This window comes from Spinacia oleracea, chromosome 6, assembly GCF_020520425.1.
Source record: "Spinacia oleracea cultivar Varoflay chromosome 6, BTI_SOV_V1, whole genome shotgun sequence".
NCBI lineage: Eukaryota > Viridiplantae > Streptophyta > Magnoliopsida > Caryophyllales > Amaranthaceae > Spinacia > Spinacia oleracea.
In genome coordinates this window covers 138620792-138692880 of record NC_079492.1, presented here as the reverse complement: position 1 = coordinate 138692880, position 72089 = coordinate 138620792, and the positions used below count along the sequence as shown (strand labels likewise).

General features: G+C 37.6%; 4 protein-coding genes across 8 annotated transcripts in view; all 4 read right to left on the bottom strand.

Annotated features, from left to right (window-relative positions):
- The window catches only part of LOC110784944 (homeobox protein BEL1 homolog), a 3901-nt gene extending 777 nt beyond the window's left edge, over positions 1–3124 (bottom strand). The window contains exons 1-4 of the mRNA XM_021989380.2: positions 1888–3124; positions 1043–1437; positions 392–452; positions 1–160 (exon numbers count right to left, since the gene is read on the bottom strand). The exon at positions 1–160 is cut by the window's left edge and continues 777 nt beyond it. Coding sequence (XP_021845072.2) covers positions 1–160; positions 392–452; positions 1043–1437; positions 1888–2724 — 1453 coding nt within the window. The 5' untranslated portion in view covers positions 2725–3124. The remainder of the gene's footprint in view (positions 161–391; positions 453–1042; positions 1438–1887) is intronic.
- A 16089-nt stretch (positions 3125–19213) lies between these two features.
- On the bottom strand, positions 19214–21029 carry LOC130463651 (uncharacterized). The gene is made up of 2 exons (XM_056832847.1): positions 19898–21029; positions 19214–19610 (listed from the first exon to the last, which is right to left on the bottom strand). Exons 1-2 carry the CDS (start codon positions 21027–21029, stop codon positions 19576–19578), a joined length of 1167 nt encoding a protein of 388 aa, XP_056688825.1. The 3' UTR covers positions 19214–19575.
- A 6039-nt stretch (positions 21030–27068) lies between these two features.
- Positions 27069–33964, bottom strand: LOC110784945 (uncharacterized). Of its 5 annotated transcripts, none has more exons than XM_021989384.2 (6): positions 33271–33964; positions 31810–31872; positions 31577–31709; positions 30063–31464; positions 29189–29810; positions 27069–29022 (listed from the first exon to the last, which is right to left on the bottom strand). In XM_021989384.2, the coding sequence occupies exons 3-6, from the start codon at positions 31598–31600 to the stop codon at positions 27366–27368; spliced, it is 3705 nt and encodes a 1234-aa protein (XP_021845076.2). In that variant the 5' UTR covers positions 31601–31709; positions 31810–31872; positions 33271–33964; the 3' UTR covers positions 27069–27365. The 5 variants fall into 5 exon arrangements, with proteins under 5 accessions (XP_021845076.2, XP_021845073.2, XP_056686516.1 ...); XM_021989381.2 differs by having other exon boundaries at positions 30042–31464; positions 33271–33772; XM_056830538.1 differs by having other exon boundaries at positions 29189–31464; positions 33271–33774.
- A 9813-nt stretch (positions 33965–43777) lies between these two features.
- Positions 43778–46874, bottom strand: LOC110784948 (BTB/POZ domain-containing protein At1g63850). Its single transcript, XM_021989385.2, has 2 exons — positions 45927–46874; positions 43778–44940 (listed from the first exon to the last, which is right to left on the bottom strand). The coding sequence occupies exons 1-2, from the start codon at positions 46689–46691 to the stop codon at positions 43996–43998; spliced, it is 1710 nt and encodes a 569-aa protein (XP_021845077.1). The 5' UTR covers positions 46692–46874; the 3' UTR covers positions 43778–43995.
- Between the last annotated feature and the right edge of the window lie 25215 nt (positions 46875–72089).

Genomic DNA, 72089 nt, shown 5'->3' with positions numbered 1-72089 from the left:
GAATAAGGCTAGTAAGATGATCAGTAGCTGGTGGTTGTTCGGTACCGTCTGAGGAGGACCCCATGTTGTTGTCTTGCTCCTCTTTGGTCTCCTCTACATACATTTGTTCCACCATTGGCTTCCATAGTCTCACTCTTGCATTAATAAACCAATTAGACACCTACACGAATACTTAATCAAATTATTAGCCTATACCAAACACTTAATCACCAATTAAAATGCATCTTTTGTTGACTAATAAGAACAATTATATATCAATGTAGCATCATGACTAAGCTAAAGTGTCTTATTATGACTTCTAAGAAGATTAATTGTACAAGCTAAGTTATATTTTATGGATAATGTAAGGGGAAAAATATATATATATAGTCCAAGAATCTTGGTTGCTTACCTGTCCTCTTGTAAGACCAGTTTGGCGGGCTAAGATATGCTTATCAACGTCGCTTGGGTACCTGAGAAGGGGAAGATTCATATATGGATAAAACGTGAGTTCAAGTTCCATGCCGCGAATTTGATTCCATGAGAATTTTGTGTCACTTTAGCTACTTAGATTGATACTTTTTTGTAGTGGAATTTTTGTATGGTTCTTTGAGTGGCATAGTAGAAAGGAAAACGGGACCTCAAACTTATATGATTGATGAAAACATGACAAAAACGATCAAATAAGTATAAGACCAAAGCAAACTCGGTTCATTGGAATCTTGCAAAAGAGAAAAAAGAAACACAATTTGAGGCATAAAAACTAACAAAAGCATGTGGTGGTTTCTTGTAAAAACTAGAATGATTGAGCTAATATTGGCATTTCTAGCTAGAGTGTTGGACACATCATGCTATACCATTTTCGAGTAAAGTTTGATACTCCAACCATGGATGAAACTTCTCATGTTTTTGTCAACCTACCCACGACACGAAAGTCGATAGTACATGTACTAGCCAAGATTCTAAAGGGCTAGAAGTACAAATAGACAGGCAGACAGACAGATGAACAGACAGAAAGGACTATGGTCGATAATAGAGTGAGATGGAGAAAGAGAAGACGTACGGATGGAGGAAATGTTCAAAGAGCCAAGCACGAAGGACCGAAACGGAGCGTTCAGGCAAGCCTCTTTGAGGCCTCCATGGATGAGTTTCCATTAAGGTCATTTGTTGATAAGCTCTTTGTTGCCTCAAATTTTGGTCTAAAAGCCTAAGTCTTGGAGTTTCACCCCTTGTTGTACCAAGAATTGTTGCATTATTTGCATTATCTTTTTCACCCATTGCTTTCTTGGTGTCCTTAATTTGAGTCAAAATTGTGTCTCTTAAACACCTGAAATGTCTTGACATTGCCCTTGAGGCTAAGGCAGAGTACACATTCGCCGCGCCCGGACCGGCTACTGCCTCAAATGAACACACAACTCCCTTCATTTGTTCACAGTAGTGCTTGTACCCTCTGTCCAACTATTAACAAAAAACAAATCAACCCCCATGAAAATAGGGGGATAAAAACATTCATAAGATTATTGCAAAGTAGTAATTAAAAATCACTTCCATCAGATCAGAAAATTAAGGAAAGAAAATTTTATGAAGTCCCTGAATTGTCACACCCACACCATATGATTTTGAGCATTTAATGGCAAGGGCTTTCTAGTCGCCTAATTAGTTCAAAGTTTTCCTTTTTTTTGTGTTTCTTTTTGATGACCCACAAAATAAACTCAACCAATTTTAGTTAGTTAGATCAAAAGATCATCTCTTTTCCTCTCTTTCTACAATTAATTAGCAATTTTTTTGCTGTTTGTGAAAGCAAAATTATGATAAATAAACAAAAAGGAAGTAGATTTTAAAGTATTTTTATAGGCATGAAATAATAACAAGTTTAATAAAAAAGAAGTAAAATATAATATAATATACCTTTTCCAACATGCCAAGCAACTTTGTCTTCCTCTTCTGTAATTCCAAGAGACTAACACCATACAACGATGAGTTCACATTCGAACTTGTACTCGCATTATTATTCTGGTTACTATTACGATCACCATCGTCGTCCCGTCCTTCTTCTTCGAATTCCCATTGCTCTTTGTTCTTCTTCTTCTTCTCAGATGACTGTTGCTTTTTCCTTTGTAAATCATCATCATCATCCTGTTGCTTTGTTCCAAGGTTGCAGAACTCATTCAGAAGCTCTTGAGTGGGACCCATGTACTTTGAGTTTCTCATCATCTCAAACTGTATACTCATACTACCACTACCACTACCACTACCACTACCACTAGATGGTTGATGTTGTTGTTGTTGTTGAAGATGATGAAAAGAATGAGACTTCTCCGGGGAAGAAAGATCGAATCTTTGAGGATGATTAAGATGGAGATTATGTCTTAACTCAAAGGATTGAAGGCTAATAGTGGAGGGATTCGAAGAGGAGAGAGAAAGTGATAAGCCTTGACTTGGCCTCTCATTTCCTTCACAAGGGAAAACACATGGCCTTAAACTTGAAGAATCATCCATAAATCCCATTTCTTGTTGATGTTGCTGTTCTTGTTGTACTGCAACCATTAAATTATGAGGTTTTGGTTGAAACCCTATCATTTCTATACCACTTGCTAAGTTGTATATTTCTGGGTTCGAATCAAAGTTTTGAAGATGGCTAACTCCTAAATGATGATGATGATTATGATGAACATCTGAATAACCAAAGCTTGTTGATGATGATGATTTCTCTTCCAATAATTGTTGATGATGATTGGCAGCCATTTTTGTTTAATAAAGAATCTAACTTTTTTTTTGTTGGGAGATCACTCTGTTAGTGACAATCACCCTTCAACAAAACTTAAGAATAGTGAAACAAAATCCCAATTTTTTTTTTTTAAAAAAAAAGGTATTTGCGAAAGTTTTGATCTTTAATGAGTATGCCGTGTTTGGAAGAGAGAAGAAAGAGTTGAAATGCTAACGGTTGCCATAAGTAGAGTAAAGATTTTGGTGGAGCAACTTCAAGTTTCTTTGATTATGGAGAGAGAAATTAAAAAGAGGAAGAAGAAGAGGGTGTGTTTGGTTGTGTGTATATATTATGAAAAAAAGGAGTAATTTTTTTCCTCTCTTTAAAAAAGAAAGGCTTAAGATGGTAAGGTATGAAAGACTCAACCTAGGAAATTAAGGTTATAGAGAGAAAAAAGAGGAAAATATCATAATAAAGTGTTAGAGACAAACAAACCCTTACCATACCATACCCTCCACCCCACCCCACCCCAATCCTCCGGGTTGAATATTGTCTTTGGAGGCCAATGTGGGTCAATCTTCTTTTTTTCTGACAAAAAACATCCTATAATTAAATTGGTCCTATGTATTTGTTGTGTAATAACTAAAATCACCTCAATTAATTTTATTGTTCTTCTAGAATTTAATAACAGGGTAACATATTTATTTTGTTTTATCTATGTAGTAAATTACAAATTAATTTGATTTTACACTTTTGGTAGATTGTACTTTGTTAAGAAATGGGTATTATTAAACGAAAATCTTTAATAAGAAGACAAGTTTGTATATAGGTACTTTTCACCAACTTTATTTATAATATATGTTGTTTTATTTGATCCACCAAGAGTAGCACATTCAATTCATTTTGTACCTATATCTTGTAAACATAGAGGTTGCAACAAACTATAATCTCCTTAATCAACAACTTTTGATCTTATTAAACACACAAGAGAAGTCATCATTATTCATTACTTTGTAATTGGTTACGTCATTTCAGTATAAGATACCAAGTAGTACTGCGATAAGAAATTTACATTATGATATTCATGACATGAGTTCGATTCCTACATATAAGTTGTGGTTACTAAGGGTGGAAGATTCCCCTTCCTTCCATCGCCCCCTTATTCAATTCTAAGACGACTACTTTTCTTAGGTTCAACCACTTATACGAATTATAATCCGATACATGGGTCATAAGTTAATAACCCATGTAAAAATCTAGAAAGTTTTCCTTTACCAATTCATACCTGTATAACCTAACTTGCTTTTGAAACCAATATTCCTAAACAGTCCATAGTGAAATCATGTACACATAAAATACTCCTCATAATAAAATTCATGAAGGGCACTTTTTTTTTTTTTTATAATAATATGAGGTGTGATATTAGGAGGAAGTACAAGCGCATATCAGATATGTATGGGCAAATATATATCAGAATAAAAGACAAAATAGGAAAAAAGACAAAAAATAATAATTAAATGGTACTTTTTTTTTTACAGAATGATACTTTTCTTTTTACAGAATGATACTTTTTTTTTACATGAATGGTATTTCCTTTCTGATATGCGAAAAAAACAATCTCGTGACATTAGCTATCAATCGTCTATTACTCCCTCCGTATTTATTTAAGAGATACACTTGCCTTTTCCGGCCGTATTTATTTAAGAGATACACTTGCCATTTTTAGTAACTTATCAACCCCACCATCTAATTAAATAACACATCTAAATTACCCCATGACCCACCATCCTATTAAACAAATAATTTCATAAACCCACCTCACCTCCTAACCCCCAAAATAACATGGTCCCACTTGTTTACTTATTAAAATATCTACTCAACCCCACTTGCTTTATTATTTTACTTCATTCAATTCTTTTTCTTAATACACGTACCCGCCCAAGTGTATCTCTTAAATAAATACAGAGGGAGTATAAGAATAAAATAATACGGAGTACTCCGTAATAAAGTACACGAAGTAGAAAAGATCAATCAAACATCCAATCAAATTGTATTTCCGTATGATTCAAAAGGGTTAAAGGGGTGATATGATTTGGGTGCACAAATCCCCATAACTCAAGTTATCACTATCCTATCCAAGACAGGCTTTTTCAGGTTATTTCTGGCTCAACCAATCCTAACCCTCTGTTTAACTGTAAAACTGTAAAATAAATAAGGATTCCTGTGAATTTTGTTCAGAAATGCATTATGCCAAACACAGAAGATTTAAACAAAAAATTTAAAAAACAAATAAAAAATAATTAAAATTCAGATTTATTAGGAGGAATATATAGATACCCTAGTTTGTGGAGAAAATGGGGTTCCCATAATTAGAGGTTGTAGAAGAGATGAGATGAAAGTGGTCCAAATTTTCCAACTAATTCTAATTAAAAACCTCCCTATTTATATTTATATTAAAGCATTCCCACCCATCCCCCTCCCTCTCTAGCTTCCCATTTGGGACCGCACCTCCTTTTTTACAAAAATCAATAATAAGATTTATTGTATAATTGAGAGATTATTTCCCTATATTAGTTATCAACTTTTGTAGCATGTGTCAACTAATTTTACTAGTATTTTCTTATAAATATATGTTTGTAATTCTTGACTTGATTAGATTAACATCTAAATAAGTTTATACTAACAAGTACATGAAGTATATGGGGACGTTTTTTCGGGTCAATCTACCTTACAATATCCCCCCGCCCCAACCAGGTTAACATATCTTATATATTTCGTATGTCTCTTGCATGTGAAGTTTTAATTTTTTTTTTCTTTTCTTTTTGGTGTTACCATCCGGTTCACCTTTAGGGTTAATCCGGATTATGGATGAGTTAAGGGTGGATAGGTTCCAGTCCCCTCCCAATTGTTGTTGCGAGGATCGAACACGCAATCCTTCCTACCAAATTCAGCCTCAATCACCACTGAACCAACAGACAATTGGTATGTGAAGTTTTAATTTAATTATAAACCAAACCAATTTGAAGTCCATGTCATGAAATAATGTATATGTACAACAACTAGTTTGACGATGGCTGCATGTAGTCAATTCGATATTTAAGATCAAATCTCATCTACACCACGATTGTGTTTGACTCTATTAATTACATACTTCTATTTAAAAAGATAAGAAAAACAAAGTAATGCGATAGGTATCTTTAATTAATTAAAATTTATTTATAAATGTACCGAAGACAGGTCTTTATAAGTTTCCTAAAATAGTTTGACTTATGTACCTTGTAATTTTTACATGAAGTTAAATACGTTGAAGCAAACAAAATAAGGGTTAGAATCTCCTTAAAAGGGCAAAGGGACTTTTACATTTATTGATCCTTGTATATTAATTATATCCATAAATCTGTTTGTAGATTATAGCTGACGGGGCACCAAAAAATTTGGAAGACTACTTTAGAGCTTACTTGACGAGACTACGTACTCTTTGCTCTAAAATTGCATCAATTCTCAAGGTTAGGAAGTACAACAAAATCAAGATTAAGTAAAACAAATAAAAACTACTTTTGGCTACATTTTAGCTAGCACAAATTCTTATTTACAATGGTTGTACAATAAATATTGTACACCAAAGTAAAAGTTAACTCAAAATGTCTAAAAGTTAAACTTATATATGTAAAAGTTATCCATTTTTTAATGATAAATTTTTTCATTTTAATAAAAATTGTTTCTTCAAAATCACTAATAATGTATAAAATTAATCATTTAACTCTTTAAAATGTTTATCTATCAACATTTTTTTACTAATATAAAAGTTAATCAAAACTAGGTTAAAGTTACAAAAAAATAGGTAAAAGTTATCTTGGTGTACAATAAATTTATTGTACGCCTAGTGCGCGCAAGACCTTTTGTTTAGCTAGAATTTTAACTATCTTACGCGTGGCCCGGATGATGTCTCGGTATGAATATATAATTTGTTATAGTTACTTGAATATCATATTTTCCTATTATTTCAGTTCTAAATTTAATATTACATGGTGAAAATTAGCAAATACTATACGGGGTAGAAAAACTCATTTAAGAAGCACAAAAAAATTAAACATCCAAGTCAATTACTCCGTATGTGTATATTAGTTGATTACCAGATTTGATATACTACGATCGTAGCTATGGTGAAAGGAAGTTTTTATTTGATTCGATTGTTATGTATTTGTTAGATTTAAATCTTTATGTAGATGTCGTATGACTTTTTATCAATGAATTAATTTGTTTATAAAAAAAAAGATTAGGTAAAGCATATGTATGGATTTTCTAAAATTATTATTTAACTACTCCCTCAATTCTTAAATATTAGTGCCTTTTTGATTTTTTCACTTGTTTCAACTCATTATTTAAACGTAAATATCTTCAAATTAAATACGTACATTATCGAGATACTAAAATTTGATATTGTTAATCTACACATTGAGACGAATAAAATAAGATCACACATGAATATATTCTGAAATACATATGGGAAAGAAATTAGAAGATTATCTTCAATTGTAAATAGTGGCAAGATTCTAAAAGGGACTACTATTCGAGAACGGAAGAAATAGTTTTTTTAATAAAATATTTCGCTGACATATTCCCTTCAGAATTAATAGATCTTGAGCATATTTATATAATCAATAATCATCTAATATATAATACTACGTACGTACTTATGCTATTTGACCAAAATATTCGATATGCTTAAAATGCTAACTTTACCAAAATGTTGAGTACATATAAAGAGTTATAAAAGGACAGAAAATGAACAAATACTAGTGGCCGGAAATGTTTTTTTTTTTAGAAAAAAGATTGTTGACAGGGGAAAAAAAATAATTACCCCAAGAAATGGCATGTGTGATGCCTGATGTCTATTTTAATAAGGAGTAGTAAGTTATACGGAGTAGATTTTTTGGTGCGGATGAGCCATATCATGAGGGAAATGTAAATTAATTACAAATGTCGGCGAGGCCGGGGAATTGAACCTGAAACCTATTGTACACACGCACTCAGTCTTAACCACTAGGCCAAGACATCATTAATGTAGTAAGTTATAGATGAAAGCACGGTTAAAAGGTTGGTAAGGCGGTAGACCTTGTTCCTTTTATTCTCGAGTTCAAATTAAACTCTATGGGAAGTATTTTTGGACAATAAAAATGTTTACAATTAAACGGATAGCATGACATATATGTTTCTAATACAGTCAACAGAAAGGTGATCGAGATAACTAAATAAAAAGGATAAGTTATGAGCAAAGGCAATTTAGCCAATACTGAAGAGTACGTCGAGTAAGTGGGAATTTTGGGTGGAAGTCTTTGTATCTGTTGACTGTTGTATGTTCTCTCATTTACAAAAGAAGCTTTAATATTGCATTGTCTGCTAAAAGGAAGTGGTCCTTTACTCCAGTTTTTCTCCGCCGCTTGCCATTCTGGGTTATGGATTACTTTGTTTTTACCCCTATTTTTTTTTTACTGTTTTTACTACAGCTAGCTAACCCATTAATATTTGCTGATCTCATTTTTACCCCCCTATTCTGTATTCACCATTTCAGTTATTTACTTATTTCAATTTGTGATCACGTAACATTTTGTGAATCATTGAAATTTTATTGTAGTTTTTAACTTTTACGTGGGATATTATTCCTATTATTAATTTGATGTTCATGTAAATGTGATGAAAAAATTGAATAGCAAATGATAAAAGATTTAAATAACAAATACATGTAGAGAAGATGATGTTGCTTGAAACTATATATGTGATAAAAAGAAATAAAGGTTAACGTGTGATTCCTCCTAAAAATTTTCCTACTTTTTTTAACACAAAGGAAGAAACTTTATATTACAAGGCTAACAGCCTCAAAAGATAGTATTCACACCAAAAAGTTGTGTAACAACGAACGGCAACAACCCAATCTACCTTCTAAAATACGTCGTACGTACTAGCTAGATACCAGTAACACATACCGACTCATCTATGGTTTTTGTTTTTATTTTATAAAAAGAAATAAAAATAAAGTAAAAGTTATAATTGTCTATAATTTGATGTGAATATATATATATATATATATATATATATATATATATATATATATATATATATATATATATATATGCATGGAGTAACATTTAGGGCTTAGCATGTCAATTACTACGTAGTACTCCGTATATGGGAAGATTGACAAATAATTCAAAGTGAAAGATAAGGGATGGGTCGTCTCTACCAAAATAAGTGATCTAATTCTAGTACATCTATCATCTATCTATCATATCGAATTATCGACCGATCATGTGTATGGGTTTATCGATCACTTTAATTATCTTCACCCCCATCCATGCATTACAAGCTTTGGGCAATGCATCAGGCAACATATTGATCAAGAAGATCCGCCCATCAACCAAAAACTCCTATTATTGATTGTGACTTGTGAGGTGATGGAAAGGGGAAATAAAGTCCAAACCACTTAGAATGTTTGGAACACTTTCCAGGTGTTGAACCAGAAATTATACTTAGGGGGTCAATTTAACATACTCTATATGTCCTTTAATACTCGTGTCGTTTTGACTTTTTGCACTCACTTTGACCCTATTTTATTTCTAGTATATGAAAACAAATGTTAGTATATAATATATTGTTGGATTCATCTTAATATATATTTTTAAGATATTAATATTATATGTTTTGTAATATGTAGTTAAATATATTGGTGGTCAAATTTGTACATTAATTGGCAAGCGTGTCCAGTCAAAATGGTACGAGTATTAAAAGACGAGGGAGTATGGTTTTTATAACAATGCAAAAGAAAAATATAATTGGAAAAAAAATAAAAATAAAAATAAAAAGTTAAAGTAAGGGAACCAAGTTTTGACCTTGTACTTACAACAACTTCTAAATTTCAAGGTAAAATTATCACTTTACCTATATTAAACATGTGCTTTGTAATGCATTTTTATTTTTAAACATATTATGGGGGAGGCTATGAACCCCCATCAGCTCTCATAATTCTACCCTTGACACTATTATCATTCAAATATATTCATACTCCATATGATTCACTAAAAATATGTTAGCTACATTTATATGTATAAAACCGGAGATGATTATTTTACCGATCTTGAGGAAATTTTGATTACAGTACGTAACAAACCGATTCAACTATTGAAGTCATATTTTAAATAAAACAAGTGCTATACATGCATATATGTATATATGTTAATACTCACTAACGCACATAGTCTACATTTGTACGTAAAGTAGAGGCATCTAATCAAATTGATCCTTACTCCGTAATTAATTAAGAGCGATCAAATGTTATCAATCAATAAAGGATGTTATAAATATGAACTTAGACTGAATTTGAGGTCAATTTTGATGATCCTCCCAAAAAATTCGGGATGTTGTAGAAATCTGAATCGGAAAAGTAACAGTAGTAAACAGAAACTGGAAGTTGTGTAAAAATAGATACTGTAAGTGGGTTTTTATAAGGTGGTCCAAATTTAGGGTCTATAGTAATAGTATGGACCATCCTTTAATAGGAGCCGTACAACTGGACATGCCAGTCATTTTTATCATCCTCATTATTTTCATGATCGTCTGATTATCGTTCGTCATCATCATCATCATCATCATCATCATCATCAGTCTTCTCTTGGGGATAGTCCGTACTTCACTACTACTAGTCTACTAGTCTACTACTGCCTCTTAATCTCTTATACGTACTCGATCTGAATTTATTTCATTTTAAGATAATTTACTATTTTTAGAATCTTAACTCACCACACCCAAAACAAATTCAGGCCACTATTTTAGATTAACTACGTAATGGGTTTTTCTTCTTTTTTAAACTCATTCATTATTGATTGTTTCATTAATAAAAAAAATTATTAAGGCCGGAGTCCGAATATAACAATAAATCATTATTGATTCTTTTTCATACTCCATATTCACCCGGACTCATTTTACTTGCCTCATCTGATCTTTTTTTGTAAGATTTTTTTAGGTCAAATGAAGCAAGTAAAACGAGGCTGAGAGACTATTTTCTAAACACGACGTTAAACTAGGGTTGCTTTAGTCATTAACACATTATTATAGGGCCAATAATTAAGACGACCCGTATATTATTAGAATTCCACAATACTAACAAGCTAACTAGATAAATTAAATGGTTTGATAACATAGAAGGAAAATGAAGGGAGAAATTTCATATATGTGGGGATGATTATATTAGATTGATGTGAAAGAGGTACGAAAATTATGGAGTTGGGTCCATATTAAATAAAGATGAGCATGAAATTCTAGTTTTGTAGGGTTACTTTGCCTTAATTATCATGCGATACGTGATTATATTAATTTGTCTCCATCCTTTAATTTCATACAATCCGTACTACTTATATAGTTCAACCGACTCTACATTAACCAAAATCAAACATCCCCCTCATTCCTCTAGCCAATAGCATATCGTTAAAATGTCGAAATTAATAAAACTAGCTAAAACAAAAGTTCCTTAATTTTATACCTTTTTTCTATTTTGTGCTACCTACATAATTATCTTACTTGAAAATAGAAATCCTTGTTAAACAGAATTATCTACGAGTATATATCACAGAAATTTCCTGATCGATCGAGTATATATCTTAGAAATTATAATGTCTTATGCGGCATGTTAATGTTTTTGTAATAACGTATGGAGTAGTACAACAATTCTCATACAGTCATACTATGTACCTCCATTTCGAAATGATATTTATAGTTAGCATTTGCACAAATATTAAGACAAAATAAAAAGAGTGTAAAAAAGTGGATAGAATAAAATAAAAAAAACGTATAATGTAAGAGAAATGTGTAAAAAAAAAAGTGGGTGTAAGAAGAAAAAAAATGAATGAAGTAAGAGAAATTGAGTGAAAGTTGTAAATGTTGTGAGGTAAGAAAAGTACGATAATAATTTTTCATGTCTAAAAATAGTAGTATAAACCACAATGTAAAGATCACCATGGAACGTATTAAAATAAAAAATGTAAAGATCAATTTGAAACGGAGGTAGTAGAATTGAAAACTTGTAGACGGATATTATCAACATAACCCTCGTATTGATTTTTTTTTTTTTTTAGTTATAACATAAGTAAATACGAACATAATATGGCCAAAGTTCCTAGAGATCGAAAATTTAATCCGGTCCGTATATAACTAATTAATACTATACCCTTAAAAGTCAAAGGACTAATTACGCTCTACATTTCTTATTCTTTACACTCGTGTCATTTTCTCTAACAAGGAATGAATTAATTTGGTGAAACAAGATGATAAAAATATATTCTCTATTGGTCTTTTTCATCCTCGTATGTTTTCATGAACAATCAATCAGAGATGATGCCACATCTAATTAAAGCCCTAGTTTATCTTCCTCATTTGTCCTTATCAAACCGTTTAGTGTAATTGAATAGAGTTTTCTCTAAGGGATGTCCCCAAAGAAACTTCAATTACAAAAAATAAAAAAATGAAACCCTATAACTTAATGTTACATTGATACGATACAGAGTAGCAAATTGCATACGCGTGATCTTAATCAAGTAGCTCCAACATCACTAAAAGATAAACTTAGCTACACATATTGGTTTATTAATTATGTTAACCCGGGCCTCTGTTTGTTTCAATCACATACTCATAGTATATACCAATTAACTGTTGGTTCAGTGGTGATTGAGGCTGAATTTGGTAGGGAGGACCCGTGTTCGATCCCTCGCAACAACAATTGGGAGGGGAATGGAACCTATCCACTAAGAACTCGCCCCGGATCCGGATTCGCCCTAAGGGTGAACCGGGTGGTACACCAAAAAAAAAAGTATATAAGAACCATACGATAAAATAGGTGTGGCTCTTGCTACACTAAAAGGAAAACATTAAAGATGAAAAAACAAATAAACAGACTGATGAGTGTGGTTTAGAGATGGATATCCTAAGCTATTAAGACAGGTAAATAGGTAACTTGAAATTGTTGCTCGTACCCATCTTTAATTATATGTACAACTATCTTGGATTGTACAATTATCCCAAAAATAAAGGGAAAAAAAGGGAAAAAAGGACCACGTAAACCTATCTACATGCAAGTAGGGATGGCAATGGCAGGCCCGGTGGAAGCCCTGTGCATTCTGGTCAATAGCACAGGGCCACCGAAAATTAAAGGGCCCATTTTTTTTGAGCCCAATTTAAGTATTAAAAAAAAAAAAAAATTATAGACGTTGTTGCTTCAATCACGTACGGTTCAATTCATCTCCCCTATCAACGCAGTAAACGCAATCAATGTTCAAAGCCTCGTAATCTTCTCCAATTACCAATTACTTTCTTGTTTCCAAAATATGTGGATTTCAATAATCTTCCATCCTTCCATATTCTATTCAAACTTTCCATTAAACAATCTCTTCTTCTCAATCCAAAATATGTGGATTTTACGACGGGATTTTTGACCCGTCGTAATTAGATTGTCGTTAAAGATACAAATTCTTGTAGTGTGAGTGTGGTTTAGAGATGGATATCCTAAGCTATTAAGACAGGTAAATAGGTAACTTGAAATTGTTGCTCGTACCCATCTTTAATTATATGTACAACTATCTTGGATTGTACAATTATCCCAAAAATAAAGGGAAAAAAAGGGAAAAAAGGACCACGTAAACCTATCTACATGCAAGTAGGGATGGCAATGGCAGGCCCGGTGGAAGCCCTGTGCATTCTGGTCAATAGCACAGGGCCACCGAAAATTAAAGGGCCCATTTTTTTTGAGCCCAATTTAAGTATTAAAAAAAAAAAGAAAAAACTATAGACGTTGTTGCTTCAATCACGTACGGTTCAATTCATCTCCCCTATCAACGCAGTAAACGCAATCAATGTTTAAAGCCTCGTAATCTTCTCCAATTACCAATTACTTTCTTGTTTCCAAAATATGTGGATTTCAATAATCTTCCATCCTTCCATATTCTATTCAAACTTTCCATTAAACAATCTCTTCTTCTCAATCAATTAACATTATTTTCTGTTCAATGTATCAATGGTTGAATTTAATCTGTTTCTACCCAATTAATCCCCTAGTCTTATCTATTTATTCCCTTCTCTACTAATTTATCAAGGAATGCGTTTTCAAATTTCATTTCAAGAAGAAAAAAATCAGATTATAGATCTCCTCAATTCAATATTTGCTGGGAATTGGGAAGGGGTGGGATTTGGGGATTTTTTGAAGATCGAAGAATAAATCAACAAACTTGATGAAATTATAGATGAAATTATGAAGGTAATATACTATAGATGAAATTATAAAGTTTGTTCTTATTTTTTCGTTTTTTATTTAGAATTTATTGATGTAATTTTGTGTTCTTTATTCTGATTTGAGATGAAACTATTGCAATTTTATTCTGATTTGAGTTTATTTTGCCTAATTAAACTTTTGGTTGCGATTTTAGTCTGATTTAGTGCTCCCTCTGTTTGTTGCGATTTTAGTATTTTAGTCTGAGTTTATTGATGAAATTATAATTTGTTCTTATTTCTACTTATTTTGTTAACTTCAAAGATTGTAGGATGCCATAACTGCCAAGAAAATTTGAGTTTTAATGGTTTATCCCTAATGTATTACACTTAATTAATGTAATTGCGGCAGTGACTTGAAAAGTTTTTGGTTGGATAAAAGCGTAGTACTCGTAAAATTAATCCTAGTAGTATTCCAGTTATCGCATAATTCTTTTTGTATATAGGGCCCATTTTTTAGATTAAGACTCGATTAGAACAGGGCCTCCAAAATATTCAAGACGGCCCTGGGCAATGGGTAGGGTCTGGGTAGGGTCTAGTAATACCCGGACCCGGACCCTAATTTTTTGACATATACCCATACCCTACCCTTACCCTATAGGGTCTAAAATTATAAGACCCTTACCCGGACCCTATGGGTCCGATAGGGTATGGGTAGGGTCTAGGGTCTTATGCGGGTCCGCGTTAAACTATAACTTTTATTTCCTTTTTTGTATACAATTATATGTAATATGCAAAAATAATACAAGAACAACGAGTAATAGGGCATTTTAAAACAAATAAATAGCTAGTCTTCAAAAATTATCCTTGTCTTTCCTTAAACACAATACATTTTAAAGTACGAAACTCATAAGTTACAAAATCCCACATTCTTAACTACACAACATTAATGTTAATAAATAGGCATCCATTCAGTACTTTAGTAGTAGTTATCGTCCATATAATCATCTACTTCATCACCAAGATCCTACCAAAAAAGTGAAGTACATAAAAATAACAAAATTTAAGCGGGTCTAAATATAGGGTATGGGTAGGGTATGGGTCTTAAGGGTCCGCGGGTAGGGTATGACCCTTACCCTACCCTAAAAAAAGCAGCATATGCCCATACCCTACCCTTACCCTATAGGGTCTAAAAAATAAAGACCCATATCCTAATTTTAGGGTAGGGTCCAACAGGGTCCGAGTAGGATCCTAGACCCGCTGCCATCCCTACATGCAAGAGGACTAAAATTGGACCTTATATAAGGCTTTGTTGATTTATTAAACCGACCTCCAACAAAATGAAATAAGTTTCCAACATTGGTGGGCTCCAAGGATGCACCATAATATGCCTTATAGATCGATGGACTTGTGGTCCTTTCCCCCTCTCCCTCTTCAGTGGTGCCAAGCCCCTATATATTTTCCTTTAGATATTGTAATACGTTGTAATAACTAAATAGTTGTACTAAATAACAATATTCATATTAATATTAATATTAATATCAATACCCTAGAAATTAAACCAAGTAACATTTGAAAAAAAAAAACAAAAATTAACACAAAAGAAGATACTATATATTTAAGGACTTAAAAGTTTGTTACATCACTTTACAAAAACAAAAGAGCAGGGCTTCACGGTTGGGATTTGCTAGTTCCAACTTCCAAGTTATACAAGGTCAAAAACACCGTTACTTTATTTTGTAAATGATCAAATACCTAAAATCAATTAATTTATGTTCATGTAAATTTGTATCGTAATTTTTTAACGTTTAAATAATCATCATAACCCGTCTGATCCCTATCAGTTCCTAAAACTCGTATAAACTCACCTTATCTATCAGAGTCATATCAGATTCCAAAACCTGTCGTAACCTGTCGGGCCTACTCAATCCATACAACCCACCACGACCCATGTAACCCTACCCACCTTGACTTTCACTAAGACGAGTCATGTGTCTATTATCCCCGACAGCCGACATCCCACCCACCAAACCCACCCAACCCGCCTCGTTGGCCATCTCTAGTGGGGTCTTGAGAGTAAGCAGTTTGACGCCCTTGTCATCGTGAAATTAAGCAGTTGGGAGTAAGAAGTTTCAAAACCACTTGCGTAGTAAGCAGTTTCAAAACAAACAAATTGGGGAGTATAAGCACTTTCAAAACCATTGCTCAACTTTCATCTTCTCCTTCCATTTTCTCTCTAACTTGAATTGTATAAAGTTTTAGGTTAATATGTCATTACTTTTGATTGAAAAGGTCATAGACTTCTACGGAAACACTTGTCCGACTGATGATAGCAAAGACCTTTGCACTATGATATAGGATAACTTAAGATATTATAGATTGGAGATTTTATGGAAGCTCAATAATAGTACCATGACCATCGTTTTATTTCGGTCTTCATGATGAAAAAGGGAAAAGTATTTTGATAAACACCCCCGAATGAAACTCGAAAAGTGTCAAATATTGTGTAATCTCGTATCATTCTCATTAATCACACACGTATATATAGTACAACTCAGTTACCTAAACCCTAGGTACACATTAGGTAACATACCATAGTTAGGACTCTACAGAATATTCACAGAATAATATCTAATATCTTAACATATCTTAACATCCCCCCTCAAGGTGGAGCATGTAGGTCTCGAATGCCCATCTTGTTCAAAAAAAAACTCAAATTGCGCCTTTCCCAACGATTTGGTGAAGATATCTGCTAACTGAACCTTCGTCGACACGTACGACGGACGGATGATCCCTTCCTTGATTGCATCTCGAATGAAATGACAATCTGACTCGATGTGTTTTGTCCTTTCATGGAACACCGGATTCTGTGCAATATGCAACGCAGACTGACTGTCGCAATACATCCTCATGCCTTGGTCGTGTGTCACCCCCCAAGTCGCGTAGTAGTTATTTCAACCACTTCAACTCACACGTCAGAGCTGCCATCGACCGATATTCTGCCTCAGCAGACGACCGAGAAACAGTATGTTGTTTCTTGGTCTTCCAAGAAACTGGCGACATACCAAGTGACACAAACCATCCAGTCACCGACCGACGCGTCATTGGACACCCTGCCCAATCCGAGTCGCATCACCCCTCCAACTGCAACGCGCTGTCCGACCGAAGCAGTATACCTTGACCCGGACACTTCTTCAAGTATCTCACTACTCGCAAAGCTGCTTCCCAATGTGCCTCCTTTGGTGCTTGCATAAATTGAGATAGGACATGTACAGAGTAGGCAACCTCTGGTCGCGTGACAGCCAAATAAACCAGACGTCCGATCAGACGCCTATACTGCTCACCGTCCGACAGGTCTGGCCCGTCTGCCAATGCCAACCTATGATTCTGTTCCATGGGAAAGTCCACAGGCTTTGCTCCCAACAATCCGGCCTCTGTGATGATGTCGAGGGCATATTTTCTCTGACATACATAGAACCCTTGACTACTTCGTGCCACCTCTAACCCAAGGAAGTACTTCAGAGCCCCGAGGTCTTTCATTTTAAAACACTCCTTCAAGTATGCCTTAAAACTCTCAAGCGCAAACTTGTTATTGCCTGCGATAATCATGTCGTCCACATAAATGAGCACACTCAGCTGCAACGTACCTTTAGACAGAGTGAAGAGCGAATAATCGGACAGCGACTGTCGAAAGCCATAGTGTGTCAATGCTGTCGACAACTTCTGGAACCAACATCTAGGTGCTTGTTTCAACCCATACAACGACTTTCTCATTCGACACACCTTGTCAAAGTGATTCTTCTGGAATCCAGGAGGAATCTTCATATAGATCTCTTCCTCCAAATCACCGTGCAAGAACGCATTGTGTACGTCCATCTGATGCACGTCCCACTGTTTGACAGCTGCGACAGCTAGAAAAGTTCGGACTGTCGCCATCTTCGCAACGGGAGAAAATGTCTCATTATAATCCAACCCTTCCTCCTGGTGATTCCCTAAACATACCAATCGAGCCTTCAGTCTCAACAAATTCCCATCCTCATCACGCTTCTCAGTATACACCCATTTACTCCCCAGTGCTTTCTTCCCTTCCGGCAAATTTTCCAACGTCCATGTCACCTGTTCCTCCAACGCGTCGATTTCAGCAGCCATTGCCTGACGCCACCCCTCATGTTGCATCGCTTGTTTAAAACTCTTAGGAACTTGCCCTTCTTGCAATGCTGCTATATAATGCCTGTGCTTTGACGAAAAACGCTCATAATTAACAAAATATGTGATAGGATAAGGAGTACCTGAGGGTGGTGACGCCGTAGGTGTTTTGTCGGAAGTACTATATTTTTCCCGTATTGTATGTATCACACAGTCTTTCAGCTTTGTCGACGGAAACTTCACACGCTTCCCCCTTCCTAACTCCGTATCCTCCACACACTGCCTTGTCTCACTCTCATCACTACCCGTCGTCTCATCTACACCTGAAACGACGTCTGATTCACCTCGACTAGGTGTATCATGTTTTTCCTCCCTCACAGTCGACAAGACCTCCTCCGTGTCACCCGCAGGCGACGACACCTCCTCTGTGGCACCTGCAGGTGACGACACTTCCTCATTGTCACCTGCAGGCGACACCTCCTGAGTACATCCAGTCCCACTCTCATCCAAACCCCACTGGTCAAGCACCCCACCACCATCATGCATTGCAGGCAACATAGTCGACGTGTCTGCGAATGAAAACGTCACGTTCATGAAATTTTACATCCCTTGAGACAAAGAACTCGTGTGTCTCCAGGTCGTACAGTTGCCATCCCTTCCTGCCAAACGGGTAACCCAGAAACACACATTTGCGACCACGAGACGCAAACTTATCCCCTTTACTCCGGAGATTATACGCATAACACAGACACCCAAATACCCGAATAGACACATACGATGGTGGTTTTTCAAATAACATCTCATAAGGGGTTTTATTGTCAAGGACCGGTGTAGGTGTACGATTGATCAAGTGACAAGCAGGCAGAATACATTCCCCCCAAAATTTTATAGGAAGATTCCCTTGAAACCGTAACGCTCTCCCAACATTCAAAATATGTTGGTGCTTCCTCTCGACTCTCCCATTCTGTTGAGGTGTCCCAACACATGACGACTCAAACAAGATCCCATTTTTAAAGAAATAACCTTGCAAACAATTAAACTCAGTACCATTGTCACTGCGAACAACTCTCAGGGATCGATTAAACTGACATTTAATCATGGCAACAAAATTAAGAAACGACAATTCAACTTCCATTTTATTGCACAATAAATAAATCCACACACCCCTAGAATAATCATCCACAATGGTAAGAAAATACTTCGCCCCACTCGACGAGGGTGTTTTGTAAGGCCCCCATAAATCAAGATGAACAAGGTCGAATGGGCGACTTGCACGACTATCACTATTTGGAAAACTCTCCCTACATTGTTTCGCCCGTGGGCATACATCACAAATGTTTTTATTCTTCCTAATCTTATAACTCACAGGAGGAAGTAACTGCAACACTTTTTCCGACGGATGCCCCATACGTTGGTGCCACAAGTCGACCACACACTCCACTGCTAGCACACGAACCCTTGGAGCCCCACGGAAAAAATATAGTCCTTCCTGTCGATCACCCACGCCAATCACCATCCTCGTCGAGCGGTCCTGAAGAACACACATTTTGTTAGTAAATTGAGCAGCACAATGTAATTCGTCATTTAATTGAGTTACAGAAATTAAATTGCAGTTCAATTTAGGCACAAATAGAACGTTATCGAGCACGAAACCATCCTCCAAGACCACCGAACCATATTGATTTGAATTTGCAGGCTGACCATCTGGTAACACAACCCGTTGATTACTCGATGTTTTGATATTTCTCAGAATTGAAATATCACCAGTCACATGACGTGAGGCCCCACTGTCAACAATCCATCGTAAATCAAGATTACCTTGCAACTTGTTTGGTGGTCGTGATAAGATGTCAACAATTTGCTGGACTTGCTCCTTCGTCACACCAACAAGCTCATGATTGGTTGTCGTCACTGCTCCCTGCGATCCGCCTCCACTCGTCACAGTGGTTGTCGCCCCTCCTGTGGTATTACTCACGGCATTGGCGCGAGCGACACCACTGGTCGACGACGCTGCCCCACGAGCTCCTCTGCCTCCTCTAATCGACGTCCTGCCTCCTCGACCAGGCCCTCTACCACCTCGTTTCTTCTCATCCCACCATTCGGGAAAACCAATCAGCTGATAACAAGTTTCTTCCTCATGACCCTCACGATTGCAATGACCACAAAATCTGTCACTCGCATCTCCCGACCTCGACCGACCCTTAGTCTCGACCTTGAACGCCATGACACTCTCCTTACCTCTCGTTGCCTTGGCGCGCATGGTCTCGGTATTCATAACCGTCTGGTATGCCTCGTCGAGGCCTGGCAACGGCGATCTTGCTAACAGTTGTGCACGAATGGCTTCATAGTGATCGTCTAGGCCAATTAAGAAATAGTGCAGACGATCTTCATCATGAATGTCCCCCACCTGCTTCGCTATGTTGCACGTGCAACCCGCACATATACACCTTGGAACTCGTGCATACTGTACGTACTCCTTCCATACCTTCGACAAGCGGCCATAGTACTCCATGACGCCCTCAGACGTGCCCTGCTTGCAGCCACTCAGAGCCATCTTAATATGGCAGACCCTAGTGCCCGACACGACGCAGTACCGCGTCCTCAAATGACACCACAACTCGTGAGCAATATCAAAATCTTCCAGATTCGAACGCAAACTCTCGTCTATGGTGTTTGTGATCCAAGACACCACCATCGAATTGACCGCAATCCAATGTTTCATCTTCGTTGCGTCCGTAATGGGTTCCTTCACAGAACCATCAAGAAATCCAAATTTGAATTTTGAAATCATCGAGCGACGAACGGCTTTGGCCCATTCATCGTAGTTCGATGCTCCTCTTAGTTTCACAGGGGTGATAACAATACCGGGACCGTCGCCTGACCCGAGATAGTAGTCTAGGTCGACGGCGGCGGCGATGACCTTTGGTGGTGCCTCCTCATCGGAACTCATGGTGATACTTAAGGAATTGTTAACTCCTAATCTCGATACTCAACAAGCGAAGAAATTCATTGTTCTCAATACTCGGCTACACTCTCTCAAATTATTGCGGAAAAAAAAATCTAGGATTTTTAACCTAGGCTCATGATACCATGTCAAATATTGTGTAATCTCGTATCATTCTCATTAATCACACACGTATATATAGTACAATTCAGTTACCTAAACCCTAGGTACACATTAGGTAACATACCATAGTTAGGACTCTACAGAATATTCACAGAATAATATCTAATATCTTAACATATCTTAACAAAAAGTTATCCTGGGTTTGAATTAGGATTGTGCTCTGGTCAAAATCTGGCCCTGTCTGGACCTCTCGATGATTCCAAGGATTGTTTTGAGTGGCCAATAGTGGGACTGCTAGCAATTGACATAAACCAAACTGATTGGCAACCAATTGAGGATTATAGACTTCAAAGCCAAATTTCTCTATTTCAGCTGCAGGATGATCTTTGCAATGATGAACAACATACCAAAATTCACTATCGCTCTTAAACCCCTTGATGGTTGTAGTAAATTTCAAAACATTAAGCTCAAACAACTCATAAAAACCAAAATGAGCAAAAACTTTCATCAAGGTCCAAACTGGTCGACATTTGCAAAACGGTGTGATACTAATGAAATTAAAATAAAAAGTTTGAACCTCATTAGATAAAAATTTGAACAATATTTCCGTTTTTTAGAGTTGAATAGAGGTTGTTTCTAAATGCCACAAAACAATTTTTTAAAAAAAAAAAAAAAAAAAAAAAAAAGCTAAAAAGAGTTTGTTACATCAGAAAAGAAAAACAGAAAAAGGCAATTTGAACATGTATTTCTCCATAATTAATTTTTTGTCCTTTTTACTATTTTGTCTTATGTTCTGATATGTATTTCTCCATACATATCTGATATGTATCTGTACTTCCTCATTTGAACATTGTGTCAAGATTCTTTATAGATGATAAAGAAAGAGGAGGGGAAGAGATTATAACGAACACACAACATGGTAAAAAGATTTTTGTGGATGAAGAAAGTATGTGCTTTTGTCCGGAATTCATTGTCATATTTTATAATGCAAGGATCTAACATGATTGCACAATAAAATATAATTAATAATCTTCTTAATTTTACGTATCAGATATACCATTTCAACTGTTTCAAGTAATGTGAAAGATGACTAATTTTACTCTACTTTCAAGTATATTTTTTAAAGTACATACTCGACTATTTATTTGTGACTAATTAATTTAGACAAAAGTGTAAGTGCATAATTTCTTATGGAAGGTCATGTTTTTAGTGTGCTTTAGATAGATCAAATCATATCCTATCAAACTTATCACTTCTAAAGTAGATCTAACTCGATAAGGACTTTATTTCGGCAAGTGTGACAGAAAGCATGATATGATACAAAAACTTGTAACTTTCTTCCCTTTTATCCGATCAAACCACAAAGAAAGAAAAGTTTTGAGCTGATGTATGAAGTCATAGGATGCATTGCAAGGCCAAGCACCAATAGTTGTCAGTAATTTGGCACTGTGCACCCAGTAATCTAGTGCAGCAATATAATGCTATGCCTTATGGTACATTTATTTTATTGGACCACCCTTATTAAAGCTCTGCAACAAATGATTAGAAACGATCTAACAATAAGTAATTGCCACAACTACTTGTATCACATCTACTTGAAAATGAGATATTGGTCTGGTGGTACAATCGTAAATATAGAACATATTAGGTGCATTCGGGTGTATGGTGTACCTTCTCAAATTTTGTCTTACATGGTTATGAGAAAATGTAAGAGAGATCATCTATGGGAATAAAAATAACCTTGAGTGCACCTAATAAATTTTACAATCGTACAATAGGTTACAATTTTTGATAGGGATGTCGGTGGGTCGGTTTCATAAAAGAGCCGCCCTGCATCTACCCCAAGTTGGTGAGGATATGATGGGCGAGGTTTGGCAGGTGATGAGTCGAATGGGTATAAAATTGTACCTTCCATGGATGATGGGACAAGAGTAGATTTTTCTTAGACCTGCCATGGGTGATGAGACGGGAGTAGATTTTTCTTGTCCCCGCCTGCCCCATCCCCACTCGCCAGCTTCATACTCGTCAACACGACCCAAGTATCCTTCCTACGTGAATTAAAAAGGTTAAAGAAGGTCTAAAGTTAAACGTTTTTTTAACGTGTTTCTATTTGTTTGTATATGATGATAAGAATTTAGGTGAGACTTTCAATTCTTTTTGTTATGATTTTTTGGGTATGCCATGTACTTTTTCTCCATTGTATATGTAGGTTTTAGTTGTCCTGTATTATGTTTTAAATTTTGTTATTGTAAATGTTGTCATGTGTTTGTTAAATACGAAAAAATTAGGTGGTTATTGACGAGGGTATGAGGTGAGGAGGAGACAGGGTTGGATACCCAAACATGTAGTGGGGCGGGGATAAGGATAAATTTTGTACACGCTATGGGTTGCCCTCAAGCAGGGATGGGGATGGAAATTTAAAGTGGCAATGGGGAAGTGAGAACCTACATCCGCATCCGTCCAACCTCATTGACATCTCTAGTTCCAAATCCTCTCTTTAATTACTCCCTCCGTCCCAACCTCATTGACATCTCTAGTTCCAAATCCTCTCTTTAATTACTCCCTCCGTCCAGCCTCATTGACATCCTAGTTCCAAATCCCCTCTCTAATTACTCCCTCCGTCCTAGAATAATTTTTACACTTATCAATGCACATAGTTTTAGGAGAAAGTTTGTTGTTTGGTTATCAAATATTATTTTATTACATAGGTAGACAATGGGGTATTATTTTATTGAAAAGTAGATAGTAACATATTTATTTTAATGTAATGTAAGAGAGAGCGAGTGTGTGAGACGCTCGCTTTATGATAGTGGAAAGAGATAGAGTATGTATTAATATAGCTGTGGGATGTTTTCCAAAATAGAAGTGTAAAAACTAATCTATGATGAATGAAAACAGAAAATTTAAAACTTCTAGGACGAAGGGAGTAGTAACTATTGTCCTAGTGGCTCATTATCACACACAAAAAACATAAACATAATTAATTGTTTAATGCCTTAATATTTGCCATATTGTGATGGATATAATGAAGTATCACTATCTCTTATTTGTTGGAGCTAGCTCTTATTTCATAAATTTCTCTTACAAACTCTAAATAAAATACTCATTACACGCCTAAGAAAGTAAGAAGTAGCTCTTAATTTTTCTTTCTCCTTAAGAGTCATCTAAAATCTCCCCAAAATTGTTGCTTTGAGAAACCCAGATGCTAGATTCAGAGGAGGAGGTTACCTGAAAGGTTGTCTTACCAATATGCTTGTTCATTCAAATCGACACTAATACGACTATAGTTAACGTACGTTAACAACATAATGGTCCTTTCGTTGTCGAGATGCTTGGTTCAATCCAGTAGTTTGAGACACACAGAAGATGGTGACCTTCAATTGAGCCCAAACATGTACTTCCAAAAATCTATTACAATCTGAAATTGTTGTTCATAAATTCTCCTGATAAACACGCAATAGTAGGTAGAAGGTAGAAAATTACAGTCAGTTTTTGTTTTCATGTTCACTCATTTCTGTCAATTCTTGTTCGCTTTATACACGACTTGAAGAAACCCCAAAACAGGCACAGTCTAGAATTCCTTGTACAAGGTGAAGGTAATGTTATTTGATCAAACTGAACCTTTTTCTTCATAATAGGTTGGAATGACACACCAGAAAAAGAATTTGTATAATGAAGAACACTCGCGTCGTAATCTACCGATGCCCTTGAAAGCTCTCATGCATTCAAGATTGAAGCTAATACCATACCAACTGTAGCCTTACGGCATTACATGTACTGATAAGGTCCACATATCAGCTGGTGCCGTTGCTTTCAAATCCTTGAATATTCCATATTTCCATGTCCTCATAAAATCTCCAGACTTTTACACCTAAACTAGTTAACTTTGGAAGAATTTAAGAATTTCTTATTTGAAACTTTAATGCATTTGGCTTCATTCATCCCAGAACTTCCTCTTCCGTCCTCACGTTTTGTGACCTGTGATAAAAACAAGTCCACCTGATGTCAAGGAAATTACTCGTTACATGGAAAGAGCGTATTCAAGATACAAGGGTATACGCACCACAAAATATACTGTAAAACTACCTCTTAATATACACTTCCAGACCTACTTTTCACTCGAGTTCTTGATCAAGATGCGTCATATTCAATACTCACTCTCCCAACTTAAACCCGCTTCAGATGAATAAATAGACACATACAGGTTTAAGTTTTCAGATTCAGTGGATATCTGATGCTTCTCTACATTGTCCAACACCAGCAGTCAGTTGTGTAGTGACCTTGATGACCACACAAATAGTTTCCCTTCATCTGATGCATCAAATATTCCAAACATTCCGCTAGTATATCTATGGTTGTTAGTTAATCTTGTTTTTCTTTCTGCGTGAGTAGACAAATATCAGAAAAAAACAAACAGTACAAAATTGGAACACCAAACATACCGACATCTAAGGTTGTCTAGAATAGGGACCAGAGGAAATAAAAGGCCTGCATGAAGCAATGCAAAATTTTCAGATCTTTGGGTTTATATAATTGAAAAGTGGAGCTGATGATGAACCCAATGGTTTAATGCAGATCAGAATAACATCTATCAAAGGTGTTAAATGAGGCAAGCTAGACGAGTATCCTTTCTATTACCAATCAGCAGAGAAATCAATCTGTCAGGCAATCACAGATTCAAATGAAATCAATCTGTCAACGAACCTGGCAACCTCCAATATAAACTGTGTCGTAAATGTGAAAAGCAATCAACTTCTTGCACGATCTTTTTAGGCATACACTTCTTGCCAGATACCCCTATATACTCTGAAGCTAATCTAGGACAAACAATATGCACGACCAATGAAGAAACAAACTCCAAAAATAAACAGATTTCCCAGCAACAGCAGAGCACATGTGTACTTGTATAGGGGTGTAGTTTGGCAAGATATTATTAGCAGAGTACAGATTCTACATACCTGATACAGTTAAATTTTGAACCAGTTAAGTTCTCTGAATCCTGTTAGCAACTTCAACTTAAAGTGCTGTTCAGCTCATCCGTACAGGACAGGGAAAGGGAGCAGGTTTAGACGATTGGTTGATTAAGAATCTCGGTTTGCCTAACCTTTTCAGCTTCAACACACCTCTTCAATGCTTCCATATTGACGATTATTCTAGCACTACCAGAAGTTCCTGAAGATAGTATCAGTGCAAATATAAGATATAGCTTTTACTATCAGGTGTAGTGAAGTTTCAGATATACTCTGACAAACCAGAATGTGGTCAAGTGATAGAAGGAAAAATAATCAAGAACAAATCTCTCACCTTAATTCCACATTGGCCTCTGCAACACAAAAACTTCCACAAGACATCCCTATTAGCCTTAGGGTTCACGTGTACAAGCTTACCTTGTCTCACAAGTGTTATTCCCATATAGAATCTGACATAAGTTGCAGGATGTAACTGTCGTTCAAGCATTTAAAAAGACAGACAGCATGAAAGCCCCCAAGTACTTCGTGGAACCTGTGTTATTCATAATCTCAAAGCATGGATGATTGCTCTACCCAACAGGATCCAACTGAAGATTCCTCAATATTGCATTTTTGTGCCACATAAGCCACCAATCAATAAAATGCACGTAGCATTAATCTTGAAAGGAAATAAAGGTCCTGCTATGGCTAAATCGACAGATGAGTAACAGACTAACAGCAAGCCATAAAGCCCTTTGCTCAACCTTACTTAGCAATGGAAATGTGACAATTGTAACAATAATAAAAAGCACCATATAACATCTCTGATCAACTAATCAACATAATGTCGCTGAACGCACACATGTGATGGACTTCTTGCTAAGCCTGTCTTGCAGAGCCCCTCTTTCATCTTTGACAGCAGTAGATTCAAAGAGAAAAAAACAAGCAGAAATCATGGAAAAGTAAATCAAGATGAGCCCCAAAAAATCTCATTGATTCAACCCTAAAACAATAATGTCAAGAGTTACATGTGCTGAAAATGGCAAGATAAAGATCACATTCAACGAAGGAAATGGTATCGGGATATAAAAAAGTTCCTAACCCACCAAAATTTGTCAAAGGGCAATGTAACTAATAAAAAGCACCTCCACAAAAATTGCTGGCACTATATGCTATCCTGTCGGGAAAACATTTAGAGGATAAGCAAAGGGATTAAATATTTTCCACTGATTATCGGTTACCGGATGTATAATAAGAGCACAGGTCAAAGCTACAAAGGAACAACTCCCAATGTAGCGTCATCACCGCCAGAATTTTGTTCTCCAACGGGCTGTGAGTTGTCATCAAGTTTCTCCTCTTGTCTACACACAACTGGCTCCCCATCTTCCCTGAACCCTGTGGATAAACTATCAATTCGTCCATCCCCGTCCCTTGTAACCCTGCTACCAAACTCCGGAGTCTCCTCAAATTTTTCATCATGATTCAATCTTTTTTCTGTCTCCTCATTATCACTGCGCCTCATGATATTAGTTTGACCATAATGTTTTCGTCTGTCTTGATAGTTCTCGTATCGGCATCCCCTATTGGCTCCATTGGTGTCGGAAAACCTTCCAGCATAGTTGGGCCGATACTGCTCCTCAGACTTGAGAGTTTGTGATGAATCCATCACATCACCTCCAAATTGCTTTGAATTAGGATTAAACTTTCCATCTCTTTCATAAATGATAGAATGATTTTCTCCTCTAAACCTCCTCGGTACATCGCCAATGCGGTTGTCTATCCCCCTTGACCCTCTGTCCTGAAAACTTGAAGCATCTCTATCTCGAAAACTATTTTCCATAGAAAAACTATCATTAGTATCCTGATGCAATCTATTTGCCATTCCACCATCAAAGCTGCGCCTCACAGGACGAAGGGGATTATATTGTTTCCTTCTTTCTTCAAAATTTTCCTCGTATCTAACGCCTCTACCAGCATCATCCGGAATTCTATCTGACATTCTATAATACCCGACAGGCTTCATAATTCGAGGGGAATCTATGGCGCTACCTCTGTCGTCCCTCATGCGAATTCTCCCTGGTGACCTATCCTGAGAAGGGATCCGCTGCTTGTAACCTGGCTCTCTAAAATTGCCTGGCTCATCTTTCCTAGCAGAACTCCATCGGTTACGCGGAGGAGACCCGTTGTTTCTTGAAATTGACCTAAAACCTCCTGCGTGATCAACCCCAAAACCAGGTTGTTGGTGTGGTGACCTTGGCCTTTGCATTCTGGCCTCAGGCCTGAAATTTGGGGATCTACTTCGGTTCCTAAAAAAAGTATTACCACCACTTCCAGCCCCCAGTCTTCTTCTTGGAGAATTCCAAACGACCGGAGACCGACTTCTTGATCGAGATGGAGACTTCCTGCGAGATTGATGTATATTTGACTGCCCTCTGCCTCCAAAAGGTGAAATACTTCTCTCTCTGCGGGACAAAGGGCGCCGGTATTTTAAGGAGGATTGGAACGACTCATCTGGAGAAGGGCCATTGAATCTTCCTCTGCCTCCTCTACTCTCAGAATAGGGGCCATACCTGAATGATCTTCCCCGACCAAAGCCTCCAGCTCTATCAGGGCTAAACTTCCTATCGGATTTATAGCGCGAATGAAATCCAGCACAAGGCTCACCATCAGCATCAGCTCGGTTTTTGGGAAAAGGTTGGGGAGAATATGATACATCATCCTGAGTGCCAACACATCCATGGCCATCTCTCTCCGCATTAGCATCATCATCAAGTTTTGAATGTGCATGGTTAATAGGAGAATAATGCCGCCTAAAACCTCTACGACTGTCTGATGAACCATCCCACCTACCACCTTGACGTCCTCTACCTTGATTGTGAAAGGGGTATCGCGCCCTCTCAAACGGTCTCATGGAGCCAGGCTCAAATCTATCACAAAGACATCAACATATTAAATCCAAAGAACACAAGAAGAATTATAAACCCCTACATGAGGAAATATTAGGAGTGCAACAGATGGAAAAGAAAAGGAGAGGGAGAGGGGAAGATCAAGCAGTCATGAAAAGTGCACACATAACCAGCATAACACTGATACCTATTCTCCATTTTCTTGAACTGCCCCTGTCTATATGCATGATCACCAGCAACTGGCCCCTCAATCTGTGACTGCAAACCTCTTCTAAATGCTTTTGGTTCTTCTCTTGTTTCAGTACCTTGGGAATCTAACGGTCTGTCAATACGACTAGGCATTCTATTCTTTCTCTCAATCTCATCTGCACCTTGAGTTGTCATCTCTGAAAAACTCTTACTGCTCTCAAGCAGTTCTTTTCTCTGAGTTAGTTCTGTTATCTCCCCAGCGTGACTCGATTTTATTTGGTTACCTTCATCATCTCCCCTTCCATTTCCAACTGCTTCAGAGGCAACTTCAAAAACCTCACTGTCGTTGTTACAACCCTGAGAAGAGACAGCAGCAGCAGCTTCCAATCTTCCACTCTTTCGGTCCTCATCTTGTCCAGACTCAAAGATATGACCATCACTTAGATTCGCCGTATATGTTTCTCTGTAGTTCGACATATAGTCTACATTTTCAACTTCTCTGTCCATAGGATCATATTCTTCCCAAGCACGTCCACTTGACTCCCTGAGCTCCCCGTCTTCATACTGAGAATCATAATCCTCTTGGTGCTCACCAGTTGCATCAGTTCCAACCGCCAAAACTGGATAACATTGAACACCAGCATCATTACTATGTTTAAGAGATTCTTCATGATCAATATTGTCAGAAAAATTTGAACAATTATCCAAGTTAGTTTTGCAATTCTCATGATAAGAGAAATCACAGGAATCCTTGAGTGTTGCTGGACAAATTTCAGAGAAAACTTTTATGGTTTCATTATTACTAACTATGTTTCCATCCTGATTATTCATAACATCCTGCACCTTTATACCTAAATCTACCAGAAGCTCACATCTTTTCGACACGGAGGTGGATGCCTTAGTGTGAGTAGGGCCATTATCCGCTGCTACAGCAAATTCGGCATTCTCTTGAGGTTCCAATGTTTCCGGGTTAACATTCTCTATAACAGATGTTTCCTCGTGTTGAAAGATCTTAGGTGTCTCCAAATCCTCTTGAACTGCAACATTTTGTTTGACCTTTGAGCTAGATGACACAGACAAACTAATAAAAGTATCAGATGACACAACACCAAAGGTAGCATCAGAAGTACATGTGTTCCCGAGATTTTGTAGCTGGCAGGAAGACACACCAACATCTGACTTGAAGCTTTCCACCAATGGCTGATAGCTGATATGCTTGTCATTCAAGTTTAAACTCTTCTTAGAAGAATCCTCAGCCTCAAGGTTGGAGTTGGAGGGCAGAGACTTCTCACCTAAGCAAAGAGGCTGCTTAAGATTGAGGCAAGCATCAATATCATGACTGTCTTTGATCTCAACTGAACTTTGATTTGCTGATACTCTTTGTACACAGCCTTTAGCAGCATGTACAGTTTCCAGATTTTCTCGCGAATCATGGCCTACTTCTAATCCCATTTTACCATTACAGTTAGCTTTCCCGGCTTCTTGAGAAATGTTATAGGCAACATCATCTTGTGCACCTGTATCATCAAAAGGCTGCTCCCAAGCATCCATCACAACATTTAAGTCCCAATGCAACCTAACACCTTGTGAAGATAGCCCCTGGTTCCTCGCTACAATTTCATCTTTGCTACACGAAACATCCCCAGAAAAGGTCAAAGACTCAGACCCCAAGGAAGCATCCTTCATTTTTCCAACAGTTGCAAGTTTTTGAGATGAATTTACTGTGGTTGAGATAGATGCGAGCTCTCCAACTGGTTCTGTGGATATACATGATGATGTTGCTCCACTTGACATTTCAGACGAATTGAAAACGTCTTCCTTTGACAACCCTTTAGATGGTGAGCGGACTTCAGTATAAGTAGAAATTTCACGCACTCGCTCCAGCATGGAAGACTCTTCAGTGCCTAAACCATCCTCTGCATAACCACAATCTCTTCCCAAACTGCTACTGCAGGCAGCAGCAGCAAGTATTGATATACCAGAGAAGTCTTCCTCTTCACCGAAGCCTTTATTGGGAGTATCAGATTTCTTAGCATCGATGCAACTATTGTTCTCAACAATCTGACTCGCAATAATGTCAGAAGAATAAGAAGACTGCAAAGGTACAACTTTGTTTGAAACGTCTGGACTTCTTGTATGATCTGCAGTCTCCTCGGCGCATGGAGAAATTCTAACCGGTGGTGGTGACGGAGTCTTTAATAAGAATCGTCTCTTTTTGATAGGTATATGCTCTGCCTTGTTACTAAAGCGACAACCTGGTGCTGATACTCCATGCTGCCAAATCGAAGATAAAAGAAGATTTAGAAGGGAAGAGCTCCTGAATACAAACTGATTGAATGTTGAACACATATTTACTTTTAAATTTTGAAAAAGTTAATTAGAACACCTTTTCAGTGTCGGATACTGGCATGTTGAAAAACTCTGAACTTGTGCAGGACAATCCTTTAACTTTTGAAGCTCTTTTTCTTGCACGTCCTGATGCTCTCTGAGTCTCTGACTACCTTTAAGAACCTTCCAAGCTGGATCAGAATCAATTAAGCTAGTCAGTTCCAACCCAAAATAGCTCTGCATGAGCGTGGATACATAAGACTATTTCATTAACAAACACATCCACGAAACCTGTTTAGAAAGTGTTCTTGGTCCAGTTAGCAAGAGAAACTTCCAGGTGCACAGACAAGATATCTGCAGACATGCAAATTATGCAATAGCCGTCTATTTAGATATTTTCAGTCACCTTCATTTAGGTTGCTTAACCAGTAATTAGCAAATTACTAGGTTCAGACATTTGTGGGAATGAAACATATTTGTAATATCATAAAAAAAGCCACCATTGCAACTTTGCAAGAACCAACAAAAGTTCAGAAGCAAAAGAAGCAGCAAAACTTTCAAACAGACCAAAATATCAGAACTGGTGTAAGAATACTTAACGAAAAGGTTTGCAAAGAGAAAAAATCCAACAACGCAAGAGAAAACCCAGTATATAAATACCCAAATGCACATCAACCTCTTTTACAAAATAGAAAGTTGCCATCATCATCATCGCAAGGAAACAAACACCAAGCACCAGAATATGTGGGCCCGGCAGTATATCTTAAGATCAGCTGAGGCAACATGACCTCACTCACAATAGACAATATTAATGTCCTAAGACACAGGTTCCGATTAGAAAGAACTAGCTGTTTACTACAAAGGAAACTTAAACAAACACACGGAATACTTTCCTTCAACAAATGTAAGAGCAAACCCATTTTCTGCACTATAGTTTTCAAGCAGCAGAAAACACTAGCACTCTGAATATACACAAGTCCAACATGAATACACTCAACCACACCATACAGATAATGATCTGCTTTCTGCAATACGTCCAAAGTTTTACGGTGTGCTAGACATTGAAACACAAAACCTAGAAAACGGATCGAAGAAGAAACTACTCCGATTTTATCAGATCGAAACAACAGCAACACATCATCATATACCATCCCAAAGAAACCCTCTTGACGTCTTTCCACGTCATAGACCATTCAGACTTCCATACCAGCATTATTAAGGCAACACCTTGATAAATAATGCTATTCAGGATTATAAATAAGGCAAAATGAAAGAGCATGTTTTTACATCACTGCTCAACCTAACTCCAGCAGACAGTCTTTCGACATTTTGACAGCCCTCATATACAAATCAAGACTGCTTAAACAAGCACAGGCAGCATAGATTAAACCGATTCACACGAATCAACACTTTCTGCGGGTTAAATGCCAGTTAATAACAATTAACGTTCATCTCATTCTCAAGTAAGTGCAGAAAATAGCAACCACTCTCAACCAGTGACTTTGTCAAATCCATACAAGGAAACAACCAATCTCATTTCTCAAATAAAACCACATAAACATCATCAACGAATTAGGGTTAAATCTGGTCGAGTTGACTTAATAATTTGAATCTCCGACACTCTTAGTTTCCGCCGCCATCAATGATACATCATCCAACAACTTCAATGAAGCAACATATGTTCCAACGATTATAAAACCCTACCAACAAACCGAACACAAACAACTAAAATAAAAATCAAACGCAACTTACTTTAGCAGATTCAATCGAAAATATCACTCGATCTTCACTCCAGTCACTCGATTTGATAGATCCTCCGCATATAAATTAATGAAACCGTCGTGTATTTTTAATTTTTTTCACTCTGTTAAACTAATATAGTTCCATAAATTCATCGTCATCATCATCGTCATCATCATAATCAGCATCAGTAAATATGATTCACCGACTTGTATTCTCCATTAAAAATGGCGGAAATAAATGGGTTTTCCTCAGATTTTGCTTCTCCTTCACTGCAGTTACATGCCACACATTCCTTTCTCTCTCTAAAACAGCCGAAAGCCGAAGCTTTCTCTCTCCGAAACAAAAATGGCGGAAGTACAAAGATACAGTAAATCCATTAGTTCATCTTGAACCTCTGTGCGACTGTGTCGTCTCCTTCTGCAGTTTCTCTCTCCTCCAAATCCTCGTTCTTTTTTTCCTTTTTTCTTTTTCTTTTTGGTGGTGGAGATGATAGGAAGAAGGCTACTGATGCTTCACCACGTATTTATTCTACTCTCTCTCCTTGACCTTCTTTTCCCCCTAAACCCTTTTCTTTGTTGTTTTCCATTTTTGCCCCTTGTTCATTCTACTATACTCTCCCTATTTTGACTTTTATGCTCAATTTTTAGATCTAGGGTTGAGAATTTGAGATTGAGATTGAGATTGAGATTGAGATTGAAATCAAAGGATATTCAATTGATTTAATTATTGCTCTATTTTGTATGAATTTACTTTTAGGTTGGTAGTATTTTATGGTGTGTAATTGTGTATGTTAACTTCATAGTAAAAGGTTTTATTAAGCTTACGATCATGATCAATATAAATAGTTATATCCCTTAAATGTGAGATGATTTGACTTAAATTAATGAGGGGTGGTTGGAGCAAGTTTTTATTAGAAGAAAATGAGTATTAATGAAAAGAAAGTCTTTTTTTATAAAATGTCAATTTGTCAAAATAAACTCTTGCGTGTATAAAGTGCTAATCAGTTCGGAACTTTGTATGGTATTTTAACCTTTTCTATTAGGTAAACACAAACTTTCAAAAACGTATAGAATGTTGGACGGATTAGGAAAAGAGAAACTTTTGTGTGAGACCGCCTCACAGGAAAGACCGCCTTGTTGGCAGTCTTGCTGGCAGCCCCGTTGGCAGCCATGTTGGCGCATGTGCTGACGTCATGCTGACGTCAGCATGTAAAATTTTCAAAAAAAAAAATACAAAAACTTTTTTGAATTTTTTTTATTTCGAAAAAAAAAATTTTTGATTTTTTTTTCACGCTTAACTAATTGGACTTCAGACTTAACTAATTGGACTTCAAGCTTAACTAATTGGATTTCAGGCTTAACTAATATGATTTCAGGCTTAAATTATTATTTTTTTATTCAAATTTAAAAAAAAAAAAAATTGAAATTTTTTTTTTGATTTTTTTTCCAGGCTTAATTAATTGGATTTCCAGGCTTAACTAATTGGATTTCAGGCTTAACTAATTGGACTTTAAGCTTAACTAATTGTTTTTCAGGCTTAAATTTTTTTTTCGATTCCAATTTTTTTTTTCGAAATTAAAATTTTCAATTTTTTTTGGGGTACTAACTAAACTAGTGTAAAACATAACTAAAATAATAAAATCATAACTAATTGAATAACAAAATAGTTAAGGTATAAAAACAAATAGTTAAATTTATGAGTCGAATAGTTATTAATTTTAAACAAACTTATTATTAACTAAAACTCATAAAATCTTAACTAATTAGTTGCAATGCTTAACTAATTGATTTCATTGCTTAACTAATTGGTTTCAGTGCTTAACTAATTGGTTCATTGCTTAACTAATTGGTTTCAGTGTTTCACTAATTAGTTTCGTTACTTAACTAATTGAATCTTTAACTTAACTAATTAGTTTCAGTGGTTAATTAACTTAATTAAATCTAGTGCATAACTAATTGCTTCCAGTGCTTCACTAATTGGCAGTACTTCACTAATCAGTTGCATGGTTTAACTAATATGTTACATTACTTAACTAATTTATTACATTGTTTAACTAATTGATTCCGAAGCTTAACTTATTAGTTTAATTTTTTAACTAATTAATTCAATTGCTTAACTAATTGGTTTCAATGCTTAAAATTTTGTATCTTAACTAAAACTCTAAAATTCGTTATCTGAAACTCAAAAATACATAATTCAAACTCAAAAAATCTTAACTAAAAGCAAGAAAATCGTAACTTAAACTGGTAAAATAATAACTAAAACTCAAAAAATCATAACTAAAGCCCTGAATAGAAAGTCAAAAATACGTAACTAAAATTCAAAAAACCTTAACTAAAACCCAAAAAATCGTGACTAAAACTTAAAAAATCATAACTAAAACATAGAAAATCAGTCCAGCAATTCCACTAAGAAGACCATTATTTCAGAATTATAACTAAAACTAAAACATAATTATTCTTAACTAAATACAAAAAAAGTGTAACTAAAACATTACAATTCTGAACTAAAACTAAAACGAAACTAAAACAACTAAAATCTGCAGTTTACAGCGATTCTGTCGCAAGAGTTGACCTAATTTCTCCTCAAATCTTCACCGGCAGCAGCGAAGGCCTCCACTATCACCGCCATCGAATACTCCGCCTCCGCCTCCTCGTCCTTGACCTCCACTAGCTCATCTCCAACGAAGAAGCCTCGCCTACGCATATGTAACCACACAATCAAATTAAATCAAAACACAAAATCGAAACCAAAATCAAACCACAAAACATATTCGATTAACATTTGAATGATCAAACAAAATTGAAATCAAAGCAAAGCAAAACAATTTTATTCAAACCTGTATCAACTAGATATGGCCTTCACCGACGGAATAAACGCCTTCGCTTTGTTTCTCAATTAGAGCGGCGACAAGGCCTAAAAAGTCAAAAACCTAAATCGGCGGCGGCGACAAGGCCGAGAACTTCCTCACACGTTTCTCACACCTTCGACCTGCTCGCCCTTCCCTTACATGCGCCGCCGTCATATTCGGTCGCTTTCACATCACGTCGGCCACCATTTCGGTCGCTTTCGAAACACTACGGCAGGAGCACAACCAAACCTTGCCGATGCTCAAATGAATTTGGCGACAACGCCGCTTGCCTTGCCGATTCACCGATCTGGCTCTCGTTCGCGGCCGCATCCACCACAACGAAGAATATCAAAAATTAAAATCAAAAAATTAATTAAAAAAACTCAAAAATCAAAAACCTAAAAGCAATAAAAACCTAAAGTTTCTGGCGGTTTGATTACGGCGGTGGCAAGGAGGCGACGCCGGCGGATTCAACTATGCTTCCACCGTCGAACTTCAAAACAATCTTTTCCGCTTCGAACTTGTCGACGAGAACTGCCGTACCTACAACCGCTTTGAGCCTGATGTGATGAAGGATCAACACTTCCACCATCGCCACCGATCCTTTACCTTAGTTATGGAGGAGAGAGGAGCAAATCTGCGTTTAGGAGAGAGAGAGAGGAGCAAATCTGCGTTTAGGAGAGAGAGAGGAGGCAGAAAATTTAGGAGAGAGAAAGGAAAGAATTAGGTTTTGAAAAATGAAAATGAAATAAAAATAAATCATAAAATGATATATATATTTTACTTTTTTGACGCTGACGTCAGCCGCTTGTGTTGCAACTTATGTGGCACCTCATTTGACATCAAGGCGGTCTTACAGGAAAGACCGCCTTATACAAAAGTTTGTATTAGGAAAAATTGCAGTTAGTAATCCATATATCAACAACTTTTAAAAGATTCTGCGCAAAATAATATCTTTCTTACAAGTCATAAAATGCTTCACCACGTGTTTAAATAGAGTAAAGCGAGTATTAATGAGAGGAGAATCCTTTTAAAAATGTGAATTTGTGAAAATAGACTCTTGCGTGTGCAAAGTATAAATTATTCGATACTTTGAATTGTTTTTTACTTTTTGTTTAAAAAAATGGTGAAATTAACACAGTGTATCAACATCGAATGACATATCATATCGTACGAATTAGAAATTAAGTTGCAGTTAACATGTCAACAACATTTTATAGATTTTGCGCAAAAACATACTTCCTCCATTTTTTAATAATTGCACCATCTTGGTTTTAGCACTATTCACATATTCTTATATAGTTATTTTTTGTGATTTATATGTAAGGAAAAATATATTCATGTGGGATCTTGTTAGATTCGTCTCGAAATATACTTTCAAATTATCAAATTTTTAAAACTTTTTAAAATGTATAATGAGATATACTAGTGATTAAAATAGTGCATTGGCAAGCGTGAAATCACAGATGGTGCAATTAAAAAAAAAATGGAGGAAATATATATATACATCCATACAGGTCATAAATGGTATTTGGAGAATATTTCGCTGAAAAGGTAATAACTTTTCAATCTTGTAAGATGAAGAGGAAACGGACAAAAGTTATCAACCACTTTGTCGTTCTCTATACACTGTTGTCACTCTTTTTTTACCGCCTAAACTTTGAGTATCAACAACATGATGAGCAATGATTTTGCTAAATTAATCTTCAAAATTTTGTACACAGTTTACCCTTCTTTAAAGCATGAAAAGTGCATAATCGTGTATATTTAAAAGTATATTATTATTTAGATAAATAATACTCCCTCCGTCTCTTTTTATTTTTTACGTTTTCCTTTTTTGGTATTTCAAAACGTTCTTTACATTTCCTTTTATATTATCGCATAAATGACTTAGTATTTTATCAAAATTTGTGTCCAATTATTATTTTAACCAATTAAATTCATTGGGTCATTTAATATCTCACACTTTTTCATTGGGACATTAAAATTTTCTCATTTCCCAATATCAGAATTTTGATAAAAGTGAAAACATTATAAATAAACGTAATTTATCTTGTTTAAATAAAAATAATTGAGGAATCTCAATGCAAATTAATTAATCGTTAAAACGAGTGAAAAATACCAAACGTAAAAAACAAAAAGAGACGGAGGGAGTACTACGTACGTACGAGGTAGTAAATGAAGATAAAAAGTACTCCGTGTTTTTTTATTTTCACTTTCTCCGTAAATATTGTGAATTTGGCTTATTTTTTTCCCCTTATTTTTCTTATGAATTTTTATTAAAATTTGAAAAAAAAGACCTAAATTTATAAGATGTTTCAATTTTAAGTCTCTAATTTTGAATATTTTGTTAAATTAAATTTTGTTTATGCATCCATACTATGAAAATATCTATATTAAAACTCTTAATCACCAAGCCACGACAATTCTTTAAAATTCGTAAATTATTTCAAATAAATACTACTCCGTACCCCCGTTTATGAAACTTATTTACACCTTGGAATATGTGTTCAAAGTATGCAAATTTTGACCGTAAGTTCTCAATACTTCCTTTTTTTTATATCTTTATTATATAAGTGAAGAGGGGAGGGGTATTTCAGTAACACCACTTTTGGTGTCACCCTAGAATAAGACTAGATTTCCCTCTAAAACTTCACAATTAAATTCAATTAAAAGGTTAATTATTTATTGATTTAAAAAATCTGATTATTTATTGATTTTAATAACTACAAATCAATAACAAATCAGGAAAGTTTTTTGGTGCCATCATTGTGGGCTAATCCTCATACGTGTAAAATTTAATGGTCTAATATTTGGAGATCTTTGACTTTCTATAAAACTAGGAAACTATTATGCCATTTATTTTCCATAAGAATGGTAAGATATGATTATGTAGAAAAGATTATAAGAGTATAGTTGCACGTAGTATGCACAAGATCTTTGCTTACGCGCATACATTAATATTAAAGTAAAAATACAATTTTAAATTTTTAATAATTTCACATGCATCGCGTGCATATAAGATATATATATCTCTATTTTATAAGGCAGATTATGAGGTCATTTTAGTGGCCTTTTGGAGTCCCCCTATGGAATAGACTATAATACCCTTAATAAGTTTTAATTTAATTTAATTATAATAATTCTAAAAATTGATAATTAATTCATATTGTAAAAAATGAAATGTCAATGCACGTGACAACCAAAAGTCAACAACAATTTAATTTAATTCTTATACCAAACATGAAAGCAATTATTAAGGCAGTTAAAAAAAATTTGGAATTTATCCCTTCAATCTTACATTTTTTTAGTCTTACTCTTAATCATACCCTAATTTTATAAGGTTATGCAAGCACTTTGCGGCAAAAAAGCAAAAACAATGAACAAGTGTAAAACACAATCTTTTACGTTTATTTTAGTTAATTTGTTATTACATTAATTCCTAAATAGATTTTTATGTATATTTTTTCTTTAGTTTTAAATAAATTTTCTTACATGTTTTAGAAAATGTACATACTTTTAAGAATGTGTAGTGTGTATATATGACTATCTTTTAATTAAAAAGTTAGAGAAGAAAGTCATTGAAGTATTATTTTAGTTCATTATGATCAAGCTTTAGTTTAATAACTTAGCACTTAGGTGTCCACACAAGATATCAATAATACACTTATAAAAATTGTTAAAAAATTTATAGAACGTTAGAACATACTTGCGTATATATCAAATCAGATTTTAAAAAAAATCTGCACGCATTGCGTGCATAGAATACTAGTATATATACGACACAAATAATTATGCACGTTTGCCCATGCACGATTTCAAACATTAATATTTTTAATTGTGGATAAGAAAAAAATTAGAAAAACTTGATATTTAAAAAATATTCATTGAGATGAATCTAAGAAGACTCACATGACTATATTTTTCTTAAGTATAAATCACAGAAGGAAGTCAAAGAAACTTGTGTGAATAGCGCCCAAAACCCTATCGTGTCATGTAAATTAGAACTGAGGAAGTACATCAAAACGATATCAAGTAAGATCTTGTTAGACTGGTCTCGTTATTTATTTTCAGAATATCAACTTTTTATAATTTTTTCACATACGGAATTGGATATATAAGTGATTAAATATTGCATTGTAGTCAGTGTAAATAGTAAGCGTAAAGAATATTAACGACCAGAGGTAGTGGAAACTAGAATTGACAAAAAAACGATTAAAAAATAATAAAAGTATAACAAATATATACTCCCTCTGTCTCTTTTTGTTCTTTACCTTTGGTATTTTTCACGCGTTTTAACGATTAATTAATTTGCATCGAGATTCCTCATTTTTTTTATTTAAACAAGATAAGTTACGTTTATTTATAATGTTTTCACTTTAATCAAAATTATGGTATTAGAAAATGAGAAAAATTTAATGTCCCAATGGAAAAGTGTGAGAGATTAAATGACCCAATGAATTTAATTGGTTAAATAATAACTGGACACAAATTTTGATAGAATACTAAGAGGGTGTTTGGTTAGGAGAGGTTTGAGAGAAAAAGAGTTTTTTGGGGTGAATTAGAGGTTTGACTTTTAGAAAAAGCTATTTGGAAGTGTTGATTAGGAGATGTTTGGAAGAGAGTTTTGGGGTGAAAAAGCTAATTTTAAAAAAGCTCAATATAGGAGCTTTTTGCAATTAGAGGTTTGAGAAAGTGGATAAAAATGGCTATTTTGTCCTACTATTGCCTATAATTACAAATTTACAACCACTATCAACCTTCGTACCATACATTATTTTTCTCCTAAAAACATTACTCACATTTTTTTTTTCATTTCACCATATTTACTAGATTCGTTTTTTGTTGTAATAAATCTTATAATAGTACTTTGAAGCAATTGAAATATATTGCAATCATGCTTGAAATATCATTAGTAATATTTCTCTATTTGAAAAAAATATATTATTAAAAAAAATTAATTAAAAATATTTTTTTCAAAAATTATTTTATTCAGTCATTGTTTATTAAAATAAATAAAGATAAAAAATTAACACAATAAACTATTTGTCTAATATTAATAAAAAACAAAGTATGTCAATGTCCTTAATGGTCATTTTACATATTAAACAGCTAACGGTTATCAACTAATTTACCAAACACTTTTACACAAACAGCTAATGCAATCAGCTAGTCAAATCAACTAATGCAAACAGCTAACTGCTAACAGCTAGTCAAAACAGCTATCAGCTAACAGCTAACAACGCCTAACCAAACAGGGCCTAAGTCATTTATGTGATAATATAAAAGGAAATTTAAAGAACATTTTGAAATACCTAAAAAACGCAAAGAACAAAAAGAGACGGAGGAAATAGTCTACAAAATCAATTCAATATATCAAAATCTATACCGAAGTATTAAAGAAATGTCGATTGAGTATGGTGCCTTACTTTTTTTTTTTCGGAATCAATGAATTTGAAGTGAAATAAATTATTAAACTTGAACAGATTTGAAGGGAATTTATTTATAGAGTTGAATTGAACCAAATTGAAGGGGAGTAAGAAAAATTCTAGTTTTCCAAGCTAAGTTTCCCTGGTTTTGTTCTACACACATGGAAAAAATCTGTGTATCTTGCACTCTTGCAGTCACCTTAATTGGTGTGCGGTACTAATTTATCCTCCCAATTTAGTGGTTACCTGCTCCATCACATATTCACATGGACCACAGTTGTCGCTAAGATATGCATATATTTTATTACTACTGGTCCTAATAATCCTAATTAAGTAGAGATAGATAAACAAGTTTGGCATACTAAATGGAGTACTCCACTACTCCGTATTGATTTTGCCATACGGTTTGAGTCGGTGACTTTTACTGAAAAATCGAGTGATTTTAGGGGGAGGAATTTGAACCTAAGACTTATCGTGCACAGACCATCAATGTTAACCACTAACTCAATATCTTATTGGTGTCTGAGTGACTTTTTCCAGTTTAATATAAGAATATGTTGTTACCATTAATAATTAACTTAGTTTAGAGAATTAGAGATGAGACTTGTGTTAGAGTTGTTTGTACTTGGCTTGTTACCACCCAAAGTTGAATTTTCTTTAGTGAAGATTCAAGAATTGTGATGACATTTCTTCAGAAATAGGGCAAAGCACATATAAGTACATCTCCTTGTCAACTTTATAAAGGCATTTAGAAGCAAAGAAGCAAAGGATAATTCATTTCTTGCAAAGTCATAGTCAGTCCTTAACAAGACTGTCACCTTAAATTAGCCTTAATTCTTGGAGTAAACTCCATGATACATACCAAATTAGGAACCCCATCACTTTAGAAAGACACGGTGCCCCAATTCAGAGGTTGTCCCACTTTGATAACTCACTATCTTTGGCTTCTTAGTGTCATTCATTTAGCCCCAACTACCTCTATAACTCTTCAATTACTCCATATAATACACCTGTTTATGAAATGAAAGCAATAAACAAAGGCAAGTCGTGTGGCTGATTGAATTAATGTTGGTTCACCTAGTTAACTCCAACATGTATATTAGTCTTTATAATAGTCTGCAACTCCTCTCAATTCTTTAATAGTGAATGGAGAGTGAGAGAAAAAAAAAAAAAACTTACTTAGATGTAGCTCGTGAGAGAAAGACCTCCTACCTAAAACTTTCATGGAACGTGTAAAGTGACAAATTAACTCTTGTTTACGAATTCGTATTTTATATGGTGTTTGTAAGTAAATAGTACAATATGTTAAAACATAAAATTTCCTTTCAGTTCAAAAGCACATTTTTCAGTTTAAAATCACATTTTTACAATTTTAATGCACATTTATTTTTCAAATATTATGATATTGAATATCTTCTTCCAATTGGGAAAAAAAACCTAAACTTAAAAGGTGAGCAACCAACATCAGTTTACATATCCTCTCAAATTCTTCGCGCTCGTATGTTCTTTTGTACTAACAATGTGTTATTTTGAAATGTATATGCTTTTAAGCTATAAAAAATGTACTTTAACCGGTAAAAATGTGCTTTAAGCTATAAAATTGTGCTTATTGAGGGGTTAAAAATCATAACTACCCGGTTGCATGTAGAGCTACATACAACCGGGTGTACCATTTACCAATTGGTCACTCGGTTGTCATAGTTGAACAAACGTTAGAAAACTTGAAAGATTTATCCTACAAAGTAAGCAATGTGTGGATATCAACTACCTTAGATGGTGAAATCTTAAGGGATGGTACCCAAAATCTAAGATCGAATCTCGTCTACACCATTACTCTGTAGTAAAATAATAAAAATCACCACAAAAGTGCCACTTTGAACCATACATTTGGCAATAGCTATGTGGTATGTACAAAGAAGCATTTAGATAATTAGATGTGACATACTTCTATATGCCAAAATATACAAATTCGCGGTCTAAAAATACGCCAAATCCACATGATCTCATCCGGCAATGAATGATAGCAATGCTACAAAAGAAATTAATTAGTCTGACTGTACTTGAAAATGACATGGATTAGAGATGAAGGCAGCAAGTTGGCATGTGATATTATCTTATTAGTGCTAATCATGACACTAACACTAGCCAGATCACCAGGCACCAAATCAACACTACCTCGGCGTATATATCCCTCGCTTTCAACAACATTATCTCGTCTAATCTAACATGTTCCGGCTATTAACAACATTTCTTTCATTAGCATAATAAACTTTCAGCAATGAAGCTGCCAATACAACACTCACAAATTCGAACAAAATGGGGGATCAATGGGGTATAATATCCGAGAGAGATCTTCAAGATTGAACCTCGATCTCACATGTAATAACGACTTCAAGGTTGTTGTCCGGTGTCATCATTTAGCTTGTTACTTCTGCATTTTTGAAAAGTTACAGTCTATTTATTTTCAGAAATCCCGTTTACAATCCGAACATGAGGATGTTCAGGCTGAAGACTGTTCCGTTTCCAGAAAGCCCTTCTCCACCAAACTTCAAAACCCCGTTGTATGTTAGGACAATCCTCTCCAGAGTTCAAGAACCTGTCAAACCAAGCAAGAAGGATATCTTGTTGCCATGAAAGAGGCAAAGTAAGAATGGTGCTACTTAAGCCATCTTCAATCAAATGACGATCAAGTCCCTTTGATGCCCTTCTCATCCATCCAAAATCATCATAGAAGGGCACCAACCATGTTTGTAATAACAGGCACCTCATATCCTTGGATGCCAATAGTTGTCCCTTTCCAATGCCCACAAAAAGCCTTGCTGTAACCCTGCTAATCTCAAACCTGTGTACTGGTGGAACCTTAGAATGTGCTTTTGACATTTCTGATTGTGAAGCCCATGTTGTCAGAAACTCATCAGCAATCTGCCTATCAATTAGGATATCCAGGATCCAGTGTAAGTTATCTGCTTGCCTTGCTATCTGACTTACATCCTCAAAGTTTGACTCTGCAGCTTGTAAGAAATGGTGGTGGAGTCGTTGTAAACATCCTTCACAAGCAGAATACAAAGACTCTTTTCGCAGGTCGTTGTGATTTGCATTCTCATGGAGCATTTTGGAGACTAATCCCTTCATATCTCGCCTCGCCTTCTCGTCTTTCCCGTCAAGAACTACATTTAAAAGCTTCAAAAGCACTTCTTCATTCTCATTAATGTTCTCTTCTGCATGAGCTGTTGCATCCAGGGAAACTCTTTTAAGAACTTCACTAGCACCTATGCCTTCAAGATGAAGCTCAGACAGTAGTGAGGCTACCTTCTCTTCTTCATCCTCTGCCCATGGTGCAGCTTCCAAATACTCCAAACAGGATAATACCCCCGCGTCAAACCCAATTGCAGCTGAGACCTACAACAAGGAAAAAGATTAATACTCCAAACAAAACAATACCCTCACATCAAACCCAACCGCAGCTGATTCCTAGATGTAGAAAAGAAATTTACATGAAGCATGGCTCGTATGTGATCTTTTCCTTTATAAACTTCACTGTTATTATTGTCAAATGCCAACTACAAAGCAAATCTACCCTGGATAATGAAGAAGCGGCATGTAATTCTCAAAACTAACATTACAATTTACAACAATCTCCACTTTGTGGCAATTTTTGCTCAAGGGTGTACACCTGAATACATGGAAATAACTCAGCATGCACTAAGACGACTAAGTGCCACGGATCATCGTATGAATGGATACAGTCTACATTGCCGTAGTATGAAAACAATCCATTTACACTACATTATAAGTGCCATGGATAAGGTCTACATGGCCATAGTATCAAAACCATCTGGTTTCACACTACTGATTACTGAATATCAAACAAAATTTTAAAAGCACAGCCTATTAGTTACTACTTGCCAGTTAAATGCATGCTTGCACTTCAAAAGAAATCCCAGAGTGGACCAGTGGTAGCCAAGAAGGCTCAATTCTTTCACCAACCGCCCCCGGCCATAGCCAAAATTACATTTGTACCCTGATCCTAACCACAAATCATCTGAAATAACCACCTAGAGTATAATGTCACCAACCGCCCTCGGCCAATGGCCATACCCAAAATACATTTGTACCGCGATCCTAATCACGAATCATCAGAAATAACCTCCTATAGTATAATGTCACTGCATTTTGCACAACAACTTGTAAGTTGTAACCTACACTATTCAATAAACAAAACTCCCCTTAACACACTTTGTTTTTGTTTTCCATGTATCATCATCAAGACATCAACATACAAAAATCCAAAACAACATACGGAGTACTTGTATTCAATTAACAGAACCAGAAAACAGGAAAAAAACAAAAATTAAAATCACAGAGAAAAGAAAAAGAAGTGATACCTTCAAAATGCCAAGAACTTTAGGAACATCTTCACGCATAAGCTTCCTCCTCAAATCTTTACAATACATCAACCTCAAAGTCTCAATATAGACCTCAACATCATCACAATCAGCAATCTCAACAGCAAACGGCGTCGTATCACCCCCAGCATTCCCCCCTCTGTAACTCTTAACAGCAAACTTCCCAGCGAAAAACCTGCTATGGCCCACAAGAATCTGACGATGAACACACAAATCAACAGAAAACCCATCTTTCGAACTCAATGTGAGCCTTATATCACTAGAACCCGGGTCGTTGAACTGATTCCCTGGACTATTGTTCGCCAAAATGTCGTTAACCCGAAGCTGCAGCAACCCTTGTTTGTCCAACAATGGCGGTGGAGATTTGGCGGAAGAAACGGCGGCATTATGAGGGGTAGCGGTGGATCTGGGCGTGGGCTGAATGTCGGGCTCGCTGGCCATCATTTCGAAGAGGGTCGGACTTGATCGTGTTTGAGGAGGTGGAGACATAGGGTTGAGGAGCCCCGCAGTGAGAGCGGAGTTGAACTTGGTGAAGCTGTTGGGGTAAGAGACGGGCTGTGAGTCGTAGTCCGCCATTTGAGGGGAGAGAGTGAGGAGGTTCTGGTACTGAGTAGGACTGAGTGAGTTGAGAGCTAGTTCAGGGGAGGCGGAGGAGGAGATGGTGATTTCACGGTAGCGGCGGCGTTTGGGTTTAGTAGTGGTGGAAGTTATGGTGGTAGTGGCGGTGGTGGTGGCTGCTGCCATCAGAATAATTGTGGATTTGGGGGATTTTAAACTGACATTATTTCTAGGGCATCGGAATTAGAGAGGGAGGATTAAAAAAAGGAGAAATAATTTGGGGAGAAGGAAATGTTTTGAGGGAATTCAGGCGAAGAACATGATGACATTGGGCAATTTTAGAAGGGGAGTATTTATTAAAATTGTTTTTTTTTTAATAAAAAATTTAATGGAGAAAGTGATTTTTGTATGGAAAAAGGTTTTGGGTGGGCTATTATGTACGTAATAATTATGCTCTTATTTTGGAATTTGGATGGTTTTCTTTAATTGTTTTGGATTTAAGGTAATGTGGTCACTCTTTTTGCCGTAACAGATTGGATACTTGAATAACTCAATTGTGGTCACTCCATAGCCAAATTTTTTTTTTCGTTAGCACCCGATTCACCTTTAGGGCTAATCCGAATTCGGGGAGAGTTATGGGTGGATAGGTTTCAGTCCCCTCCCAATTGTTGTTGCGGGTATCAAACACGAGTCCTCCCTACCAAGTTCAGCCCCAATCACCACTTAACCAACAGACAATTGGTTACTCCATAGCCATATTACCATTTGAGAAACCTATGTAAGCTCAATTATGTTACTGAATAAAGTTCTTGGGCTTTTTTTTAACGTTGACATAAACAAGGTATGTCACATACACGTGTCCTATAGTAGTTGGTGGTGGGTTTGGGTTTTACGTTGACATAAACAGGGATAACTATAAGCTCACAGTGAAAAATATGAGTGTAATTGAGCAGGTAGAGCATGAATTAAGCAATAAGCATACTGAATAATCAAGCAAAAACGCCATAATACCAATAAGAAGTTGGTGGGTCATGGGCCAAAACGAAAAAAATTAATGAGTAGAAAATTAAAATTTGTTGAGACATACTTCAGTAATCACTCAAGACTTATGATTTGGTTTCATGGGCAGTTGTCAACTTGTGTTAGATTGCCTTCATGGACCGGAAACACTGAAATTATACACATGGGACTGAAATGCAGATGGGACTATGCTCCCATATTATTACTCAGCCCAAATCGTGATAGTGGATAATAATTGAGTGAAACTGAATTTGGATTGGACCACCTTATATAATCAACCATCATATTGAGATGTGTTTTGGCCTGAAAAAATCTCATACGGCTTGGACATGATCGACGGAAGTACATGATTAGTTGATTACGTCCGGTTCATTATCAATTTTTATTTTCAGTTTTTTTTTTATTTTGATGAAAACTATCAAAATATACCATGTAGGTTTCAATTTTTTAATATTGTCATTTTTCAAAATAAACTATGAGTAATGCTAATTTTTTACTCTGTATAATGATTCTACATAAATCTTATGGTTTTCAAAGTTATAAAGATACTGAGAACTGAGAGCGATACTAAAGAATGATTCATCAAAGCTCATAGTATATATATATAAAAATGACGAATAACCTTTTGGTTGTTAGGATCACAAAATCGTCAACCATAATTTTCACCCACGTACCTAGTCTATATGAAATTCCATTTCCAAATACGGTTTTATAACCACTTGAGTCAAATTAGTCTCCACGGGCCGGCTCCTACTTTGAAAGAGCCTAGAGCCTAGAGGCTCTAGATATCAGTGTAAGTTCTTATACTTCCTCTGTTCTTATGTAAATGACACAATTGGATTATGTACACTATTCATATAAGCTTCGTGTTTGGAAACATTAATGGAGTAGCATTTTAAGTCCAAATATTGGCATTTGACAATGAAGTCAAATTAAGAGCCTAGAGGCCCTAGATATTGTAGAAGCTCAAAATGTTGGATTAATATGAAAGGGTAGAGCTGATTAAACTGATTCAACTGAAGTACTAGAGCTTGTTCATAGTGACTTGGAGGATTTAAAAAGTTATGAGAGCATGGGTGGTAAAAGGCATTATATTACTTTTGTTGATGACTACTCGACATTTACCATGGTTTATCTTCTCAAGTCAAAAGATGAAGCTGAGGAAATGTTCCTAAAATACAAGGCAGAAGTGGAAAACCGGCCAACTTGATAGAAAGATCAAGAGATTTAGGAGTGATAAGGGTGGTTAGTATGACCCTAACACTCATAAGGCATTTTGTGAGCATAATATAATGGAATCATTCATGAGACAACAACTCCCTACACATCCGAGCAGAACAGGATTTGCTTAAAGGAAGAACAGAACATGATGAATTATATGCTTATTAGTTCTGGGTTTTCGGATAATACGTGGGGGAAGTCTATCTTATCTGCTTGTCGTTTTTTGAACAGGGTAACTCACAAGAAGTTAGACAAGACTCCATATAAAATATGAAAGGGTCGTGCATTTAACCTAAGTTACCTGAAAGTGTGGGGATGTCAAGCAAATTAAAGGTGGTCATACTCAGCTTCAAGAGGGACAAGATTAGTCCCAAAACAGTTGATTGTATTTTTATTGGTTATGCTTACCAAATTGTTGCATATCGTTTTCTTGTTAAGGGTGCTAACAATTCTTATGCAGGTGGTGTGTGAAGGAAATAATGCCCTTGGTCCAAGTATGCATTCTATGTTAAGTCTAATAAATGCGGTTCAGTATTAATTAACAAGTTAATAATTCAGTGAGATCAAGTGAGCTGAATGCCTAGCTAGAGGCCGCTTCAGTTCAAGTGGAATTAATGATATTAATCCACAGCTTACTCTTGACTGAACCCGTAGGGTCACACAAATAGTACGTAAACGGATCAAGTATTTAATGGCATTAAATACTCCATCTATGAATATTCGGAACCGACGGATCTTGGTTTCAGTGGGAGCTAAGATCGTCACAGGCAAGAAATGAATACTCCGGAAACGATGATATTGCCGGAAACGGAAATATGGATCGTATCGGAAATATAAATATTATCCAAGTCGTAGATGTTGCCGGAAACGGAAACATGGTACGTATCGGAAAATATTATCGGAAATGGAAATATTGCCAGAATCGGAAATATTGCCGGAAACGGAAATATTGTCAGAATCGGAAATATTACCGGAATCGGAAAATAATTCCGGAAACGGAAATATTAAATATTTGTTCGAAACGGAAATTAATTCCGGAATCGGAAATGTTAAATATTGTTCGTATCGGAAATGAATTCCGGAATCGGAAAATTTAATCGGAAGCGCATCGTACGAATAAGCATCGGACGAGGCCTGCCGGACGAGGCCCAGCACGAAGCCAGGCCATCGCCCAGCAAGCCAAGCGCGCCGCACAAACAGCCACGCCAGGCCCAGCGCAAGGCCAGGCCCAGCAGGCTGCGCAGCGCGCACAGCGCGCACAGCAAGCGCAGCGCGCAGCGCGCGCGGGCGCTGCGTGGGCTGCTGCTCGCACGCACGCATGGGGGCCCATCGTGGCTGCCGTGCGTGTGTGTGCAAGTGTTTGTGTTCGTGCACGTTTCCTAAAACATGCAGAGTTCGGTTAATGATTAAATTCCTAATTCTATTTGATAAATTAATTAAATTAGAGTTCTTGTAGGATTCTAGGTTTAATTAATTTGTATCTGAATAGGATTTCGATTCCCTTTCCATACCCCTATAAATATGAGGCTAGGGCTCACAATTTATAACAAGTTTAAAAGTATTCAAAAAGTGAGTTTTTGAGAGAAAATTAAAACACACATCTTGCTCATAAAAGTGCCGAAATTTTCTAGTACCTTAAGGGCGATTCTAGTTGGTCAATCTTAAGGCGGATCCGGACGTGCTGTGGACTATCTACGGAGGGACGACACTTGGAGTCCTAAAGACTTGTTCTTGTTCGGTTCGGGCGCAGCTAGGGAGGGCACGCAACAAAGAGTATGCATCTAAATTATGCTATATGATTATGTGTAAATAATATGTTGTCCTGGGTTAATGGTTGTTTCCGCATGATCTATGTAATGTCATATGTATCATAACCTAACAGTGGTATCAGAGCCCCTTATTATTTTCATAATCTAAATTGCATGAACATGGTTAAATATTACAAATTTGCAAGAATTAAAAGGGGTGATTAATTTTCGTAATTGTTAATTAATTGCAAATTGCGTTTATTTAATTATACGTACGCAGTTTTTCGGCAGTTTCTTCGTTACTCATCCGAATTGAGTGATTTTTGTGTCAATTCCGCATGTAAAAGGCATTCTAAAATTTTGACAAAAATAATATTTTTCTGCCGAACCCAGAATTCTCAAATTCGAAGCTTAACTATGACTTTTCGAAGGTTTTAGTTTTTCGAATGCAAAATTTCGTAAATTTAAGATGTTAAATTAAATATTTGCGATTCTTGTTGATAAATCTTGATTTTTTGATTGACCTACTGCATATGTTTAACAAGTTTGAATGCCTAGTCTTGTTAATTATGCAATCTAATTTGTAATTATGATTAATTTGTTGAAAATTAGAATAATTTAGAATTAATTTGATTTTCATAATTAATTGTAATTTAATTAGAAACCTATGATTAAAAACCACCATAAAAAATTGTAAATTTATGATAAATTTTAAATTTTTTATGACCTAGACTTGAATCCATAACAATCGGAAATCAATTGGATAATAAATTTTCGATTTTTCGCCCTAAAATTATGAAATTAATATTATTTATTAATTTGTCATTAATTTTAAATATAAATTTTAAATTTTTATGCGATTCGTTCATAAAACTTGCACGCACGAAGCAATGGACGCTTCGTGTTACCCTTAAGGGGTGTTGTATAATGCGGGCATGCGACGACGAGCAAGGGAGCTCGTCGCCCGTGCGGCACGAATGCAATGAGCAAGGGCGTAGTGCACGAGCACAAGGCAGCAGCCCTGCCTTGTGTCGTGTGCCACGAGCAATGGACGAATGGGCATGGGCGAAGGGCGAGCCAAGGCAGTCGCGTGTGGGCAGCAAGCGAGCTGCGCCACAACGCGCGCTGCCTCGCACAAGAGCGCGCAGCCTCGCGCGCAGCGAGCGCAAGCTCGCGTGCCACGAGCGCTGCGCCCAGCATTGCTCGCGCGCACAGCGAGCGATGTCGCCCGCCCAGCGAGCGATGTCGCGCGCCCAGCGAGCGATGTCGCGCGCCCAGCGAGCGATGGCTCGCGCGCCCAGCGAGCGATGTCGCGCGCGCACTGCGAGCGATAGCTCGCGTGCGATGAGCGCTGGCGCGCGCAGCGAGCACCAATGCGTGCGGAGGCTTGCGATGGGGATGCAGCAGCTATGCGACGAACGCATGGGCTGCGCGCACATGGCCAGCAATGGCTGTGTGCGTGCGGCCCATGGGCGTGCAACGCGTAGGGTGTTTGCGTTACGATTAAAGATCGTTTTGAATGTTTAATTTGAAAATTTCAGTTCACGTAATTTTAATTAATTTTAAAATTAATAATTTAAATTATTTTCTTGGATTTTAATTTTGAATATTGTAATTATAATAAATGTTATTTATTCTAATTATTTTACTAAAATTAAAATCATGAATTAATTTAAATACGACTGAAATTAAATTAAACTTTTTGGATTCAATTATAAATTGATATGAGCTTTAAATTTTAATTAAATTTGTATGTTTCCGGTTGGACTAGAAATACATTTTTATGTTTAAAATTAGTAAAGCATATAAATTTATTGGTTTAAGTGGGAGCGCTTTTAGTCATAAACTCTTGATTACGTCTACAAATCCTTAAGGTTAAAACAACTTGATTAGAATTAATAAGGACTGAATAATTGGTAGATTATTGGTGCCCTTGATTAATTGCTGCAAATGTTTACGTGATGCATAATGTGTTTTACTAACCAGCTATGTGGGCCATTCATGATAATGAATGGGTGAATGGTATATATTGTATATGTACTGTTTTGCAGGTTATGAAGTGACTAGTATGGCCCAAATAGGATAGAAAATATGGTCTGCGTACCATTAATTTGAATGTAATTGGTCTAAAGTACCAAAGTTATTTTTCAATTCAAATATGGTCTGCGTACCATCAAATAGTTGTAATTAGTTATAACTTATCCTATTTGAAGAAAATGGAACCTCCCACGGAGATTTTCAAGACGGACTTTGAAGTCAAAGCTTCAAGATGAAGTCGGGCCATACTAGATCACATTTATCTTATGCATGTTTTAAGTTATTTATTGTTTTAAATATGTCTTAAAATGCATGAGATCAAAAGCTTGATTATGTTGCATGATTAAGGATTTTAGTTCACTTAAAATCTAACCAACATAGTAAGAGCCTTAAGTTCTAAACTTAAAAATTGAGTTAAAAGGTGCCATGCCAAAATATACACTTGCTTGGATATCCTTTACATCAATCTAGTAATAGTTTTCGCTCAGCGAGGTGTTACTTATTGGTCCTAAAGGGGCAAGGTACACAAATAATTGTGAGTACATGTTAGTTTTGGTGAAACTCAACGATATAAGTAAGGAGTCCTTTTATGTCGTGGCAAATTCGATAGGTTTACCTAATAAGTTCTTAGACGTACCTATCAACCAAGAATAGTTTCTAGACTATTAGCAAAAGGCTTTTGCTTACCTAAGATGTTCTAGGATTAAGTCGACAAACTGTGCTTAGTTCTTCAATGATTTTAGGATCTTGGAATCATTTTATTCACACCTGCCGGAACACATAACTTGAATAAAATGCTTAATAAACATTGAATTATGCATGTATGCTAGAATTTAAGTTTATTAAGAGAAACTGTGAATGGTTATTTATTTGTTTATTCTTTTCAATTGTAGTTTTTAATATGGCAAACAACAATTCATTCAACATTCGATCAATTCTCGAAAAGGAGAAGTTGAACGGGAAAAACTTCCTTGACTGGCAAAGGAACTTGCAAATAGTTCTTATGCAGGAAGAAAAGGAGTATGTCCTGGATGAGGCGATGCCCGAAGCTGCAGGCGACGGGGTCACTCAGGCAGCCCTCAATCGTTGGATTGATGCCAACAAGGATGTGAAATGTCTAATGCTCGCCACCATGAGTGCGGATCTGCAGAAAACGTTCATCAACTCAGATGCTTTCACAATCATCAGTGAGTTGAAGAACATGTTCCAAGATCTGGCTCGAGTCGAAAGATTCGAGACTCATAGGCAAATTCTTGAGACCAAGCTTAAGAAAGGCGAGCCCGTAAGTCCACATGTTCTCAAAATGATTGGACTCATTGAGAATATGAGTCGGCTGGATCAGCAATTTTCTCAGGAAATGGCTATAGACACCATCCTCCATTCTCTTCATAGCGGGTATGATCAGTTCAAACTGAACTACAGTATGAATAGTCTGGACAAAACGCTCACTGAGCTTCACGGTATGCTGAAGACCGCTGAAAAGACGCTCAAAAGTGATAAGCAGGATGTGCTTATGGTGCGTGGGGGCAAGTTCAAGAAATCTGGAAAGAAGAGGAATGCTAAGAAAGGTGGCAACAAGGCCAACCCAACTAAGCAAACTGGCGCCAAATCTGCAAAGAGGAAGGTCAGTCAACACACTTCTGAATCCGAATGCTTCTACTGCAAGAAGAAGGGGCATTGGAAGAGAGATTGCTTGAAGCTAAAGGAAGATCAGAAGAACGGAACAGTCGTTCCATCTTCAGGTATTTTCGTTATAGACTGTATACTTGCTAATTCAACTTCTTGGGTATTAGATACAGGTTGTGGCTCACACTTATGTTCCAATCCACAGGGACTAAGAAGAAGTAGAAAGTTAAGCAAGGGTGAAGTCGACCTACGAGTGGGAAATGGAGCACGGATTGCTGCATTAGCTGTAGGAACTTACTATTTGTCGTTGCCCTCCGGGCTAGTTTTGGAACTGGAAGAATGTTTCCATGTTCCAAGTCTTACTAAAAACATCATTTCAGTTTCTTGCTTAGATGCTAAGGGATTTTCCTTTTTAATAAAAGACAATAGTTGTTCGTTTTATTTTAAAGAGATGTTTTATGGATCTGCTAGATTAGTCAATGGACTTTATTTATTAGATCACGACAAACAAGTATATAACATAAATACCAAAAAGGCCAAAAAGGATGATTCAGATCTCACCTATCTGTGGCATTGTCGATTAGGCCATATAAACTTGAAACGCTTAGAAAGACTTCAAAAGGAAGGAATTCTAGAACCATTTGACTTAGAGGATTATGGTAAATGCGAATCATGTTTACTTGGAAAAATGACAAAGCAACCTTTCTCTAAAGTTGGAGAAAGAGCAAATGAACTATTGGGTTTAATCCATACAGATGTATGTGGACCAATGAGTACAAATGCTAGAGGTGGTTTCAGCTACTTTATCACTTTCACTGATGACTTCAGTAGGTATGGTTATGTCTACCTAATGAAGCATAAGTCTGAATCCTTTGACAAATTCAAGGAATTTCAGAGTGAAGTAGAAAATCAATTAGGCAAGAAGATTAAGGCACTGCGGTCTGATAGAGGCGGTGAATATCTGAGCTATGAATTTGATGACCATCTGAAAGAATGTGGAATTCTATCAGAATTGACTCCTCCTGGAACACCACAATGGAACGGTGTGTCAGAACGGAGGAACAGAACCTTGCTAGACATGGTCAGGTCAATGATGGGTCAGGCCGAACTTCCATTAGAATTTTGGGGACATGCACTAAATACAGCTGCACTCACTATAAATAGAGCTCCGTCTAAAGCTGTCGAAAAGACTCCATACGAATTATGGTTTGGAAAGCCTCCAAATGTGTCTTTTCTTAAGATTTAGGGATGTGAAGTATACGTCAAACGATTAATTTCAGACAAACTTCATCCAAAATCTGACAAATGTATCCTTGTGGGCTATCCAAAGGAAACAAAGGGGTATTACTTCTACAATACATCTGAGAACAAGGTATTTGTTGCTCGAGATGGTGTCTTTTTGGAGAAAGATCACATTTCCAAAATGACAAGTGGGAGAAAAGTAGACCTCGAAGAAATTCGAGTCGAACAACAAACTCTAGAGAATGCTCAAGATGACATTCAGGATGAAACTCAGAAATCTTTAGAAGAATCTGGTGAGAATCATGGTCAATCTAGAAATGTTACCCCGCGTAGATCGCAAAGATATAGATCTCAACCGGAAAGGTACTTAGGTATTTTGACGAACAAGAGCTATGACGTTCTATTACTTGAAAGTGATGAACCTGCGACTTACAAACAAGCTATGACGAGCCCTAGCTCCAAGCAATGGCAAGAAGCCATGCAATCTGAATTAGACTCCATGTCTGAAAACCAAGTATGGGATTTGGTCGATTTGCCAGATGGCTACCAAGCCATTGGAAGCAAATGGGTTTTCAAACTGAAAAAGGACAAGGATGGGAAACTTGAAGTTTTCAAAGCTAGATTGGTTGCAAAAGGTTACAGGCAAGTCCACGGTGTGGATTATGATGAAACCTTTTCACCAGTTGCAATGCTAAAGTCTATTCGAATAATGTTAGCAATCGCTGCATATTACGATTACGAAATATGGCAGATGGATGTCAAAACCGCTTTCTTAAACGGCGTTTTAACAGAAACTGTGTTTATGACACATCCTGAAGGTTTTGAGGATCCAAAGAATGCTAAAAAGGTATGCAAGCTAAATAAGTCAATCTACGGATTGAAGCAGGCATCCAGGAGCTGGAATATACGTTTTGATGAAGCAGTCAGTGACTTTGGTTTCATCAAGAACGCGGACGAATCTTGTGTATACAAGAAGGTCAGTGGGAGCAAAATTGCTTTCCTAGTATTATATGTCGACGACATATTGCTTATCGGAAATGACATTCCTATGTTGAACTCTGTCAAGATTTGGCTTGGGAAATGTTTTTCGATGAAGGATCTAGGAGAAGCACAGTACATATTGGGCATCAAGATTTACAGAGATAGATCTAAAAGGATGATTGGACTTAGTCAAAGCACTTATATCAATAAGGTGCTTGATAGGTTCAAGATGGCGGACTCCAAGCGAGGCTACCTACCCATGTCTCATGGAATGACTCTAAGCAAGACTCAGTGCCCAAAAACACTTGATGAGCGTAGACGAATGAATGGGATTCCATATGCATCATTGATTGGTTCAATAATGTATGCTATGATATGTACACGCCCGGATGTTGCGTACGCACTCAGTGCTACGAGCAGATACCAGTCAGACCCAGGAGAGGCGCATTGGACTGCTGCCAAGAATATTCTGAAGTACCTGAAAAGGCACAAAGATGACTTCCTGGTCTATGGTGGAGATGATGAATTAATTGTTAAAGGCTATACGGACGCAAGTTTCCAAACCGACAAAGATGATTTTAGATCACATTCTGGGTTTGTCTTCTGCCTCAACGGAGGAGCAGTAAGCTGGAAAAGTGCTAAGCAAAGCACCATTGCGGATTCTACAACTGAAGCGGAGTACATTGCTGCACATGAAGCAGCAAAGGAAGCTATATGGCTAAGGAAGTTCATAGGAGAACTTGGTGTAGTCCCCTCCATTAAAGGACCAATAGCCCTGTATTGTGATAATAATGGAGCTATTGCACAGGCAAAAGAGCCTAGACACCACCAGAGAGTCAAGCATGTACTTCGTAGATTTCACCTTCTACGAGAGTTCGTTGAAAGAAAAGAAGTCGAGATAAGCAAAATTGGAACTGATGACAACATATCAGATCCATTAACTAAACCTCTGCCGCAGGCGAAGCACAACTCGCACACTGCAGCTATGGGAATCAAGGATATTGGAGAATGGCTTTGATGTCTCTGTTTAATGTTTTAAAGTTTTAGAGTTTAAATCTTTGTAAAACATTATTGGTTAATCATTCACAATAAATGAAATGAATTCATTTTACCATTTAATTTGTGGTTTATTAAATGATGAGTCCCTTCAATTTGACGATATATTCAAGATAGACTGTCAGGACCAGTCCTGTGACTAAGAAATGTCTATCAAGTGAACTTGAATGTCAAAGGTTGAAAATGGTCCCTAATCGGAGTTTTCTATAAAATTGGACGCATAGAAAACGTTAGACGATTAGAATGCAAGATAACTAGTAGTTCTGTTTCTTGAACTATGTGGACATGGCAATGTCATAATCATTTGCATAGATACTTACTTTGGGAAGACTAGTATCGGACAAGACCTATGAAACTTTACTGTAAGAGATGAAAATTTGTCATGAGTAAATTTCATTAAATTATTAGACACTAAATCCTCAATACCTGAGTGATTTGAGATTACTTGTTTGAGAACTGGTTGCTTTGACGTTGACCAACCGTCGCACCGTAAAAGGAGGCTATAAAGGCAACGCTCAGGTAATCACCTATCAAACGAAGTCTAATCTCAAGATCGCAAGATTGGAATTGTCCTCCCATAAATCGGGATGAGATGCTTAAAAGTTGTACAAGGCCACTCGGAGAGCTAGAAACTGTGAAATGCATGGCCGTGCTCGGATGAATCATAGGCTATGATTATCTGTTTATTTGATCAGTTGAACTCTGAAACCGAGGAACACCTCTGGACGTAATAAGGATGACAACTCTTACCTTATGTTCAAGAGCAAGCATCGAGCGACAAAGGAATTAGGAAATGCACACTTGTCCCTAAGGACAAGTGGGAGACTGAAGGAAATAATTCCCTTGGTCCAAGTATGCATTCTATGTTCAGTCTAATAAATGCGGTTCAGTATTAATTAACAAGTTAATAATTCAGTGAGATCAAGTGAGCTGAATGCCTAGCTAGAGGCCGCTTCAGTTCAAGTGGAATTAATGATATTAATCCACAACTTACTCTTGACTGAACCTGTAGGGTCACACAAATAGTACGTAAACGGATCAAGTATTTAATGGCATTAAATACTCCATCTATGAATATTCGGAACCGACGGATCTTGGTTTCAGTGGGAGCTAAGATCGTCACAGGCAAGAAATGAATACTCCGGAAACGATGATATTGCCGGAAACGGAAATATGGATCGTATCGGAAATATAAATATTATCCAAGTCGTAGATGTTGCCGGAAACGGAAACATGGTACGTATCGGAAAATATTATCGGAAATGGAAATATTGCCAGAATCGGAAATATTGCCGGAAACGGAAATATTGTCAGAATCGGAAATATTACCGGAATCGGAAAATAATTCCGGAAACGGAAATATTAAATATTTGTTCGAAACGGAAATTAATTCCGGAATCGGAAATGTTAAATATTGTTCGTATCGGAAATGAATTCCGGAATCGGAAAATTTAATCGGAAGCGCATCGTACGAATAAGCATCGGACGAGGCCTGCCGGACGAGGCCCAGCACGAAGCCAGGCCATCGCCCAGCAAGCCAAGCGCGCCGCACAAACAGCCACGCCAGGCCCAGCGCAAGGCCAGGCCCAGCAGGCTGCGCAGCGCGCACAGCGCGCACAGCACGCGCAGCGCGCAGCGCGCGCGGGCGCTGCGTGGGCTGCTGCTCGCGCGCACGCATGGGGGCCCATCGTGGCTGCCGTGCGTGTGTGTGCAAGTGTTTGTGTTCGTGCACGTTTCCTAAAACATGCAGAGTTCGGTTAATGATTAAATTCCTAATTCTATTTGATAAATTAATTAAATTAGAGTTCTTGTAGGATTCTAGGTTTAATTAATTTGTATCTGAATAGGATTTCGATTCCCTTTCCATACCCCTATAAATATGAGGCTAGGGCTCACAATTTATAACAAGTTTAAAAGTATTCAAAAAGTGAGTTTTTGAGAGAAAATTAAAACACACATCTTGCTCATAAAAGTGCCGAAATTTTCTAGTACCTTAAGGGCGATTCTAGTTGGTCAATCTTAAGGCGGATCCGGACGTGCTGTGGACTATCTACGGAGGGACGACACTTGGAGTCCTAAAGACTTGTTCTTGTTCGGTTCGGGCGCAGCTAGGGAGGGCACGCAACAAAGAGTATGCATCTAAATTATGCTATATGATTATGTGTAAATAATATGTTGTCCTGGGTTAATGGTTGTTTCCGCATGATCTATGTAATGTCATATGTATCATAACCTAACAGTGTGGAAGTGTGGCCACTTCCTATGAGAATTGCGATATAGGCTATTCTCTAGAGCACCTATACTATATCCAGGTCGGATGCATGTATGGCCAGTATAAGGCGTCACTTTATTTGCAGAGTCAGAATATCATACATATTTAGTTGCGTGCTTTGAGTGTTGGGTTTCTAACTCCCTATTAAGTTCAATACGAAATTCACTTGGTAGAAAAGAGATCATATCTCAAATGTCACTAAGTATTAATTCAAGTCGAAAGACATTGACACCTTTCAATTGTTATGTTTTGCCCAAACCAATTCTTTCTTTCCTTTCTTTCATTCTTTTCACATCTTCGAACCTGTGGGGGGTTGTTGGAAGTTTTAATGAGAAAATCAAGAAAATAGTTGAAAAGGTACGTTGTGGTTCTTGTCCCACATTGGTAGGAAATCTCCTTTTAGCCTTGTTTATAAAGTAGAAGGTTTGTTATACTCTTATATGTGAAAGTGAGTGGTATGGATGGACACATAACACATATACATAAGTCCTTGCTACAAGAATCTGTATTGATTAAGTAACCGTTGGATTAATTAGCCTTAATTACATTTGTTACATCCATTGATGATTGTGTCTGTTTTTTTTTTGCCGTTACAATCTTTATTGTTTATATCGTTTATGACTGTTTCTCTCCTTGATTCTGATCACTTAATCATAAGTTCGGTTCATTCCAAAACACACTTCACAATTTCCAGAAACATAAAAAACACGTTCATTGCTTCTTCTCAATTGCTCTCGAATTTGGGAATATGTTCTGGCTCCATCCGGTTTGTGAGTGCACACAAACTCGGAGTTGCGCTAATCCTGAAGGGCAACCGCATTCTGTTTTACTGCACTAGGAGGTAGCGCGGAATCGTCTTTTAGGATAGTGGGTGTCCACGACGCAACAATTGTTCAACAATTCCTTTCATCAATAACATAAGTTTGTTATAATTTTGGTTTCTAACAAACTCTACGACATTACAATGTTAACTTCTACTTGCCGACCAAGGCCATTCAATTAGCTGACTAACTAGTATAGTACCCGTGCGATGCACGGTTTATGATATGAATATTAAATTTGCATATCTAATCTACATCTATAGACAATTATTATTAACGTAGATCTTATAGATAATCTTCTTATTAAAATTAATAATCGATAGATTTTTTACCCCCATTCCATTTGTTACTTATTTAAAAATTTGAAAAAAAAACATGGGCATGTAAATAAATTTACTGTCTTCCCATTTCATCACCTGTTTCAAGCATAAAGTTATTTTCATCTGCTCTTTACTTCAAAAGTATTATACCATCTTAATACTTCCCCCCATCATCTAAATCACTAACATGATTATTTAACACTAAACCCTACCATATATACTTTAATCGGCTAGAGATAACTTCGAATATGGGTGAGGTTGGTCCCTAAATTCTTGCATCCTCTGCTCGCCACCACGATAGGTACGATACTCATTCATGTCCTAATCCCCATCTTGCGGGCGAAAAACAAATGTATCCTTGTTTTATTACCGTTCGTGTATCCACACCCTCCTCAAATAAACCTAGCTTTAGATCTAAGGAATGAGCTAGTATTTAAGTCGTGGGGTCATTAATTTGACCCCATTTGAATGTAGATGTTTGATAAAAAAATAAAAATAAAAATCAGAAAATTTGTAGTTTTTCAATAATAAAATCAATTTGGCAATTTGCACCCACTAAAATAAAGATTTTTTTTACCCACTACTAAATTATTTTGGATCCGCTACTGCCTAAACCCGACATCATTTTTTTTGTAAGAGGATTTTGAATTTTAAAACTCTTTTCTGGGGTATTTAGCAATTTGGTTGTCCGATTAGAGTAATCGAGTAAATAAACCAAACATTATCATATGTAGGGTAGTAATACTTTTTTTTTTTACTATAATAGCTATTTAAAAATTATTCTAAAATAATATTTAGAATGAGTAAATATGTGTCGCAGGTGAGTTTGAAACCTTAAAATCAATTCTTCTTTATTATTATATTTACTAATATTGTATCCCTATATTTCTCCGTTTCCTTTCTAGCTAGCGTAGATGTGAGATAAACATTCTCTAAACTCATCATTTTTACAATTACCTCCGTTTATGCTCTTAAGATCTTTACGCTTTATGTTTTAGTCATAAAAGTTCTTTCCACTCTGGTTTGTTCCATTGTAGACATATGAATTTTACATTCATTCCCTCATATTTTTTCCACCACAACATACAACATACAATATTTTATTATAGTAGTACGTCAACCACAAATTATTCACTCACAATACTTTAATATTAGTTTTCACCCACTTGCATTGTTGATTTATTTAGGCTCTATTCTATTCAACTTATTGTGTATGAACTTATATTATCTGAACTTATATGAACTTATCTGAACTCATTAAACTTATTCGAACTGAAAACAACTTATTTTGTCTGAAATAAAATTATTTGGGCTTATTTTTATGAAAAAGCTTATTTTTATGAACATATCTTAATTGGGCTTATCATAATTGAACTTATTTTATCTAAAATAAGTCAAACAAAACAGTGCCTTATATATAATCACTCATTTCCTATTTGTTACCCGCATATATCATTACATACATACCGAAGTTCTTTAATTATGGTTTAAATAGTTAACGTAAAGATCATTCGGGAACGGAGGTAGGAATATGAAGTGTGCAATTTGAATTATATAAATCTGTTGGTCCTTGTAAATAAATAAACATACTTCATTTGTTTCAAAATAATTATACAATCACATGCCATAGTAAATGGAGTATGTTTATTATTCCGTAATAATTATTCCATTTTTTTTATTAAATGGAGTAAAGTATAAAGTAGTAAGGCTTTTAGTTTTTGGAAAAAAATAACAGATATATAATTTTTTTTGGTAGATAAGAGATAGAATTTATATCATAATATATAACATTTACTTATGGTGCAAATAGTTAACGTAAAGATCATTTGGGAGCGGACTTAGGAATAGAAGTATGTCTAATTCAATTACAAGTATATATTAATTTAATAAGGAAAGTGTAAATTGGGTTAGATAATATGTTGGTCCTTGTAAATAAATAAACATCTTCAATTGTTTCAAAATAATTGATAGTCACATGTCATAATAAATAGAATACGCCTGTTATTCCGTAATAATAATTCCATTTTATTTAATTGAGTAACATATAAAGTAGTCATACTTTTAGTGTTAGGAAAAATAGTAGAGATAGAATATTTTTATATTTGTTAATATTCTATTTTAGATTATATTTAATATCATCTGAATGTTTTATATTAGATTTCTAACGTATCTAATAATTTAAATATATTAACAATTTAGTTATTTAAAAAAGTAAATCATTTTTTTACACAGGGACACTTGTCAGCTCCAGTCAGAGCGCCTTGTGTTTTAGTAGAGTATATAAATAGATACGATGCAAACCCTAGTAAACGTAAAATCTTTTCCTATTATTATTTTAGTAAACATAATACAGAGCAAAGCTAATGTACCAAAATATATTCCTAGTACACGGTTTATTCCTAACTATATTCTATAGTAGATTGTCATCTAAAATCTTTTCCTACTACACGGATTATAATATATGGAATAGGAAAATATTTTAGATGGAAATCTTTTCTTAGTACACGATTTTATTGCTAACTATATTCTATAGTAGATTGCCATCTACAATCTTACCCTAGTACACGGTTTAATGCTAACAATATTCTATAGTAGATTTCCATCTAAAATCTTGTCCCAGTACACGGTTTATAATACATGGAATTGAAAAGTCAAGCATAATTATGTATAGTGTTTTAGAAATTGTATATCTTTTATTAATACCCGTGATAGCTAACTCCAAGGTTTTATTCTTATTTTATATTTTGAATAACCAGACTTAAAAATGTAAATAATAGTAAAATTTTAATTTTTTAAAAAGTAATAAAAATTATTAACACAGGGACACTTGTCAGCTCCAAATTTGTGCCCTATGTTTTAGTAGAGTATATAGATGTACATTTTTACAGTGATTTAAGTTTAAAAAAATCAAAATTTTGTCTAGAGGACAACTAACATAATTCACATAATTTTTTTATTCTATGTGGAGGGCAAATGATGTACACATGAATTCATCTCATGTCATAGGTGTTCCGGTGTTGTAAAGATGGAAACAATGGGCTTCGAATGAAGGCCCTTTTGTATGTGTTGAAGATCTTGCTTGTTTGAATGAGTAGAGTCCGAATTCACCTGCACAAGAGCAAAGTCACTAGCCTCGGGGGTGTTTCCGAGGAAAGCCCCTCCGATGCCTAAGTAAGAACGATGCTCGGATTCTAGAGAGAAGTTCTCTAGAAGAGTAGTCTTAAGGCGATAAATTGGACGTACCTTGAGGTGTGAGCCTTGGCGGCCTATTTATAGTGTTTGCACAATAAATGCCCATAGGTCATTTATTGCTTTTGGGCCTTGGGCCTTGATGGATGGCTGACTAGCCATTGGTAGGTTTGATGCTGTTTGTTTAGAGCCATTGGGCTTTGGACTTAGTGGCCCAATTGAGAATCAATTGGGAGCCCAAACAACATGCCCCCCAGACCCGGTCCATTTAGAATTAAATGGGTGGGTTTCCAGCTGTCAGAAGTCCGAAAGTTCCCTCTTTTTTTTTGAAAAGGGATGATTTGCATTGATGACAAGTGTTGGGAGTTGTATTGTGTCGTGGAGATCGTGGGTTGAGGAAGTTGATGCGCCCTTTTTCTTTTCTATAAATACTGGGTGCTTTGCTCTTTTCGAACTTTTTACTCCTTCTTTCAAACCCATTCTCTCTCTAAATTCCGGCGATCGCAGTGCAATTTGTTTCTTCAGATCTACGAAATTCGGCCAACTTTAGACTTCGGGAACTTGTGTTGTTCGCTTTATCGGCGAATTCCGCTTCGGAGAAAGGTAATTTGTTTCTGAGTTCTCCTTTTTTTCTTCGTTCTTCCTTCTACCCCTCAATCTAAACCCTAGATTGAGATTTCGCGACCATGGCAAAGAACAGGGGCAAAAGCAAGTTCGTCGTCGGCTCCTCTAGTGAGAGGGAGAACGTGCCTTCGGGGAGGTTACCGAAAACTTCGAGGGGTCGACCTTCGGCGCGGCCGTTGGAGAAGCGTTTGATTGGTTGGGATGCTTCCGAAGATGATGTAGTTGGTGGGTCTGGCGTGTCTGAACGCGCAACCTCTGGTGAGAGAGCTGGCTTTTCGGGTGCTCGTCGTCGTTACCCCGAGTTTCCAGTTCATTGGTCGGAAGCTGATCCGAAGGGCAGGTATGCCTCAATTTTGCACGAGACCACCAAGATCGACGGTCCGTTGGAGAAATCGGTCAGCGGTGACTGGTTGGTGGAAGCGAAGTTGGGGAATTATCATCGGAAGGCCGAGGAGCTATACGGAATTCAGCATGCCTTGGGGTACTGGTGCGAGCTTCCTGAACAAGAGCGTCCTCGAGTGACTCATCCACCGAGGGGGTTCATTTCCGTGTACACTCATCATTTGGAGAATGGTCTCCGCTTTCCTTTGGATCCGTTCGTATCCGAGCTTTTGGTGTCGTACAACATTAGTTTGGCCCAGCTCACACCCAAATCTATGAGGCACATAATCGGATTTAGATGGGTGTGTGACTTCGTCAACTTCCCTTGCTCTGTTGCTATCTTTCGGGATCTTCACGATCTGGTTCTCAACCATGCTTCCAAGGGTGATGGGTATGGTTGGTGGACCATTGTCAACAAGAAGTCCCGAAAGAGGGGGGATCCGAACTACATCACGGCGTACCCTTACCTTAGCTCTGACCACAATTGGAAGACGGAGTGGTTGCTCGTTCGTGTGCCGACGGATCCGAAGCATCCCCACTTTTATCGTCCTCCGAAGTGGTTCGTGGCTCCTGATCCTGATATGAGGGGTGTGGCAGCTCCAGATCGGAATCATCGCCACTATGTGGACCTCCTCCAGTGGTTCTTGGCTCAAGAGGATAACTATCGACTGCCGTCTAGCTGGCTCCCGAATCTCAATTACATTTTGAGGGAGGACATTCTTGCTGTTGCCGGTCTCAGCAGGATTTTTGACAGGGGTAGGTGTCTTTCGGCTGAGACCGTTTTTCAGTGAGTTTGTCCTTCTCTTTCCTGCTTAGTTTTGCTGACATATTTTGTGCTTTGTTTTTGCAGAGTACGGCTTTAGCTGCATTGATCCTAAGAAGTTGGGCATTTCTTTGGATTTGAAGACTATTCACGACCCGGCTCCCGAGTACAAGTTCGGAAAAGATAACCCTCGTAATCCTCGCCTGAAGGATTACGTGTTGTCTCCTTCGGGGGTTGCTCGGATATCCGAAGTTCGAGCTGATCCGTGGGATTCCGCCTCCTCTGTTGAAGCTGTTCCTGTGAAGGTTGTGCTTCCTGTGTTGAAGACAACTTCGGACCCGGTGAGTGTTCATTTATAGGCTCGATTTTCTGTTTGTCTTCTTCTTTTTCGGTTGGCCGTCGGCTAACGTCTTGGTCCTGGACCATCTTTTTAGGGTCCTGGGACTGACGCTGTGCCGCGTGCCGTTCCTTCGGTTTCATCTCCGGCTCGGATAGATATCTCTTTATCTAGGAACCGGGTACTTCACGCTTTTTTCTCTATTTCTTCCTTTTTCTTCTTTTACATTCGTTGACCCTTGGTCTCCCCTTTTTAGGATCAACGCAAAAGGAAGGGTAGCACTCTTTTGAGGCCTTCCACGCATCCGAAGAAAGCAAAGGCTTCTCAGCCCTCGGAGAAGGTATTTGTTCTGACTTGGAGTTTTTTGTAGTTCGTTTCTCCCTTTTTCCGAAACTAATCTTTGAACGCTTGCTATGTAGGAAGCGGTTTCGGAAGTCATGCCTCCTCCTAAGAATCTTCTTCACTTCATGCCCTTGCCAGGGCAGAAGTTAAAGAGTGTGGTGGTTGCTGAACCGCCACCCGTGGACCAGCCGCTGATCGAGGAAGATATCATCCCCTCTCCACTGAAACCATCTGCTGCTTTGGGGATCGAAATCCAGGATATCACCGAGGTGATGGAGGCGATTGAAGCCGATTTTGTTCCTGGTTCGGATGTCCCTGAAGTAGCTGGGGAGAAGAAGGAGTCTGCTGATTTTCCCTTCGAGAGAGAGAAGAGTCCAGACAAGGAGATGATAGATCTCTCGGGCCCCGAAGCTGCGGTTCCCGAGGTTCAGAAGGAGGTTCCCTCTGCTGGAGAGGAGGAGCAGCCTGAGCAAGGTCTGACGAGGAAGAGGCGCCACTCAACTTTGGGTTCTACTTCTACCTCGGCCCTGGATAGGCTGATCCATGCTGATCCCTGTTCGGATGTTCCGCTAAAACGGATCCCCGAAGAGGTAAGGGAGGCGATGGCTCGGTATGCCAGGGCTCCGATTTTGGGAGAGGACCCCTTGGCTCACGTGGGATCCTTGGTGGGCCCCGAAGCTGCTCGGGAGAATCTGCTTCGTGCTAACCGCAGTGGAGGGTTCCTGGGGCTGAAGAGAGGAATCCGGCTATGATGGCCCAGTACTATCTGAACGAGGTAATTGCTAGATTTTCCTCTTTGAGTTATGTTTTTGTTTTATGCTTTTCCTATTTTCGCTCATCTTTCTTTCGTTCCCAGGCTGTCTTCTGGTCCTCGTTCGCTTCCGAGTGTAGCTCGGTTGAGGAGAAACAATTGAAGAAATATCGTGAGGCTTATGCTCGTGATATTCCCATTTTGGACCAGAAGGCTGGGCAACTCCTCTCTGAGCTTACGGAAGTCAAGCAGCTATACCTTCAGTATAGTCGCGAGGCTAGAGAGTCTGCTGAGAAGATTGGGGCCGAGGTTGGCCAGCTCATCTTCCGAGTTGAAGAGGATGCTGAGAAGATCGCTTCCTTTGCTGAGGAAAAGAAGGATATGGCCGCTAAGTTCGCTAGCGAACTTGAGCAAAAAGATAGACTCTTCCAGGAGATGAAGTCTAAATTTGAAGCGGCCGACAAGGAGCATAAAGAGGCAGAGTTAAGGCTTTGCCATTTTGTCCAGCATCGGGAGCTGATCCAGCAGCAAGCTGATAAGGTGCCTGTCCTTCGGCTGAAGCTTCGGGAAAAGGATGACTATATTCGGAAGTTGGAGCAGGAGCGAGTCGACCTCTACACTGCTGATCAGTGTAGAGAGCAGTACTGGAACGGCATCCTGGGTGCTCGGCGCATGTTTGCGAAGCACATGCCTCACTTCCCTTGGAACGAGAAAGTTCCCCTATGGATGCAGGCCGAGGACCACTTGGTGGAATGCCAAGCTGATCGAGATGAAGCTGAAGCTGAACGCCAAGCTGCTCTCGCAGAGGCTCGGGCCCAGAAGGCAACTTCCGAGGGTGATACTACTGCTGGGGGTTCTTCGAAGGATGCTCCCCTAGGGGCCGCTCCTGAGACTCCCAAGAGTTAGGGATTCGGGCAGTCGTCTTCTTCAGAGTCGGTCGGTTCCAGTTGAGGACTTCCGAATATGTGCTTGCTTTTCCCCCTTTTGCCTCGGCGCTGCGTTGTACTCGTTTCTTTTTGCTTTCTTAGTACTTCGGTAGGCCGGTATTGTCTGTTGATGGCTGCCGATTTTAACTATTTCATTTTGTTTTCAATTTTTGAGGTTTTCAATGTATTTGTACTTCCCCCAAATATTGAATGAAAAATGAGTGTTAGTTACTTGGCTGCTTTTCAATTTTGTACTTTCGAGCTTTTCTTTGAATCCGTAGACTTGCTGAAAACCTTTTGATCTTGCGAGCTCTTTAAATCCGTAGATTTGTTAAGAGACTTTTTATCTTTGCGAGTTCTTCAAATCCGTAGATCTGCTAAGAGACTCTTTAACTTTGCGAGTTCTTCAAATCCGTAGATCTGCTAAGAGACTCTTTAGTTTTGCGAGTTCTTCAAATCCGTAGATCTGCTAAGAGACTCTTTAGTTTTGCGAGTTCTTCAAATCCGTAGATCTGCTAAGAGACTCTTTAGTTTCCAGACTCTTCAAATCCGTCGATCTGCTCAGAGGTCTGGATTGTTCTTCCGATCTCTTGTGGTTCGGAAACCTGGGCAAGAGATCGCTAGTCTGCCTCTTAGTTATGCCTTCGGCGATCCGTGGATCTGAGCCGGAGTTTTATAACTTGATTCGAGCGACTGTTTGTGGCGAACAAGTTTTATTTGGTTATCGCGAATCCGAGGATTCTGGACGATTCCCTGAAGTGTATGATTTGGTCATTTCTTGCATTTTATCAAGGAATGGGCAAAGTCAACCTGTTTTTAGTCTCGGATTGATCAGATCCGAGGCTGCATATATATATAAAGGGACAATAAATATAGAGATAAGTTTAATGAAACACATGGTGCCAATGGCTTTCCTCTTCTCATTAAACAACTTACTTGGTTTACAGACAGAGATCATACAAAATATTTCTTGAGAACATCGGTATTCCAATGGTTCTTCAGAATTGTTCCATCTAACTGTTTCAGCATAAACGTGCCTGGCCTTTTTTCGGAATGGATGATGTATGGTCCTTCCCAAGTGGCTGAGAGTTTGCCATGGATCCGTCCTTTCTGAACCGAGGCGGCGTTTCTGAGCACTAGATCACCGACTTTTAGGGGTCTGGCGTTGACTCTTCGGTTATAATGCTTGTTGACCCTCTGCAAATAGGCTGCGTTGAGCGTCCTTGCATCGTTCCGAGCTTCGTCCAGTAGATCGAGAGCTTCAGACAGAAGTTGGTTGTTGCTTTCTCCTTGGAGCCCATCATACCTGTTGTATGCCTGGATCCTCAGGCTTTCTGTTCCGATTTCCACAGGGGTTACAGCTTCGGATCCATATACAAGGTGGAACGGTGTTTGCCCGGTAGCTTCTTTCTCGGTGGTCCGAAGGGACCATAGCGTTCCGGGTAGCTCTTCTAACCACTTGTTTTTGTCATCCTCGACTCTTTTCTTGAGTGCATTGAGGATGAGTTTGTTAGCAGCTTCAGCTTGCCCGTTGCTTTGTGGGTGGCAGACTGCCGAGTAAGCTAGGTGTATGCCGAACTGTTTGCACCATTTTTGCAACGGGGTGTTGTCGAACTGTTTCCCGTGGTCGAAGACCATCAGTCTTGGTATGCCGAACCTTGTGATGATGTTCTGCCATATGAACTTGCGGACCTGAGGTTCGGTGATGGAGGAGACAGCTTCGGCTTCGATCCATTTGCTAAAATAGTCGACTCCTACAATCAACCACTTCTTCTGGTTCGTCGCTGAGGGGAAGGGACCAATGATGTCTAACCCCCACTGTGCGAATGGTAAGGGATACAGTGTTGATTGTAGGGTTTGAGCTGGTTGATGGATGGCTGGTGCGAACTTTTGGCATTTCTCGCATTTCCTTGCCATCTGCTTTGCCTCGGAAACCATAGTGGGCCACCAGTACCCAGCCCGAAGGGCTTTATGTGCCAATGTCCTGCCTCCGATGTGGTTTCCGCATATCCCGAGGTGGATTTCCCTTAGGATGTAGTCAGCGTCTGTTGGACCCACACATTTTAGCAGCGGAGCGGAGAATGATTTCCTCATGAGCTCTCCTTCAGCGCTGATGATGAACCACTTATTGAATCTTTTCAGTTTTCTTGCCTGCAGCTTATCCTCGGGAAGTTCTCCCCTTTCTTTGTATGCAACTACTGCGTCCATCCAGCTGGGTTCGGTACGTAAGCTGCATACTGTGGTGGGTAGCAAGTCAATGCTTCTCTCTTGGTGAACTTCCACGTGGACCGACCTGTTTAGGTCGATGAGTGTTGAGCTTGCGAGTTTTGACAGTGCATCTGCTTGCGTGTTTTGTCCTCGGGGGATGAGAATGGCTTCAAAGGATCTTAACTTTGACGTTAAGGACTTAATTTTTGCTAAGTAAGCTGTCATGCTGGGCCATTTGGCCTCATACTCCCCTCGGATCTGGTTGGCTACAAGCTGGGAATCAGTTTTGAGGCGAACATGCTCGGCTTCCAGGGATAAGCAAAGTTCTATCCCTGCGATTGCGGCCTCATATTCGGCCTCGTTGTTAGTTGCTTTGAAGCCGAACTTCAATGCATACTCTATGCTTTTCCCCGTCGGGGGAATTAGTACAACTCCTGCTCCTGAGCCGTTTACTGTGGAAGATCCGTCAGTGAAGACCTCCCAAGTGCTTTTCGTGTCATCCAGCATTTCTTGGTATGAGCATTCGGCCAAGAAGTCGGCCAACGCTTGTGCTTTGATTGCTGTCCTCGGCTGATATTTGATGCCGAACTCTGATAGTTCGAAGGCCCAGGCAGCCAATCTTCCTGACCTCTCTATTTTGTCGAGTACTTTCTCGAGCGGTTGGTCAGTTAGCACTGTGATCTGGTGGGAGTCGAAGTATGGCCTCAGCTTTCGTGCAGCTACCACTACTGCATATGCGACTTTCTCGATGAGCGGGTACCGGGTTTCGGCCCCTGTGAGTGTTCGGCTGGTGAAGTAGATTGGCTGTTGCTTCTTTTCTTCTTCTCGAAGAAGCACTGCGCTGACGGTTCCAGGGCTAACTGCGACATATAGGTACAGGGTTTCCCCCTCCTTTGGTCTGGCCAGTGTCGGCAGTTGAGCTAGGTGGGCTCTGAGTTGCTGAAAAGCTTCTTTTTGCTCCTGTTCCCATATCAGTTCGGGATCCACTTTCCTCGGGACCCCCTTTTTCTTGACTGGTTCTGCTTCTCCCCCGGGGAGGTTCTTTGGTTTCAGTGCTTTGAAGAAGGGGGCTCCCTTGTCCGAGGCTTTTGATATGAACCTTGTCAGTGCGGCTAACCTGCCGGTTAGCCTCTGCACATCTCTCTTGGTCTTCGGCTCGGGTAAATCCAATGCCGCTTGGACTTTGTCTGGGTTCGCATCGATTCCTCTTTCGCTCACCATGAATCCGAGGAACTTCCCTGACTTCACCCCGAAGACGCACTTTTTTGGGTTCAGCTTCATGCTGTATTTCCGCAGATTTCCGAAGGTCTCTGCCAAATCTTTGACATGGTCTTCCTCCTTGATGCTTTTTACGATGGAGTCATCCACATAGGCCTCCACATTCCTCCCTTTCTGGTCGGCGAAGACGTGATCAACTAGCCTCTGGTAGGTGGCTCCGGAATTTTTCAAGCCGAAAGGCATCATTTTGTAGTTGAACACTCCTGCGCTTGTGATGAACGCTGTCTTTGCCCTGTCATCGGGGTGCATGAATACTTGGTGGTAACCTGAAAAGGCATCCATGAAGCTGAGCAGTGCATGGCCGCTGGTGGAGTCAACCAATTGATCTATCCTTGGCAGGGGATAGCAGTCTTTGGGGCAGGCTCGGTTCAGGTCTGTGAAATCTACGCACATTCGCCATGAGCCGTTCGCTTTTTTGACCATCACCACGTTGGCCAGCCA

Bases quoted from the DNA above. Each gene is read 5' to 3' on its own strand.
- LOC110784945 (XM_056830538.1), bottom strand. From the start codon at position 31,600: ATGCCAGTATCCGACACTGAAAAG. The intron at 31,465-31,576 runs GTGTTCTAATTA...TCGATTTGGCAG, and splicing joins CAGTATCCGACACTGAAAAG to CATGGAGTATCAGCACCAGG. The intron at 29,023-29,188 runs GTATCAGTGTTA...TCTTTGTGATAG, and splicing joins TTCAAGAAAATGGAGAATAG to ATTTGAGCCTGGCTCCATGA.
- LOC110784948 (XM_021989385.2), bottom strand. From the start codon at position 46,691: ATGGCAGCAGCCACCACCACCGCCACTACCACCATAACTTCCACCACT. The intron at 44,941-45,926 runs GTATCACTTCTT...TCCTTGTTGTAG, and splicing joins AAGTTCTTGGCATTTTGAAG to GTCTCAGCTGCAATTGGGTT.
- LOC130463651 (XM_056832847.1), bottom strand. From the start codon at position 21,029: ATGAGTTCCGATGAGGAGGCACCACCAAAGGTCATCGCCGCCGCCGTC. The intron at 19,611-19,897 runs GTAATCTTGATT...TGTGTTCTTCAG, and splicing joins ACCACCAAACAAGTTGCAAG to GACCGCTCGACGAGGATGGT.